Source organism: Barbatula barbatula, assembly GCF_947034865.1.
Source record: "Barbatula barbatula genome assembly, chromosome: 14".
In the NCBI taxonomy this organism is placed as follows: Eukaryota; Metazoa; Chordata; class Actinopteri; order Cypriniformes; family Nemacheilidae; genus Barbatula; species Barbatula barbatula.
The window spans coordinates 1511002-1582524 of NC_136777.1; the positions used below are offsets into that span (position 1 = coordinate 1511002).

The window sequence follows — 71523 nt, forward strand, 5'->3', positions numbered from 1 at the left end:
TATATTAAATCCTGAAAAAATACCCTATCTATTAAAAACAATGGGTTCAATGTTTTCCAGAGACTGTGCCTGTTTTACATGCCAAAACAAACTGTCTGGATCCACAGTTTTGTGTCGAGTCTGCCCTCTGGTGTCCTTTAAAAGATTTAGACGAACCTCTCTGTCTGTTGCTAGATTACAAAACTAATTGATGATTTTTCATATTTGAATATATTTAAAATCTTTTGAAGGTGCCCTTAAACCGGAAAAAATCCAATCCAAAATAAATATGGATACCAGCCAGGAAATCAACCCCTTAACAGAAACTCCACAAGAATTTCACGCTTCACATGTGATCTCATCATAAGATTCACACGAACAAAAACCACATGTGACTACACCACATATGCTTTTGCTCATGCAAGATTGAAGTGGCTTCAAACAAGGTTATAAAGAGGCAACCTTTAAACTTATTCACAGAATAAACCCGGTTAAATGTTTTCTATAAGTTTAAAAGTATGTAATGTAATTTCTGTAAAGAGACCGCTATTCATTTGCTTTGGTGATGCCATTCGGGGTTGATGTTTTTTGGCCAAATAACTTGTAGACAATATTTCATTTTGCAATGGCAGCTGTATTGTTCGGTATGTTTGTCAATCAGAGAGACAAACAAATCCACACTTTGATTAATTTTGTTATTTTAATGGCAAAGTTCCATATTCATAAATGAACATTTTCTGGCAGAAAACCATGTTTTGAAGCCTTTAAGGATGATATATTTACTATGTTATCTTAATCTTACCCTCCAAATACCAGAAAGCTTGTCATATTCATATTCTTCATTTATTTATATAACTTTGCTTATTCCCCCTAACAAAACCATTATTTTAATTTACTTTTTTTCTATCTTTTTTGTTTTATATATAAATTTGGTTACACTATTTGAATTGGTTACAAGGATAATAAAAAAACATTAAGAGGAACGACCGACCAATCAGCTTGCAGAAAACAAAAAAATTAAGGTGTCTTTTCTTTAAGGAAATGATTGACAAACATGAGATTTCTCAATTATAAAGACATTATGACGACGAAGCCTTTGTTGCACTCCACGTAAGCCTTTGAAATATATATTATAAATATAAAAGGTAATGTTATTTTCATTCAGAGAAACAGCATGGTCCCCATTTCCTTTCACTGTTTATAGGATCAATGTTGCATCGTCTATAATAGGCCTACGTAATATCGTTTCAGCAAAAATGACTAGAAGAAATTTTAAAAAGTACTTAAAATGACTTAAAGTTTGAGGGGATCTAATGTGCATGTTTTATGGTCAAGTAGTAACGCTAAATCTGAAGTTTTGGCTGAAGCAGTGGTTACCTTTAACATCTTTCGTAATGAGACAAAATCCATTTTTACCTTCCTGTTAACATCAAAATAGATATTTAAACAAATCCCCAATTTGCATGATATTGCTTTTAATGGTGATGCTCATTGGAAAAATAGAGGACAACATAGTTGTAAAAAATATTGACAAGCTTGATACCATTAATAGACTAAATAAATATTTAAGACATACAGAAAGGCATTCTGAAGACAGCAGTAAAGCTTACAATATCGTAATTTGTATGCTGTACTCACCAGAAATGAAAAGCAGTTTTTCTAGGCCAATTTTACACAAGTCAGAATCCCTGGTACATCAGAATGGTTAACATCATAAACCAAACTGGCAAACGTAGTAAATAGAAAATATTTCATAAATTAAAGTACCTTCAGGCTAATTATGAGCCCATGACCGTCTCTGATAAAAGACGATTTGACCATATTTTCATGTGTTTTCGGGCGAATTTGAGAAGAAACGTGACACGCATACAGACAGGACAGAAAAAAAAGTGGACAGCACAAGAAGTGACTGGTTGTGTTCAGTGAAATATTAACTTTTTTACTTTTATACCACACAAAATTGAACAAGGCCATGAAAGTTCCCATTCGTTCCCATTCTCAATGCTAGAATAACTTGCATATGATTAAAGGTGTTAGTATGTAAAGAGAACAAAACCATAACTTATTTATATTTTCATGTCTAATTCTATAAGAACGATGAACAGCGTCATATAATACAGCTAATCAGGAGCCTTGGTAATTCATTTCCATTTCTCGCGGTAATCTTAAAAGAAGAATAACATGAATTAACATACGGCAAGTGAAAAAGATCCCTCCGCATTCACCAATACTTGCTTTCTCTGAACAGTCTTAGTGTTTCACCTCTTCACCTCCACGGTCAGATGAGCTTGATAGATGTGTATTTATCTTGGATGTGAATGTCATTCGAGAAGGGGTGACCTGTTCACTGGAATGAACAGATGTGGCTGTAGACTAGGAGTTAAATACATAAGCATGGTTCGTTTGGTGAACAGCGTCATCTCGCATTGATGTCAGGCCAGCAATCCCACCGCCAGGTTATCATTCCCAGTTTTCCCAATCCTCATCCTCCAACTGGTGAAGACATAATGTAATACAAGCAATTTAATTACACATCGAACAGGGCTGTAAAAGCATGTTATTGCTTCTGATGTTTTAAAAGGTATCAACACTTTAGTCAGTTAACAACAGACCTCTGCTGTTGCATCAATTTTAGACAAAGCCATCTGGACCTCCTCTTCTGTCATATCCAGTTCAAAATCTTTCTCCCAGTCTTCACTCACATCTGTACTCGAACCTGCACACATAAAATCAGCATTTGTTGTCTTTATTGGATTCTAAAAACACTTAATTTACTATATCACATGCATTCAATTTTCTCAAGCAAATATTTTGTTTTGCGGCACAATTATGAAAGCATCCAGGACAGTGTCAACCTGAGAAGTACTGAAAGGTCTCGTTGGAGCCTTCTTGTAGTGGAATATTAAATTTAGTCAAATCTCAAGAACACATGCAACTGACCGAATTTCGTGACGAAGAAGCGGAACAGAATGATTAAACTCTACCTCACCTTTCTTGCCGTTATTGGAGGGTGTGGATTTGCCGCTATCCGAGTTAAGCTCAAACACTCTGAGGTCTTGAGGTACCTCCTCTTTGGTGGTCTCTTCATGTTGTGATGGTCTCTCCTCTGGGACCTCTGAGAGTTTGATTGAGAGCTGTTCCTCAGCAGGCGGCGTCTGGGTCACTCTGATGGTGACTGGGTCCGCCTGTTTCTCGATCTGGGTGGGGAAACTGACGCTGTCACTGCTCGCAGAGGGGGTGACGTCAGACGTTACGTTGTCAGGGGAAACCACCACCTGAGGTGGTGAGGAGCTTTCTGGAGTGGACTCTATCGTCACAGAAGGGACGCGTGCCTCCTCACAAGGGGGGGTAAAATCTAATCGAGATGTAGACGTAGCCCCGAGAAAATCACCTGGAGAGAGAGAGAGAGAGAGAAAAAGAAAAAGAAAGTTGAGATATTGAAAAGAAGAACTCTTCATTTTATTTTGATATAAAATCTTTAGATCAGACCTTCTTCATCCTCTTCCTCCCAACCGAGATTCTCAGAGTGAGCCGTCTGTTCTGCTCTCTGCTTTAATGCCACCCTCCTGGCCTCCTCCTACAAACACAAACAAACCATATAAAGCTTGAGAAAATTCACCTAAATACCACCAGGAATCATCAAATCACATCACTATCAGTCTTAGCAAATAGTTATGGGCCTAAATATATTGTTTTGTTGATTCTTAAAATTTATTGGAAGATTCACACCATGTACTCTATAATAGAAGGTATTTTATCATTATTCTTATAATTATTCTTTTTCTTATGAAATATCCTTAGTTCTATTATTATTCTTTATTATTACATCTCGAGAGCACTTCAAAAAATTGTAACAATGCTGGTCCAGAAAAACTTTCTCTTTTCAACAGAAATAAATGTTAAACAATTGTCTTTAAGACGTAATTATATATGATAAAAGCAGATATGCGAACTCAACAAATAATCTCTTAATAAACATTCTGTGTCATTCAGAACGATGTCACTACCGGTTTCAGCATCTGATAAAATCATTACCACTTTCAGGTCAGTATTAAACACAGATCCACTGTACCTGCTTCAACTGGAAAACTTTATAGAAGTACCGCTGCCAGAACTCGGAGTGTGCTACTGCTACAGGCACCTGAAATGGACAGAAAATTAAATGTAACAATTATCGTTTCAGTTTAATGAATAAGGAACAACAGTAACAGCAAAATGAACAAAGGATGGCAAACGTTTCATACCATTTTCGTGTAGAGCGCTCTGATGGCCGGACTATTGACCAGCAAATCAGAGATTTCTGTTTTTCTTTCTTCCATAATGAAACTGGACAGCCAGGCATCAAACTGTTGTGAAGGGCCTGGAAAGAGACGAGTCTATGAATTACACATCAGACATTCAAGACAGACCACAGCTGATGACCATGTTTGACAGAGAAAAGACGTGGCGGTTACATACCGTCAGGTTCATTGCAGTATGTCGCAGGATCTGCCTGGAGACTGTAGAGTCGAGCCTGACACAATCCAGAACATGTCAATCAAAAACAAAATATCGATGCTTTACTTCAGTTAAAGCTTGACTCTATTTACTTGACGATTTCACAATACATAAGGGAATCTTACGCAACTAGTCGAAACACGTCCAGGTCAAATGAGACATTAAGAAATACTATTTTGTCTGAGATCCCCATGACCAATAATACAAAAAAAGCTGTTTATATAAAAACCTCCTGTTTGCCTTTATGAATATTATTTCTGTATATAGATATCAGAACATTCTAGTGCTCTGCTGAAGAGCTGTACAGACGACTGGGCCTGACCTTGCTGCTGTCGTACACCTCTGTTGTGCCTGTGGGCGTGGCTACCAGCGTTATGACATCACAGTCAATGGTCATGTCTGGGGGAGGTGAGAAAGTGTCTGTGATCACGCCCAAAACATTAGATATGCCTTTCTTCACTTTTTCTGCGGTTTCTGATGAACCTTCCACCTAAAAATCAAAACACGAATTTGTGACTTTAGTGAACAACAATTAGATTGACCAAACAGTTTTTGTGTGTGGATTTTTATAGTATGGTGTAAAACGGTAAACTTACTGCCAGTTTGTTCTTTACGACGTTTGCTGTGGCAACAATAGAGCACGCCGTGTCATGTTGGACGACGCTGGAGAATTCTGTCAGGTCCCGTTTGATAAATTCTAATGCCTCAGCTGACTGTTAAGACAAGAGATCATGTATTAGACGAAATGTATTGTGAATATATTGGACTAAGAGAACACGTGATGCAGCATAAGTCAAACATAACGTCAATATTATGGAGGCAACACATCAAATGAACTAAAAACTGACATTCTGCCCACAACACCTTTTCTATTCTGCATCAGGCCTAGAAACTGTTCGCAACATTTTAAACTGTAAATAAAATGTCACAAATCACTTTTGATAAGTGTCGGACAAATGAATAAATGTAAATAAATATGATTTTACACCACTTCTACATACACACAGTTGTGACATTAACCATGACAAATGCTTTAAATGTGTGATTTTCATCCTATCATTGAAGTACAACGCTCTTTGCGACTCTTACTCTAACAGGATTAGCACAAATTTAATGACAGTGGTTTAACTCATGTATATAAAATCTATATTCATTGTTGTGCTGATTATATAATTTGAAGGAAAAGATCTATTGAAGTAGAAAATCATTTGGAACCGTAAGCAATAAGCATTTTAGCCCCATGGATGTGATCTGGATTATCAGTCTGAACTCTCACCTTATCTCTGACGGTCTGGAAGCTCTGTGTTAGCCAGCCCCCCCACCATCCTCCTTCTCTATGATCACATTACACACGATTCATGTCAATAACAATCATCAGATATTACAAAATATGAGTCGGACCAGCGACTTAAGAACGCAAACTGTAGAAAATGTGTTGTTGTCTTCTGAATATTTCTTAGACGATGAAGTCATGAGTTAAAAAAGAGTGTTGTCGAGACTTTCAAATGCATGCTTTATTAGTTAAGGTATAGTACAAAAGATAAAGAGGTTATGTAGAGGACATAAGGAGAGACTCCGACTTAAACAGCTCTTTAAAATGGTATACTGTCAGATTGTTGTGTTGCACTAGGCGACATGCTGATGTTTACTCAAAGTCTTTTCTCTTTTACGAGTTGATATAACTTTCTTGAATTACTACTACGTACATGACGGACACATGACAGATGGCCGTACGGCATGACGCGTGTAAACAATGTGATTTAACGAGACATTCTGGAACAATCTGTGACTCGTTAGGCTTCAATCATTTACCACACTCACATCATTTACTGTACTACAGTTTATCTATATCCGCTGTGTTTTTGTATTAATGATACAAACAACAATATATCGTTAATGTCCTGCATGTTTGTTCATGACTCGGAGAAGATTTTTGTAAACAAACCCATTTGACTTCCTCCTTCACATCCGCCAATATAACACGTAACTAAACACCCCGGAAACATGTATTTGAAACAACTGCACACCAATAACGCCATATTTATTACTAATACTTCTACACAGTTGACTTATGTCTTAAATCTACTCGATAATGTGAATGTTTGTGTGCCGTGAACTCACCCGTCCGCCATCTTTAACGCATGACGTCATGCACCATGACCTCTGACCTCACTGAGGCCGCAAAATAACGTTGAGAAGCCCTATATAAATCAGTATATTTTAACAAAAGAGATAATACAGGAAAATACGAATGATAATAATAATAAATTACAGATTATTTAGCAAACAATAATTAAGCATCATTTTTGCAGGACAGCAGAGATAACAGTTTTATATTAGAGGTCAGAAATAAGTGCCATGGTATGACGTCATAGCATCTTTAAAATCAATACAGAAGGGATACAAACTCAAGTCTTCGCCAGCCACTGGAGCATATAACATTGTTTAAAACTACAATACAGTACATGTTGTAAGCTGTATTTTAAAAGGAAAGAGGGTCCTAGAACAGGGATGGCAGTTTTTATTGTCAACAAGTGTGAATTAAGGAATAAATAAATATTGATTTATGTTAACAACTATAAAATCTTAAATAACTATAATGTATTAATGTAAATGAGTCTTGGTGTTTACATTATAATGGAAATTGCATACAATTGTTACAGGGATAGTAATTATTTCATATCTTATATCATATCTTTATATTTTAAGTAGCACAGGCACATTTTTATTAAAAGCCAAACATAAATTGGGCCAAAATGATCGATTTTTCTTTTATTCCAAAAATCATATTCGTAAAGATCATGTTCCATGAAGATATTTCCACTTGTGAGTGGATGGCCTTCTACAGCGCCTCTGATTAACAACGTCAAAGGCAATTTTCTCAATATTTAGATTATTTTCCCCCCTTAGATTCCTGAGTTTGAAACGATTGGATCTCCGCCCGAAATTGTCCCATACTAAGAACCCATACATCCATAGAAAGCTTAATTACTCTTCCTTACCCTTCCTCTTGACCCTTAAGTTTTGTTGTCCAGGGTACCATATGTGAAAAACATTAATACTGGATCAAATCTTGTTAACAGAGAGAAGTGGATATTCTTATCTTCTTTTAAAAGGTGCATTTACATTTACGTATTTGACAGACGCTTTTATCCAAAGCGATTAACATTACAATCCACTGGGAACGAACCCACAACCATTCTCTTACCACTGAACTAAAGGAAAGCATTTGAGACACGGGTGAAATCTCAAGTACAATCTCAAGACAGACCAAATTACTTTAAATGGAAAGAAGTCGAAAAAAGAAGCACGTTTGTTGTCTTTTCAGTTTTATTTTCCTTCTCATTGTATAAATGAAATTATAAAATCCAAGTTAAATTGCAACACCAGGTCAAATAAAAGAATACAAATCAAAATACTAAAATCTATAATGTTACGTAACAGATTTTTTCTATAGTGATCGAGGTTAATACAAAAAGTCTGCATGTTGCAATATGTACGTCACCATCACACCATCATAAGAGTAGGGGTGTAACCCCAGAGTCCTGGCCATATTCGACTCTATACATCATGGCCTCCAAATCATCCCCATATATAATGGTTGTTTTATTATGACAAAAATCATAATATCATAATAATATTGAGATCACTATTAGTAAACACAAAAAACATGGAAAATTTAAGAACTTTGCTCTTAAACTCTGAATTTAACTGAAAAATAAATGTAAAGAAATAGCACGGCAGAAGCACTTTAAAGGAAAGGTGTGTGCTGTGGATTTATAACACACGAAAAGAGAGGATCCTTGCTAAATGGAATGCGGCACGATAATAGTTCACCTCCATTATTTGTTTTTGTAATTGATGAAGGCCAAAATTGACGATTACGATTAATTGTACAGCTCTGGTACTAATTGGCTTTGTTACTCTGTCTCCTCTCCACCAATAAGCAGGTGTGTGGTGGGCGTCCTGGCGCAATATGGCTGCTGTCGCATCATCCAGGTGGATGCTGCACATTGATGGTGGTTGAGGAGATTCCCCCCTTTGAAGTTAAGAGCTTCGAGTACCCAGAAAAGCACTATATAAATGTAACATGCAATGGTTAGGAGTGCTCTTCATCGTGACTTCTTGGACGTTTCTCAAGACTGCCTTCTTTTGACAGGGACAGTATAGACAAACAGGAAGTGATGGTGAGGAGAGAGGGTAGGATTGGGAAAGGACCACGAGCCGGGACTTGAACTGGGGTCACACTGGATCACTGTCCACACAGCTACAGGGCTCTGACTCAAGACTGCCTGTTTGTGTTGTCAATAGTGTCAATTCACACATGGTCCTCTAAATTGCTTTTACATTATACATAATCTTCAGTGTGAATTCTCATGTGTTTCTTAAGATAACTTTTGTGTTTAAAACTCTTTTCACACAGAAGACACGAGTAAGGCCGTTCTCCAGTGTGAGTTTTCATGTGATCCTCTAGTCTAGATGACCTTTTTGTTTGAAACTCTTTCTACACTGAAGACATGCATATGGGCGCTCTCCAGTGTGAATTCTGATGTGGTTCTCAAGAACATTTTTGTACTTAAAACTCTTTTCACAATGAAGACATGAGTATGGCTTTTCCCCAGCGTGAATTCTCGCGTGTTTCTCAAGAAAACTTTTTTGTGCAAAACTTATTTCACACTGACGACACACATATGGGCACTCTCCAGCGTGAATTCTTGCGTGCTTCTCAAGACTGTGTTTTTGTGTGAAACTATTTCCACATTGAAGACATGCATACGGGCGGTCTCCAGTGTGAACTCTCTTGTGGATCTCAAGATAACTCTGTTGTTTGAAACTCTTTCCACACTGAGGACATGTGAATGGGCGCTCTCCGGTGTGAATTCTCATGTGACTCTCAAGATGACTATTTTGCGTGAAACTCTTTTCACACTGCAGGCATGAATACAGGCGCTCTCCGTTGTGAATTTTCATGTGGACCCAAAGACCACTGTTTTGTCTGAAACTCCTTCCACACTGAAGACACGTGTATGGCTTTTCGCCAGTATGAATTTTCATGTGGTTATCTAGACTATACTTTTGTCTGAACCTACTTCCACACTGAAGACACGTGTATGGCCTCTCTCCAGTATGAGTTCTCGTGTGTTCAGTAAGTTTTCCTTTTGTTGAGAAACTCATTTCACACCGCAGACACGTGTACGGCTTTTCTCCAGTGTGAACTCTCATGTGGACAACAAGATGACTTCTGTGTGTGAAACTCTTTTCACACTGAGGACAGGTGTATGGACGCACGGCAGCGTGAATTTTCATGTGATCAGTCAGTCTTCCTTTGCTTGGGAAACTTTTCTCACACTGAGTGCAGGTGAAAGGCTTTTTTCTAGTGTGGATTCTTTTGTGCTTCACAAGTTGCTCTTTACTTCTAAATGCCTTTCCACACTGAGGACATACTGATACCCATGTTTCTTCCAGTTCCATAAGGTCTAAAATCAAATGAAAGAAATACATATTTTATTAGAGCTGTCATTGTTAATGTATGAACACGTGTGTCGTATGGTTTTTGCATTTAAACTGCATTTGCATTCAAAAACCACTTGCACAGCATTTCTTATTTTGTTCAAAAGTCTAGGTTAATTTCTCTGGATTTAAACATTGTTGAAAATGAACAGTTTTAACCAGTAAAACGACCCGTTACCGGGGTTGTCGATCAATGGCTTCACATCTGGGTTATCCTTGGCTTAGATATTTATATGAACAAGATGCGTCACTGCCATTGAACGCAACACTCAATATGGCCGCCCTGGCAGAGCTTTGTGCATTGCATAGTATCTAAATCAACAAGAACAATAAATTTTAAAGCGCAATTTGTTCATAGGAAACATACGGTAGAGTTTACATCTTTTTTTGTGTTGTTCTTAATTGTGTGACATTTACACTTTATATAATAACAATATTGTATTGCACAAGATTGATCCATGTATTAACCTTCAGACTGAACAAAGTGACTGAATTTGATCACATGGTTTGTTCTGATGGCTTACTTTGTGGCATAGGGTAAATGATGACAAAATACAAATGATGAGATTTTCACAATAAGCACGCGATAACTAAAAGTGTGAAACATAATTTACAGCCCTAATTTTTGTGATATATGACTTGACTGTGATATTCACAGCATAAAATAGATTTTATTTATTTTTAATGTTTCTCACCAATATTTAACGAAGAATCAAGAATGAATACTGACCTCTTTGTTCTGCTGTATTTTCAGTTTTCACTGCGCTGGTGTCTTTAATGTCTTCACTCTCCTCTTTCATGAATTTTAACAGTACGGGGTCACACATAGTGTTATTCCCACTTTCGAATAAAGTGGCTCTTCATTTGTAACATTAGAAATTATTCCACAATTTATTTGTGAATTGCTTCACTGAAGGTATGAATCTTGATCTGCGTGTGGCTTGACGAAACTCTGTCAAAAAAATAAAAAAGGTTTGTCAACAACAAGTGTTGGCCTACAAAAGTTATTTGAATTGACATACATTTAATTCCAATAAAACCAAGCACATATAGATACAATGCGTCTGCTAAAACAATAAAAAAATGAATAAACAACTTTTTTGGTTGATGTTAAATCATTACAGATATGGGAACACATGAAGATGGTATATATACGCACGCACGCACAACATGAAAAAAGTTCGAACGTCACATTTGTTCATCAATATTAATTGCATAATATTGATGCTTTTATCTTGCTGTGCTGTGAATGTACTCCCATCTTAATTCTGTCATGTAAAGCTGCTATAAATCTTTAAAAATAAAAAACTGGTTTCTGGTAAATAACTTTGGTTAAAGTTATGTGTGTGGTGAGCAGTGTGTGTCATTTATGGGCAATATGTTTAAAATTACAATTTTGTTGTTTGTTATCCCTTCGGCTTAATGGTCTTTTACACCTATCGCCTGCCTTTGGTACGTTTTTTGTCAAGAGTCTTACAAAAATTCAAGAGTCAACACCAGAGAATAAATCTTTATTTGAACATGCATGGAACCACATCTGAGAGCAATTGCAGTCAATGAAAGTTATGAAAAGAAAAAAAACAAAATAAATGTGTTCGATTCAATTTAGTAGGCCTATCGTTTAGTGTCATCCATATAAGCGACACAGTAAAAACATTGTCATATGGCCATGAGAAAGCATTTTATAAATCCATATTATGTGATTCAAATAAATAGTAGTACATCAGAGCGGGGCATATGACCATTCACTTTACTACCTTAAAGAAATAATTCACCAAACTAGGGAAGAAAGCAGACAAGACAAATGACCACGCCCACCACGGAACGATTAATGACTATTAAAAGCGACCCCGCCCACTGGAAACGTTTTCAGGGGAACTGAATACCGGTTTGACAGGGTTGCCAGATCGGAACTACAAAAAACATCTGGAAAAACAAAATCATCGACGAGCCTAACGTCCCTGGTCCAAATAACGGAACTTAACATTCATAAAAAATGAAATTATTTTAAGATTGACAGCTATATAAGAAAATCCTTCCACTCACAACCCGTGGTTATAACGAAACGGAGCAACAGTTACAAAGTAAACCAATTCCACGCGAAAGCCGCAGACTTGGCAACATCCGCACCGTTCCGATCTGACGTGATGCGCCGGCAGAAACAGACGCGGCATCTAGTTGTTTATATCTATGGCAATAACGCTAAATGTTCAGGAATAAAACACGAATCGAAAATGAATAAATTAAAATACAACATTATCATAAAAAACTCGTAAACTCAATTTCAACACAAGCTAGACCGCCGCTGGACCCATTGTAAATCAACAAGCATTTGTTTGCACAAACTAAAAAGTAAGCTGCTCTCTTTATACAAGTTGCACAGGACGGACTTCGATCACTCTGCTTTAATCGGACTTTAATAATCTAACCTGGACTTTCTTCAAAGCGTCTATTCGCCTTGTAATCGAAATCTGTATACGCGCTTGTTCATCGTGTTTAGAACACGACATCCCATAACAATGGCATCCATTCAGAGCACTAACCTGTCTTAAATAAGTTCCCTTTTGACCTCTCAATTTCTGGTAACGTTACGCAGATTAATGTTTATCAAAACACAAAGTATTTTTTTCTTCTTCGACGAGAACAACATGCGCATTTTCGCCACCTAATTCTTCTTCTGGTGTTTTATAGGCGGGTTGCAAACCAACTGTAAGTTGCATTCCGCCACCTAGTGTGCTGGAGTGTGACGCAGATGAGATTCAGAGGATTTTATATTCTGTTTATCAGACCACGTATTCTTAGGAATGTTATTATTGCTGAAACTACTCTACTCCTGTCTTTAAAATATGTATCAATGTCAATTCTGAAAACCCAAAGCTTGCATATCTCAAAAGTAATCAGAACATGCTCTTCAGTTTCTCTTTCCTGACATACACTAGGAGTTGCATTTACCCATAATATGATGTGTAGCATTGAGATAAGTGTGACACCTTCTTAGTCTAGAAAAATCTTTCCTATTCAAATTTTGATTAATTTTGCCACATTTTACATTACTTTGAATTCTGTAGAAATGTCTTCCTTCCTTACAAGAATACCAGTATTTCTGGGTAGAGTTACACTTTAAGTTATGAGAGACAGGTTGCATTAACAATGTAACATGGGTGAACTACACATGAAACAAAGCTTTCAATTTTCTTCAAGTACAACACATTCACAGCTTTTTTTATTGAATGTATTTTCTTTTACCTTTTAGGGCTATATGCCTTTGATAAAAGTAAACAATTAAAAGGAATACGGTTTGTGGTTTTGCGATGTATTTTCTCAGTTAAATTTCGGCAGTCCCATTCACACTTCCCCTTGTGAAGAATGATTAATGGGATGTTCTTTTTGTAACAAAATAATAATTAGTTTACAGTCAATAAGCATTTTTCTGTCTTGTATTCTGCCTATTGGTTGATGTCTCTCACGTAGATACACCAATGTTGCTCTAATATAAATTCTATTGTAGTATTAAAAACAACCTGAGAAAATCTCTTATATAGTGTTTTTATGTGCCAAGTATGTTTTAACTTGGACATTATCTAAATGCTATCCGACCACGCTCGCGTTTAACTTTCACTTTTATTCCTTTTCCATAAAACTACACCATTTTCTCTTCATTTTCCGTTTGGCTGAATATGTAATTTTTGAGTGATAAATTGGTTTAGGGCTTATTTATGTTTTGTAATTATTCATTTATGAAAGGTGATTAGAAGGTTGAATTGCGCCGAAGAGAATCCGTTTAAACCACCTGATTAAAATGTGTGAATAATCCTCTTTTTATTATCATAAATGTTGTTATATCTGCAAGTTAAATGAACATTTAAGCAAAATATAATATTGTAAAGTTTTGTGTAAAAGTCTTGTTATTTTACAGAAAATATAAGAACCAGGTAAGTTTATGTTTGAAACAAAATTTATAATTCAATCTACAGTACTGTATGTTACTGTCAACCTGCTTAAAAACTACAGTATACATTTAAATTTTACAGTGTATTTTCATTACACCTGAGTTATTATTCCCAACAAACTTCATTTTAATTCAGAAGTACATTTTACATTTAGTATTCCAATCCATCAACGGAGAATTCAGACACTTCACAATCTGAAAACTGTACATGCAATGTGACCAAATCCAAGTGCAACATTTTAAGTTTCAAATGGATGCTTTTTAACATTTTCATACTTCTAAACAGCACATTACAAAAAAATGGATGTAGGAGGACATCGATGTCTATAGATGGTAACTTTCGGATTGCAAAGTTTGTGACATTCTCTTGAGTCAATGCTCTCAAGTAAAGTCTTAAGACCCACCAAAATATAACGGAATAATGGTACAAAAAAAGAGTTTAGTTTTATTTTCCTTCTGCTGTATTAGTTTGAATCAAATTGAATTGAATGTAACTAAAACAACACAAAAAAATAAGATGCACCTTATAAAGTATATATGAAATAGAGAAGGTAGGGGGGGAAGTTAATTAAGGTATTATTGCTAGTCTTACAGATAAGCCGGAGATACATTATCAACAGGTCAAAAGAGAATAAGCGATATTGTCATGGGTTTTTTAGTTAGCATTCATGGGAAAAATTGTTATGTGGTTTAAGTCGGACTCATAAATTAAAAACGACATTCAAGTATAAAGCCCTAAATCTGATGTCAGCAGGGCTCCCAGTGAGCAAGCACACAGCGGCTGACAGTGGAAAAAAAAAGACTCAGCCAGGAGAGCCAGTTCTCCACTTCCTTGCAAACACAACAGTGCTGCATCTCGACAGGCTAAACTTGTCTATGCTAACTAAGCTATGGAAAAAAACATTACAAACTTGATGTACATGTTTTATTGCAATAAACAGTGATTAACTCATCTTTACTGTCTTTATATGAAAATAACATATGCATGTATAACACATTTAAACACATCATGCTTATTAGAAAACATAAATTTCCAGACTCACACCTGTAAGATTAATCCTAAACACTGACATCTAAACTATGAACATCCTTTAACACTTAACACATGGTCATGAGCACTCTTTAGTGTGAATTCTCATGTGAGACTCTAGATTACCTTTTTGTGTGAAACACTTTTTACACTCAGTACATGTGTATGGACGCTCTCCAGTGTGAATTCTCATGTGAATAGTAAGACTTTGTTTACTCGTAAAACTCTTTTCACAGCCAACACATGCGTACGGGCGTACCCCAGTGTGAATTCTCATGTGGGTATTAAGAGTACCTTTTTGTGTGAAACTTACTTCACACTGAGGACAGGTATATGGACGCTCTCCAGTGTGAATTCTCATGTGAATTTTGAGATTAATTTTTTGTGTGAACGTCTTTCCACAGCGAGGACACGTGCATGGCTTTTCTCTAGTTTGATCAGTCAAATTTCTTTTGTTTGTGAACCTTTTTCCACTCTGACGACAAGTGTATGGACGGTCTCTAGTGTGAATTCTCATGTGGTCATCAAGATGATGTATCTGTGTGAAACTCTTTCCACACTGTGAACATGCATATGGCTTTTCTCCAGTATGAATTCTCATGTGGTTATCAAGATGATGTTTTTGCGTGAAACTCTTTCCACACTCAGGACATGCGTACGGGCGCACTCCAGTGTGAATTCTCACGTGGACAGTAAGTGTTCTTTTGTTTGCAAAACCTTTTTCACACTGAGGGCAGGTGAAAGGCTTTTCTCCGGTGTGGATTCGTATGTGCTTCACAAGCTGCTCTTCACTTCCAAATCCATTTCCACATTGAGGACAAGTTAAAGATTTGGGGGCCTCCATTCTTCACTTTCTTTTTGCAAAGAAAGTGATTTTGCAGGCAACCAGAAGATATTTCTGATCCCAGCGTTTCATTCAAGTTCCATTATGTCTAAAAGCTAACAGGAGAAGAATGTTTTCTGTGATATTTTACTTTCTATAATTTTTCATTTTTCTTTCAAGACCATAAAGTCTTAACAAAGACTTAATTCATAAAGTATTAAGTGTTTTTACTTTATGTTCCTCACCAATAATTAATGAAGTATGAAGAATGAACACGAACCTCTTTGTTTTGTAGTATCTTCATTTTCAATGGGTCTGTATTACATGTGAACTCGAGTGTAAACCTCTGTAACAAAGCAGAACATTTGAAATTTAGTTTAATTCCAAAATTCTGTTACGCATCAAATAATTGATAGTATCATCAATTCATTATTAGTAATTATTATAAAAATTTTGACCAGGAATAGTAGACAAGGAGACAAAGTACTCTGGCTGTGTAGAGGTCGACCGATATGCGTTTTTCAGTGCCGATGTCGATTATTACAGGTCAGGTAGACCGATAACCGATATTTTGAACAGATATACATGTCTGGTGTAAAACTGAATAATATGTTCACAATTAAGAATAACAAGAGCACATGGTTTTAACCAAAAATCATGGTTACTACACGTTTACTATAGTAGCACAGACACAATGGTAAAAAGTAAGGAAGTTCACAAACAACAGAAAAAAATCTACATATTTAACGAAGAGTCTGTTTTGTTGTGCCATCGTTTGGGGTCATGTGAAATAAAGCGCTCTGCGCAAGGATGTAATCATATAATGAAAAACTATACCGGTCTTTACTTTCATTCATAGTACATAATCCGAGAATATTAATTGGATCATTTAAAAGTAGACACTTTATGCTTTCTTTAGACGTATGCTTTACGTTTCTATGATGAGTATTGAAATCTTTAAATGAGGCGTTTAAGAAGACCGATCACAGTTTCTAATCATGTAATAGTCTTATTTCTATGACCAAAATTATCTTTCTCCACAGTAATAAAAAGGATCTGGCGGCGCGTTAAGACAAAGTAAAAACACTTATTACAGATGCTGTTCACATTTACTCACTGAAGTACTCTCACAAAATCCATGGCTGCATCGGAGCCAAAAAGCGAATTTCAAAATTAAATAACTGTATCGGCAAATCTGCTTTTAAAATGACCGATGTCGATAAGCGACAAAATGCTTTAGATCGACGTAGATAATCGTCCAGTTCGATAATCGGTCGACCCCTAGTATATACTGCAGCCTAGTGGGTTGTACAGCGGACATATACAACAATGCGTTGTCCTTAACAGTGTTTTGAGTGTACAAACTGACTTAGTCAAGTCAAGTCAGCTTTATTTATATAGCGCTTTTTACAATTTTCATTGTTACAAAGCAGCTGTACAAGAAAACATTAACTATAAGTAAAACATAAAAGGTTATGCAAGTCAAAACACAGGTCAAATATCAGACACACAATTAAACTCCTATATGCCGTGTTAGACCTATTGTGAACAACACAAATCCATACTCGATCCTACCACATAAACAGATACTATAAAAAAATAATGCATTTGCCAACATTACTCAGAGAACATATGTAATATTGCATGTTTAAACATAAAAAAACATAACATTAGTTTAAATCAGCCCATAATGCATCAGGAACCTAAATAATCTATCTTCTATGATAACAGTATTCAATAAACAATTTGTTGAACGGGTTGTTTAACTTTGTCACATTAAAGTTTAACCAACCAAGCCAAGCAACAGAACTGGTAACCCAAAGGCACGCTGGTTAGACAACCTTTTAATCAATTTTAGGTGTTACTTTTTGCTAGTTTTCAGAAAAAAAACAACTTCTTCAAAATCCAAACCTGTATAAATGTCTTTGTTCTCTTCCACACAAATAAAAGTATTTGGAAGAATGTTTGCAACTGACATATCTGGCACATCACGGATTACCATACAGGAAAATTAAAGGCACGTTTTCCTATATTCTTTAAAATACCTTCTTTTGTGTTTACAAACTTTATCATTACAAACACCGTTTTTACTAAGGACCTTAGTAAATAAAGACAAAGTGCGCAGATTAATGTACATTTTTTTCAATTGACTGTTTAATCAAATGTAGTGTTTTAACTCGAACAAATAGAAAATTATACATGCAGGACGACATTTGGTTCGAGGTTTCGAGCAATAAAAGTTTTTGGCACCTTCTACATTTGTCAGAGAGATTTCCTGCAGCTTTAACATAACACAGCAGTATTAGGATAAGCTAAATGCTACCCGCATAACGGGATGTGTTTCTCGTTAACTACACAAATATGACAAGACAACACGATGACTTAATGTTGCCACTATTGCCATATAACCCCAGATCCTAAACTAATTCAACAGTGAGCGCAGAATAGAAATACAACGAGCAAATCGCTTTGCTTTCATACTTCGGTCTCGTCCGGTTGTCACGCGGTGTAGTTTATTAAGAGAATAATTATATTGCGTTAAAGATACTCTTAACTATACAAATACAATCCACCGTCTTCTCCGTGTCTGTGTGCGGTGCATCGCTTAAAGTGTTCCGTGTATGTACCTCTTAAGACTCTGACTAGTTCCGCCCCCACCCCGCTACATCAATATTTATTTGTATAAATATGAAATGCATATATGTGTATTATTATTATAAATATATTATTATTTATCCACGGTGCAACTTATTTTTTATAGTCTCTAGGCTTATACAGTATAGGCTATTGTATATTTTTAAAATATTCAAGAATAAACATATTTACAAAACATTCAATGATACAACAGACACATTATTTAAGTATTAAGTATTTGCTGTTAACAAATGATCATTGTTAAATCACCACAGCTGTCATTTCTGATGTCATTGATGTCTATAGTTGAGCATCAGTGTAAGTGACTGTGAATGAATGACACAGTGATTTACACACAAATGAACACAAAAATAAACACCCACACACTTCAACCACATCGATATCGTTTCAGTGAATAGTAGGCTTAAGTTTATTGGTAAACAATGATGCCGGATGATTCTTTGATACGAAACAGCAGAAAATCTACATCCCAGATGTTTCATGAATATTGGACATAACATGATGAACAAAATGATCTTTCAGGCATTAAACCAGGACTCACACCTGTAAGTGTGAACTTTCTAGGCTCATAAGACATGAGAGCTTCTCAGTGCGAGTACTTATTTAAACATAATCTTTTGTGTGATGCATATGAGCCCTACCCGGTGTGAAGTATCCTGTGATTTTGAAGACCACTTTGTTGTTTGAAACTCTTTCCACACTGTGGACACGTGTATGGATTTTCTCCAGTGTGAATTCTCGTGTGGACATTAAGAGTCTCTTTTCTTTTGAAACTCTTTCCACACTGCAGACATGCATATGGTCTTTCTCCGGTGTGAATTCTCATGTGATCTTTAAGTCTTCCTGCTAGTCTCTTTCCACACTGATGACATGTGAACGGACGCTCTCCAGTGTGAGTTCTTATGTGTTCCTCAAGATGACGCTTTTGTTTGAAACTCTTTTCACACTGAGGACAGGTGTACGGGCGCTCTCCAATGTGAATTTTAATGTGGACAGAAAGTCTTGCTTTACTTGGAAAACTCTTTTCACACTGAGGGCACGTGTATGGCTTTTCTCCGGTGTGAACTACCATGTGGTCCTCAAGATGACTTTTTTGCATGAAACCATTTCCACACTGAACACATACGTACGGGCGCACTCCAGTGTGAGTTCTCATGTGGACATCAAGATGATGTTTTAGTATGAAACTCTTTTCACACTGCGGACAGCTGTGTGGACGCTCACTGGTGTGAATTTTCATGTGGTTTTCATAATTATCTTTTCTTATGAAACTCCTTTCGCACTGCTGACATGTGTACGGGCGTTCTCCAGTGTGAACTTTCATGTGGAGATTAAGATTTCTTTGGCTTTTGACTTGTTTCTCACACTTAGTGCAGGTAAAAGGCTTTTCTCCAGTGTGGATTCTCATGTGCTTCACAAGCTGCTCTTTACTTCCAAATCCATTTCCACAATGAGGGCAAGTAAAAGATCTGCTGGCCTCTGTTCTTTGCTTTCTTTTTGGAGATATTTCTGATATGGATGTTTCTTGCGCTTCCGTTACATCAAAAATTAAACAAAAGAAGTATGTTTTATGTCATATTTGACATAATATTGTTGTGATTTGACAATCATCAATCAAGAATAAACACCAACCTCTTTGTTCCGCAGCATCTTCAACTGTTTTTCTGCCCGGCTGGATATTATTCATGTCTGCAGTCTTCTCTTGTGTAAATCTGTGTGGTTCAGAAAAACAGACCCGTCTAAAAAAGTTATAAAGACTGTCAGGGAATCTGTTTTTTTAAGGAATTAATGATTCTCACACACTTCTTTCATTTCAAATGCATAATCTAAAAACATTCCATGACCTATAATTCAACTTTCTTACAACATTGCCATGGCTGTTTATTTACCTGCCAATATGTCAACAAAGGTAAAAAGAATTGCATTTATTTATGTAATGTAATTTATGTAGACATTATTTACTAATATATACATGATGAGTTTGGTTCCAAAATTAGATAACTGTTTGATTTATTGTTTTTTCATTGTGTATTCCAATATCAATCAAACAGTTGTTTTGTTTTGATTTAAGGCACAATATCAAAAATACAGCTAACAAACACAATAAAAACATGATATAATACTAATATTATTTTGGTAAAATGTTAAATACGGAATCATCTCATTTAGGAACCAAACTCTTTATAATGTTGATGTGTTTGAGATGGTAGTTCACATGTAACATTAATATTTTATGTGGAATCACTGCATTGAAACAGAGCACATATAAGTGAATTAAGTACAATCAAACTACTTGCAAAATAAACGTCAAGTTCTTTCAAACAAAAGGATTCATAACCGTAGTGCAATTGTTAGATAAATGTTAATCCCGTATAATCTCATCATCAGTCATCACAGATCAATTTACTGATGATCAATTCACTGAAACATTCACAGCAATCTGCTGTTTTTATCGTTTACACATCCAAAACTGATAATCCATATGTTTTTAGCCAATGGCAATAAATGAAGGGTCGTGCATAGTATTAAGATTACAATTTAAAACCAATGTAAAAATAGAAAATATATATAACACTTAAAAGGATCCGTATGAACTAGGTTTTAAACTCGAATGAAGCAAACGATCTAGCTACTGCGCATGCGCACACAATGGCAAGTACATGGGTCCTCACAAAATCACTCTGACCTTTCTGTAAAAAAGTTTTGATGTTCAGCAGTTCTCTTCACCTCCCTCTGGGTTTTTGACACGCAGATTTATATTTTTTCCGACAGTTTTTGTCAGACTTCTGACAGAGGAGGTTCTTGCTGTGTTCATTTCATCTTCTTCTTCTTCTTCTTCTTCTGGCGGCTCGCATATTCACAACTCGAGCTTTACCGCCACCTGTAGGTTGTGGATCAGAGGTCAATTAAAAACATTTCAGGATCAGAGGTTATGAAGCCGCAGCGTGTTCAGCTCCTCCACCTTCAGCCAAATTTCCAACGTTTATAACAATATCACAAATTCCACTGATATTTCTACCCTTTCTTAAATAATGACTCTAATAATAATAATTGTATGTTTTCAATCAGATATTTTTTATAACGCTAGTTCCTCCAAAGAGACTCAAGACCTCTTAAAGTAAAATTCCTGCCTCCATATCGTCTTAAATTCCTCTATTTCTACATTTCTTTTGCACGTTCACTAGCTAAGGTGGGCGTGACCTAGATTCAAAATGTACACTTTAAAGGAAAAGTTGTAAGAATGGTGACTGATACTGTATATCAATACAGGACCATATCTTATTAACAAAACGAAATTGGTTAATATGTTCATTTAAAATGTTCTTTTTACTGAGAGCTAGTATTCCATACAAACATTATTTTAACCCACGAGTGCATTTTATGCTTTCACATTTAGTATTATTAGGCACACATACATATTTGGACCACTTCCATAACTGCATTAACCTATCTACTGCACTGTAATTCTAATAAATGCATCTAGTCATCTACTGCACTGTAACTTCAATAACTGCATTAACTAACCAACTGCACGGTAACTCTATTAACTGCATCTACTCATCAATTGCACTGTAACTTCAGTAACTGCATTAACTAACCAACTGCACGGTAACTCTATTAACTGCATCTACTCATCAATTGCACTGTAACTTCAGTAACTGCATTAACTAATCTACTGCTCTGTAACCTTATTAACTGCATTAACTCATCTTCTGGACTGCAAACTATTAACTGGATTAAATCGTATACTGCACCGTAACTTTAATAACTGCATCAACTTCAACAACTGCATTAACTCACCTATTGCACTGCAACTTTAATAGCCAATGTCAATAATTTATGCATACCTAAGTCACTTGCACTATTCTAGTCTAAATTATTATCTGTTCATATGCACCTGTACATTAATGTTCATAGTATATAGTCATCTGTATATATTGTTCATACTATATACCTTCTGTCATATTTTCATAGAACACACCTACTGCAAAATATTTTTATAGTCCATGCCCACTGTATTATATTCTCACTATTGTATTCTGTATTTATTCTAACTGTATATCCTGCACTTGCTAACTGCACTTCTGGTTAGACCTAAACTACATTTCGTTACACTGTACTTGTATATGTGTAATGACAATAAAGTTGAATCTAATCTAATCTAATCTAATTTGACGTCTGCATTTACATCTGCAAAACATCTCGACGACATCTAAAAGACGACATCTGTAAGATGTTTGTGATTTAGAATTGATGTAAAACAGCTCTTTCTAATATGTTTAGCAGAAGAATTAACACGGTAGATGTTTTCAGTAAAGTTGAAATTCTACAAGTATTATAAACACAGAGTTATTCAATGTGAAATTAAATTAATCTCCAAATAAATCTCCAAAATGATTTAATTATTCAGTTTTGACAGACACAGCAATGCATCTATAAGATCATCATGTCTGTTGTGTTTTCTAGGAGATATACAATATACATTTCAGACCTAGTGGAGTAATGGTAACTAGTATTAGGGAAAGTAAATGTGTTAAGTGCATAAAATGGAAAGACTCAATGTAAACTAAAACTTAAATAAATACAATGATTAGTGTGCGGACAGATGGCATAGAAACACGTTCAACAGTAGTCTGTGACACACAGAAAGATTTGTCCTGATTGGTCTACCGAAAACCATGAGTCTGCCGCTGTGACATATGTATCTGTGTACTCACAAAAGCGTATGTTTTGGCTGGTAAGAGTTTTTTCAACTGCTTCATCACTGACGGTTTATCAACACCGGCCTTCCTGGTGTTCTTCAGCCGATTCACTTCCCTCAATTTCGCCTTCAACTTGCACACCTGTACCTTCAGACATCTAATCTTCATCTTCAAGGCATGTTCCTTCGCAGTCGCGGCATCAAGGTATGTTGGTGGTGTCAGTGGCATCGAAGGTCCTGCTACAGAAGCATCGGGTGGTTTACTGTCTGTCTCTGGACCAGTGGGTTGTTGAATACTGTCTGCAGTGGATGTGCCTGCATTTGACAGGTAAACATTATTTTTAACTGTAAAAAAAATTGCCAACACAGCAACACAACAGCGTGTTACTTTCACTTCAGACCATCAGACTCCCACTCTAAAACAGGTCATGTGATATACAGTCTACAATGGATTGGCACCTCAAGGTATCCCTGTATTTATCTTACGTTTCTTTGGTGGTAACTCCTGACACGTCTTTGGTGGCTTTCTCTTTAAGTCCACTGGGGGTGGTGGTTTAGAGACATTTACCAATGTGGGAACTGCATTCCATTTCAATCCCGCATGGCTACAAGGTAATGAGAAAGACAAAAGTTGATTATCTTTATGATTTTATCAAGGCATTCTTTTCTAAAGGATATTCCTTTTAGTATATACATACACATCAGATGGTCTCTTAAACTGGCTAACGTGGAAATGTGCACTGCACACCCTATAGTTTTGATTGAGCCGCTGAGGGCTTATCTCCAACAAAGATGCATTCCTGAGATTCTGCACCCACTTGGAACACCTGTAAAATACAGTATTGTATGAAAGTATTCTCATTTAACTTGAATGGTTAACATGACAATACTTAAAAATGAACAAGAACGGCTGAGAGGAAGAAGAATAAAATCTAGTCTATTTAAGATGAGACTGATTTTGTTTACTTATCTTTTATCGTTTAAATAGGCATCACATTGAAGTATACAGACAACCATTATATATATGTGGTCCAGAGCAGACGTCATTATTCAGGTTGAAATAACTAACTGAGTAACTATTTAACACTCAACACCTTATAGCAGTTAAAAGAAGTTGCCAACTATGCAGGCAATTACAGGAAGTTCAAGGATTTCATTTATGTTATATTTCTCTCCAAGTATGACAGGAACGTTAAGAATGAAGACATACGAGTTCTAATAACGTTAGACTTTATCCCAGGAGGTACACTCAACGTCAAAAACAAGTTATCAATTAAATAAATCAACTCAGTAAACGACGTAAAAAGCTCATTCTAACTCAAGTGTCATAGGTTAAAACAAAGTTGAAAGAAGCAGGTGCGTAAGATAACAATATTTTTACAGTTTTGTGAATAATTACCTATCAGGGTCTTTTGGAAAACGGTGAAAAGCAACATCTGTACTGTCACACTGATAATTTTTGCAGTTTATTGCCGAACATTGTGTTCTTTTACTCCACTTTGGCTTCTCCTTCGTTGCCATTCTGTGCTGCTTCTTTGTTTTCTTTCGGCGGTTGGCAACCCAGCTTAAAGGCGCAATAACGCCACCTACTGGACTGGAGTGTGAGCGGCAGATTGCGTACTACAATCCTATACTATCTAAACCAATTAAATTCTTTAAAGTAATTTTCAAATAATGAAAGTATTTACATTTAGCAGACGCTTTTATCCAAAGTGACTTACAGATGAGGAAACATTGGAAGCAATTATAACAGCATAGGCAACAAAATACATAAGTGCATCAAATCCAGTCCATTAAAGCCTAGCACAGTATACAAAGCTAAGAATAGTGAGGTTAGTAAGTTTTTTTCTTTTTCTATCATGAAGACAGAAAAGCAATTAGGTTAAAATCAATCAGCTACATGTTGACGGAAGAGATGCGTTTTTTAAAGATGGCAACAGAGTCTGTTGATCGTGGCAGCAGGTAGATCATTCCACCAATGTGGAACAGATCCAGAGAAGGTACGGGAGAGTGACTTTTTTCCTTTTTGGGATGATACCATTAATCGTTTCCGTTTGCAGACCGCAGGGATCTGGCAGGAACATAGATCTGCATTAGCGAGATCGGTTTGTATAACGTGTTCACCAGCAGGGGACGCCAAGCACGCGGTATTTCGAGTCTTCGAAACACTTGTGAGCCATTTGCAATCGGTTCAATTGATTCAAAGCTCCGAAAAGCTTCGTTTCTCCAAGAGCTGCATAATGTGCAGGGTTGGTTGCAAATCTGCAATACTTGGTTTAAAAAAAACCAAAGGCTACTTCTTTGGTCAGCTGTTCTTCGGAGCCTTTCGTTTGTGTGCTTCTTTAAAAAAATAGTAGGTCATGCCGTTATAAATGCAAAAGACATGTTTTTAATATGAACCTAATTTGACACATCTGCCTTAAACTGGCAGACGGAGTTAGTACGTTCATTTACAGGACTGAAAATCCTAAATGCTGTTTAGTCTCAGGGGAGAGAGTTTGTCTCGTCATAATTAAGAAATGAATTTGCTCATAATGGAACTGACACAAGGAGTTTATCACCTCATTACAATTCCGAACAGGCCATATGGATTGAGTCTTAATGGGAGTGCTTAACCACACACCTGAGACCCCGGACCCCTCAAAGAAGTGCGTCTCGGAGCCCTATCCCAGCTGTATGTTGCTTGTCAGTAAGCAGTTAGAGGATGATGGGAAGTGAGGTTTAACCGAGTGTCACGGGGTCATCTTCTGCTCTCTCTCTCTCTTAATTGAAGCCACCTTCTATCCAGACACTGAACAATGTGTGCGTATGTTGCACAATATGTCTCCCAAACGCTCCCCGATCCCATTAATTGGGACCTTTGGTTCTCTAATTAACTCTGTCAGTCTAAATCTGGGGCCACAGAAGGCGTATTCATGTATTGATCAGATGATCCTGCTATGTCACATTTAGAACAGATTGCAAAAGCAAAGAAGCGTCGAGTCAAGATGTCTTGTAAACAAACGTTTTGTGACTCTTTGAGTGACGAATGAGCTTATGCACACCACTGTTAAATGTTTAGGGTCACTTGATCAAAATGTTTTAGTATGGAAGCTGAAATTCGAAGCATATTTCTTTTATTACAATTTGTTTTATTAACAGATAAAATAAATAATTTAGGATCTAGAAGCTGGATCTATAAGAGAAAGAAATGATAAATTTAGGTTGATTACGCTGAAGATGATTGATTTTAGATTTTTTTGTAACAGCATAATTCCAAAAGTTACCTTTGTTAATTAATTTTTGATGAGTTTACCGTTATTCTAAAATATGGAAATATATGAATAAAGAATAAGTGACCCAAAACTAAAAAAAACAAAAAACCAAAAAATCAACTAAGAGTTTTCTATACCTCCAACAACAAATGAAGTCTGATATGAATTGTTTTGCAAAAACAAATCATAAAAAATCATGTTTTTTATGATGTTATCATGATTTATTGTGTTAGCTGTATTTATTGGAGTTGAATTTATCGTATATTTACACATAGGCCTACAAATAGGCATCTGAATAAAACCTTTTCTGTTTTGTACATCGCTACTGTCCTTCGCAAATATCCAACCAATACAAAGTATCAAAGCGTGCTTGTCAATGTTGATGTATCATTTAAAAAGTACAGTGTTTTTCATTTTCCTGAAAAACAGCGAATGCGGAAACATCCCGAGGTTTCGCAAGGACATCGGCAATATGTTTTTGTTCATGTACCTTCACCGAACGAAGTGTACACGTACAGATACCCAGCCTGCTGTTCTATCTCTCTGGACCGTCACCATCTGCCCCCAATAAGGAAACACCAGCTTTGCACAAGTCAATGTGTCTAATTATCCCAGTGCAGCAGGCTGGCCCACAGATCCAGTAATCCCCACAATGTGTTCAGCTTCCCATACCCACCTGTGCCTGGGACCCGGAGGGGGGAGAGCCCTGACTCAGGGGGGCCGCGGGGACACGGAGACCCGCTGAGGGCGCTTCTTCTCTGGGCAGGATGGCAGCTGCCTCCCCCCGCTGGGACGTTCACCAGCTGACTGTGAGCGGGCCCCTGACAGGAGCTCTTTAGCGCTGTCAATGGGCCCATAAATAAGGAGCTAAGCGTCTTTGTGTTGGCGTCGGAGTGTCAGGGCCCTCTGTAGGCCAACCGGGCCACTAACCGCACTGAAAAAAGGGCATAAAGAGTGGGCTGTGTTACGGGTCTGCCCCCTGCTCCCTCTCTTTGTGCTCGGAGCGAGTGCTATTGTCTTCTCCCATTTAGGGTGAGAGAGAGAGGGAGGAGAAGAGAGGAGTCGAAGCGAATGTCTCTTCATCTCTCCTCTGATCTTTCGCTTGTCGGCCCCGGGATTCCTGTGAAGAGAAATGTGTATTTTTCACGCCTGACGGTCTCAAACTGAGTGCGTTTGTGTGTTAAAGAATTCGACACAAATGAAGATTTCAAGTTTAAACAAATATTGGATTTCAACGTCATGCCCACTGGCATTGATCTGTTTTTCCTCTATAATGCAACGCTGTGTTGTGCTTGAAGTGCATCTCTAATTGTGGTAAAATGACTGCGACACAAATTGCTTTAATCGGTTTAAAGAAATCTCTCTTTCTGTGAAAAAAACAAATGAATTATTATTATCAGAATTAATCATTCTTCAGTCAAGTTATAAAATTGTTAAGTAAATACATAAAAAATTAGACACTTATCTTATTTATCATAGAAAATCAAACACTGGGTCATTCACCAAAACCAGTGAACCCAGTAACTATCACATAACTTTTATAACCTTCACATGCAAGGATTCCCTGATGCAACTAGCAGGACTGTACTGGTTTCCTTCAAATACTAAACATGATGATGATTTACAGCATAAATAGCAAACGTTTGTAAATGCAAAAAGCCTAAAAATACAAGCTTGACGCGAGCTTTTCATCACTCCCATTATAGCTGCATTATTACACATTTCTGACTGCTTTCAGTATACAAGACGAGTCAAAATGATTTCTTTGCTAACGGTATGTCACACATATTTTGTTTCTTTATAAAATAGATTTGAACGTTATTATATCATAAGGCATTTTGCATTTGCTCTACAGTATTATATTTGCTAATGGGAAATATTTCCCTCCTGGAACTAATTTCTAAGCATTTTTGAAGAGCAGACGCATCAAAGCATATCATTCATGTTCGTCAAATCATTTGTGGAACTAAAACACAACAGAGTAATGTATTATAAAGCGCATTTTAGCCCTGACACTTTTTTAGACGTTTGAGAGTAATTTCTGACACGGCCGTGTTTTACTTTAGTAAAATCTCTTCAAACTCGACACAACTTTAGGCCTAGTAACTTTTTTGTGAGTAGTTAAAGTATATATGTAATAATGGGTGAACAGTAGTAAATAATGTAGTATCATTACTCATTACTAGTTACTAATTACATATTCAATAGTGAAATTATATTACTGTACAAATTATTTAATTACTTATTACTAATTACTGTCATCAATACTTTACTTTACAAATCATACATTACATCAACCTTGATTAGTTAAGTGATTCAAACGGCTCTTTTAATTCATTCAAATGAATTAATATAAAACTACATAAAGTAGTATTATTAACTCATCAAACACAATTGTGTTAACTCATCAAACACAATTTTACAATTGTGAGAATTATACATTTATGTCAATTCCACTATTGCACACACATATATTACACACAGTATTTAGTTTAGTTACGTCAGAAGGAACTGTAATTAAATTACAGACAAAATAAGAGTAATCCTTTACTTTACTTTTTCAAGTGACTTTACTTTTCAAGTCATTTAATTACAGACATTAATTACTTACTACTTACACGCAGCACTGTGTAGTATACTATAATGTTTACTATAGTAAGACACTGTAGTATCTAGGAATTTTACCACACTTTATTATATATATTATAGTATATACTATACTGTTACTATAGTAAATATTAGTATGTGGGTACTTGCAATATCTGAAAGACCAAACAGTGCAAATTCCAGCCGATCTCTCCAGCTAATAAATGATGGTGCGCACAGCTGTCAGGGGCCCTGCTGAAATCGACTCCCGGTGAGGCCGGACTGAATATGATCACAGCTTTATCAGACAGTGACAAATCTTCCTGTGCTAACATGAAAAGGCTCGCTGGCTTTCCCCTGCGTGCGCCACACAATGCCGACGCGCCAACCTGGCGACAGCTTGCGTCTCCCTCTCCCTGATTGATGGCTGAGCGTAGGCCTCGGGCTCCGAGCGGTCTGGCTGTCTCTCCTCTCATACATTAACTAGTCCCAGTACAGATGGTTTAGGCCCGAGCAGCGTTTATGGCGGGCTGAAATGATGCCTGTGTTTGTTAGCATATGCTAAAGGCATAAACAGGTTGCGGGCAATATTGTTATATGAGTGGCGGTCAGGATGAGCACATATGGACTCATTTGATATTCATCTACATCATGAAGGACACTCAGACATGAAGTGTGTGAGCAGATGTCATCTTGAGAGGTTTTTTAGTAGCTCATTATTTCATTTGGATGTATCTTGTAATTACTTTAAAGGTTATTTGCTCTATATTTATATCCACATCCGATTTATTCATTCAAGGGACTCTTCTATCCAAAGGGACTTATATTACTATGAACTCTATAGACCACTTTGGAAATCCAGAAGAACTTTCTGTTGGTATACGACCAACTGAACATTTATTACCAATATAAAATGTTAAGCATCTTTAAAATTAAAATATGTATGTAATGAAACCAGAAGTGTTTCAGGACCAATGTTTACATCTGGCGAAGTGGTCTATATTGTGTGTTTGTTTATTCCCATTTACGTTATGTCAATATTTTATCCATAAATGGTACCTGGTTTGCTTCTTTGCTAATGACAAAATGGATTGCTCAGAAAAATGCAAGAGAATTTTTGCGTGATAATAATAGATTTTTAATTTAACAAACCATGAGAGGTAACAAAACTATACATTCTCAGTTGTCTGTATTGCTACAACGGACACACAAGTTCAGTGACTATTCAAAACCACTTTTGGACAACTTCAACATTACAAAACATTCTTCAGTACAAAAATAGCAGCAACTTGTCAATAGGAAATTCTGTACAGGACATTTACATGTATACAAAACACGCCCAGGTGTTTTTAATTTATCAGTCCGTATTTCGACATTAGGCCTACTCCAGCGTGAAGCCTGGGCCTCGCCAAAATCACTTCCCCATGGAGAGGCTGTGGAGACAGCCTGTGGAAACGGGAAGGGGCTGGCAGAGGGAACACGGACAGGGCATGCCGGGGAAATGCCTGTATCCGCTGGAGAGGTGCAGCGGGTCCTTCATCAGCGTGGGTAGAGGTGGAGCCGGGAACCCCAAATAACCAGCAGTGGTGGAACAGCGTGGAGCTTGAGCCGCAGTCGGTGGTGTTGAGGTGTGCCGGAGAGGGGCGACCGTCACAGCTGAGGTGCTGCCCACCAGAGAGTGCAGGGATGGGGTGAGAGACAGCAGAGGCAACTGAGAGGCCGGGGGTAGAACTCGTCTAGCCGAGTGGCTCTGAGCGCTCGCTCCGTACACGTCACTGACCAGCTTCTTCATCTCCTCCAAGGAGCTGGAGAGCATGATGATGTAGTTTCGGGCGAGTAACAGGGTGGAGATTTTTGAAAGCTTGCGTACTGAAGGTCCCTGTGCGTAGGGCATCACTTCTCTGAGTCCGTCCATGGCCTGATTCAGGTCGTGCATTCTCTTGCGCTCACGGCTGTTGACTTTTAGTCGCAAACCTTGCATGTCGTCTTTGGAGAGGTCCACTTGTGCACAGCCAGATGCGGAGCTCTGTGGCCGATCGCAATTCTTTTCAGCCCTGAGATGAGATTCTCTGTCGCCGGAGTACGCCTGGAACATCTTGTTGGCGAAATAAACGCTGGCAGGGGAGTCAACAGCCAGGTCGGGGGATGAAGATCGGCTGCATGTGGACGCAGCGTCAGAATCCATCTTGTTTGAAGCTGAAAATCTACAGAACTTGAAAAGAACTTAGTTGAGAACTCCTGATCTTCAGGAAAACTCCACTTGCTTAAAGTTTAAAATGCCTTGAAGTTAAGACAACTTGTCCTGTATCAAGTTGCTTTGACGGTTGAGCCTGAGGGTCTGCAGGAAGAATGAGGAATGAGTGTGTGTGAACATCAAGGAGGCTGTATTTATACCCCAAAAGACCACAAAGACACAATGAAACGCATAATGTGACATTAGGCACTGAGCCAATGACAGAGGGGACACACTTTCACCCCCACACACCCCGTCCCCGTCCCAACAACAGCGTTTAAACTCCACCTTCACAGACACACACACGCATGCACGCTCACACTGCAGCAGCATTCACACATACGTGCAAAAACATCCATGAATATATAGTCGCCATAGTTGAATTAAGTATATTAAAATGAATGAAATGCAAGACAACACTGTGATTCCAAGCTTCATTAGAAATCATTCATCAAATAAACAGCAAAGACTGTTTTATGATCCATTAAAAAAGCAAAAACCTTTAGGTTACACAACTTTTCAGTTCACATTTAACTCTTAATAAATTAAACAAAAGAAGAAAATTGTATTCAGCACATTTGTTAAGCATAGTCTTTTATCATTGTGACTTTGATTTAAAGTCATTTAATAATTTTAAATATTTGTATTTATTCTGGGATATGATATCGTTTTTCCTCAATGTGAGTTGAAGAGGAGTATTAAAGACCCTATATAGGATGTTTTTCATAAGATGTTCGTTACGCTTTATAATATAAACAAGTAAATAAAGTAAATTTGTGTTCTATGACAGAACATCGTGTTTGGAGATCAGGTAAGTAAATGATTAAAGAGTGTTTGAACAACCTCTTGAAAAAATCACCCCTTTTTTAGTCATCATACTTCCATGATCATCGTACTTCCTTTGCAATATACTTATAAACTGACTAGTGATGAGTTGCTGTTAATAACAACAAATTATAAGGCAGTTTACTTCTTTGTCTATTTTTGGGGTTGTCACTTAGCAGTAAAGGAATAACAGGAGGGTGAGTGTCAAAAGTTTGGTATATTTTTCCACATTTTATAATAGCAAATTCATCAAAACCAAGGAATAATACAGTGGAAACGGTGGGAATTATGTTGTGACTAAAAAAGCATTCAAAATAAATGAACTTTCTATTTTAGCACCTTCAAAGTAGTCACCCTCATGACTAGAATTAGCAAAATCGTTCTCTTGGCATTTATATTTTTGTCCACACAAGCAATTTCAAACATTGAAACCTTTACAATAAAAGATTTTTAAGAGCATGAGAAATATTTTTGTCAAGTGACCGGCAGTGTATCTTGCACTAAATTTGTTAAAAATAATTGAATCTGTGATTTTTGTGCACTATATTTGTTTTATTCTAGCCTTTTGTTTTCAATAAGCGAGCGTCCGTGGACCTGTCAAAACTGCATATCATCTCAAGATGTTCAGAACAATCAGCTTTAATGCACGGGTATAAAATTGTATCATTTGTTTGAAACAGTTTCATGTAGCTGTGACTATAATGGTATTGATCTGGTTTTGTGAAGCTCTTGTTTGTGTGTTAAAGTGTGTAATGGAGGTGTTAATGAGTGCACTAAAATCAGACCGATGCCGTTGGATAATAACTCTCTCTTTTTTTTGTCCCTCCCCTGCTCTTCATTTCCCAGCCTCTTTAAATTCTACTGCTGTGTCCTAATTCGCCTACTTAAGTTATGCACCAAAAGTATGTACTGTTTTTGTAATGGAAACGTATATTCATTTTAGTGTGTAGCAAACTATATGCAAGCACTGGGACAGGAAACGGAAGTGGTCATTGTTGCCTAGACAACATTGTGTCCATTAACTGTCACACACATCAAAATACAGCCCTTCTTTCCTTTAAGGTATTTATACATTCATTATTTAGTATGTTTTTGTCTACTGTATACTTACATTTCTTATTTTAGTGACCCATCAGGTAAATCATTTAATGCATATCACTAAATGGAATTTAGACTGACAATGTTTTTAGTGCAAAGTTCAATTGTAAGAAAATAATTTAAAAAACAATCGGTATCTTGACATATGCTTCAAAGTGCACTGTGTCCATCTGCGTGTGTGTGTGCGTATGAATACATGAGAGTGTTTAAGAGATTCATTCAAATTCATGTGTTTACTTTCTCCACAGGCCACACAGTAAGAAAACCCGAGAGAGAAGAATCTGAATGCATCCTCATGAATGGATGAAAGAGTGTCTCTTCACTTCTCTACCTCTTTTATGTTTAATCTGCATGTCTTTAACTCGGAATTAAAGTGTTTGACTTTCCTAAGCTGTTGTTAAAGACCCGTGTGTGTGTGAGGGAGAGAGAATCTGTGTGAATTATCGATGTTCAGGTAAGCAGAAAATGAGAGTATTATCACAGTCGTGTGTGTGTAGTCTCATGAGATCAGCGAGGATTAAAGCTGAGCTCAAACACACACATACATTCACAGATCTAACGCTTTTGAAACGGAGGAATCCTCTCAATGGTCCTGCAGGAGATTCATATACAGCTTTGGCTTAAGCTACTCTTAAATAAACTAAGCCTCCAACAGTTACTGTCACAAACTCCACGAGAAGACCTGAGATCAAACCGATGCTGCATAATTCTTCCAGAAAATTTACAAACCGACAGCTTTTTCAAATCAATGCAATACACTTAGTATCAAGTAAGGAAGGATGTTAGAAATCATTCATGTTTTGTGAACAATGTCAGATAAACCAATATATACAATGGGAATGCTCTCAGAAGTTCTCTCAACTTTATCTAAAAGTTCTTGCAGTAATGTTAAATGAGGATTTTGTCAACACACATTTTTGTTACTAAATGTTTTTAAAAACATTGCTGTAAACATTTTTTGCAACGTTAGTAGAACACTTAAAGCATTTAGAAATAACATTTTTGTAATTTAATGGGAACGTTAAACATATTTTTTTGTTAGCTCGAGTATACTTGTGGAAACATTACAAATCAAATATTATTCTTATGAAAAATGAAAAACTACATGTTTAAAATATAAACTTTATACATTCATACAAGGCACAAGAACAAATAAATATCATTATTTCATTCGATTTTATTTCTATAGCCCTTTCACAATGTGCTTTACTAAAGACGGAAATGAACTAAATCACAACTAATAATCTCTGCATATTTTTCATAAACATTTACTCAATAACTTTTAATCAAGGTTATTTTTCTCCATTAATTTATCATTGGTGTTTGGGTTCCTCGCCACAGGGCCGTGTTTATCATTTATTAGAATGATGTTGCTTGTTCTATAAACACAATGCACTGTGCTGTGTTTTACCTTTTCTGTATTTTTCAGTCTTTCTTGTATATTTTCTTGTGAAGCTGCTTTGGAACAATGCACATTGTGAAAAGCGCTATATAAATAAAACAAATTGAATTGAACAGGCTAAAAAACAAACATTAAAAGGTAACAGGAAAAGCCTACATTTGTTAGAAGTTTTTAGACATTTTTGAAAAGTACGGATGCTGTCGAACTACAAAAGTAAAATGATATGCAAATTGTCCATGCAACACTTCAAACTGTACTACTTTTAAATATTGCATGTCAACATGTCACATATCTCACATTTTGTGACTCATTGTTCCAAAAAAAAAAAACGGGAAAAATATCATTAATCATTAACAAACCTTTTGCCATACCTTTATGTAAAGTATAGAAAAGAAACACTAAAGGTAAAAGCTATGAATAAAAACTAAACTTTCTAGACATATAGGTGTTTGTGTGTGTGTGTGGGTGGGTGGTTGTATAGCTCAATGTGGAGTTAGTGATTTATTAACTTCACCCACTTGAAACAATGACGTTAACTAAACTACATCATGACAAGCACAGTGTGAACTGCCCCAAGCTTTTTATAACCGTTACTAACAAGCCCAATAACTTTCCCTAACAGAGAGAGGGGGTGTGGTGGGGGGACGGGGTTGAGGTAAAGTGTGCCAGCAGGCGTCTGTTATAAAGGCTTCATTCGGACTGTTGCAACATCATAAATTACAGCCCAACTAGAGGAGAAGAGAAAGAATGATTCGCCAGAGACTGAGACAAGAGGAGAGGGATCAGCTCTTTGATCATCGGGATATTATGAGCCTCTATGCAAAGAATTCCCCTACAACACCATAAAGATGTGCAGGAAATAAAAAGGTGACTATTTAATATTTCAATTGTTTCTTCTAGATAGCAATGATAAGAAATAAAAAAGAAACTAAATGATGTTTCATTACCTCAGTAAAGTCACACGTGTCTCCAGTCTTAAAAAGATATTCATGTTCAACACCTCAGACATTTACTTAAACACCTGCAAACAAAATTCAAAGATCTCAATGTGAACTCAAATTATATATTGCAAATTAAGGTCTATGTTCTGATTAGTTAAGTGATTCAAGGATAGACATGAAACGGCACTTTTCATTAATTCAAATAAATAATATAAAACTAAATAAAGTAGTATTATTAGCTCATCGTAGTATTACAATTGTGAGAATTATGCATTAAAGCGTGGATTTTAAAATGAGAAATGTTTATGTCAATTCCACTATTGCACACACATGTATTACATACAGTATTTAGTTTAATTACAGACAAAATAAGAGCAGTCCCTTACTTTACTCTTTCAAGGGAAAAGTCATTAAATCTCAGACGAAATAAGAGCAGTCCCTTACTTTACTCTTTCAAGGGAAAAGTCATTAAATCACAGACGAAATAAGAGCAGTCCCTTACTTTACTCTTTCAAGGGAAAAGTCATTAAATCACAAACGAAATAAGAGCAGTCCCTTACTTTACTCTTTCAAGGGAAAAGTCATTAATTCACAGACGAAATAAGAGCAGTCCCTTACTTTACTCTTTCAAGGGAAAAGTCATTAAATCACAAACGAAATAAGAGCAGTCCCTTACTTTACTCTTTCAAGGGAAAAGTCATTGAATCACAGACGAAATAAGAGCAGTCCCTTACTTTACTCTTTCAAGGGAAAAGTAATTAAGTTACAGACGAAATAAGAGCAGTCCCTTACTTTACTCTTTCAGGGGAAAAGTAATTAAGTTACAGACGAAATAAGAGCAGTCCCTTACTTTACTCTTTCAAGGGAAAAGTAATTAAGTTACAGACGAAATAAGAGCAGTCCCTTACTTTACTCTTTCAAGGGAAAAGTCATTAAGTCACAGACGAAATAAGAGCAGTCCCTTACTTTACTCTTTCAAGGGAAAAGTAATTAAGTTACAGACGAAATAAGAGCAGTCCCTTACTTTACTCTTTCAAGGGAAAAGTCATTGAATCACAGACGAAATAAGAGCAGTCCCTTACTTTACTCTTTCAAGGGAAAAGTCATTAAGTCACAGACGAAATAAGAGCAGTCCCTTACTTTACTCTTTCAAGGGAAAAGTAATTAAGTTACAGACGAAATAAGAGCAGTCTCTTACTTTACTCTTTCAAGGGAAAAGTCATTAAGTCACAGACGAAATAAGAGCAGTCCCTTACTTTACTCTTTCAAGGGAAAAGTCATTAAATCACAGACGAAATAAGAGCAGTCCCTTACTTTACTCTTTCAAGGGAAAAGTAATTAAGTTACAGACGAAATAAGAGCAGTCTCTTACTTTACTCTTTCAAGGGAAAAGTCATTAAATCACAGACGAAATAAGAGCAGTCCCTTACTTTACTCTTTCAAGGGAAAAGTCATTAAATCACAGACGAAATAAGAGCAGTCCCTTACTTTACTCTTTCAAGGGAAAAGTCATGAAATCACAGACGAAATAAGAGCAGCCCCTTACTTTACTCTTTCAAGGGAAAAGTCATTGAATCACAGACGAAATAAGAGCAGTCCCTTACTTTACTCTTTCAAGGGAAAAGTCATTGAATCACAGACGAAATAAGAGCAGTCCCTTACTTTACTCTTTCAAGGGAAAAGTAATTAAGTTACAGACGAAATAAGAGCAGTCCCTTACTTTACTCTTTCAGGGGAAAAGTAATTAAGTTACAGACGAAATAAGAGCAGTCCCTTACTTTACTCTTTCAAGGGAAAAGTAATTAAGTTACAGACGAAATAAGAGCAGTCCCTTACTTTACTCTTTCAAGGGAAAAGTCATTAAGTCACAGACGAAATAAGAGCAGTCCCTTACTTTACTCTTTCAAGGGAAAAGTAATTAAGTTACAGACGAAATAAGAGCAGTCTCTTACTTTACTCTTTCAAGGGAAAAGTCATTAAGTCACAGACGAAATAAGAGCAGTCCCTTACTTTACTCTTTCAAGGGAAAAGTCATTAAATCACAGACGAAATAAGAGCAGTCCCTTACTTTACTCTTTCAAGGGAAAAGTAATTAAGTTACAGACGAAATAAGAGCAGTCTCTTACTTTACTCTTTCAAGGGAAAAGTCATTAAATCACAGACGAAATAAGAGCAGTCCCTTACTTTACCTTTTCAAGGGAAAAGTAATTAAGTCACAGACGAAATAAGAGCAGTCCCTTACTTTACTTTTTCAAGGGAAAAGTCATTAAATCACAGACGAAATAAGAGCAGTCCCTTACTTTACTCTTTCAAGGGAAAAGTCATTAAATCACAGACGAAATAAGAGCAGTCCCTTACTTTACTCTTTCAAGGGAAAAGTCATTAAATCACAGACGAAATAAGAGCAGTCCCTTACTTTACTCTTTCAAGGGAAAAGTCATTAAATCACAGACGAAATAAGAGCAGTCCCTTACTTTACTTTTTCAAGGGAAAAGTCATTAAATCACAGACGAAATAAGAGCAGTCCCTTACTTTACTCTTTCAAGGGAAAAGTCATTAAATCACAGACGAAATAAGAGCAGTCCCTTACTTTACTCTTTCAAGGGAAAAGTCATGAAATCACAGACGAAATAAGAGCAGCCCCTTACTTTACTCTTTCAAGGGAAAAGTCATTAAATCACAGACGAAATAAGAGCAGTCCCTTACTTTACTCTTTCAAGGGAAAAGTCATGAAATCACAGACGAAATAAGAGCAGTCCCTTACTTTACTCTTTCAAGGGAAAAGTCATTAAATCACAGACGAAATAAGAGCAGTCCCTTACTTTACTCTTTCAAGGGAAAAGTAATTAAGTTACAGACGAAATAAGAGCAGTCCCTTACTTTACTTTTTCAAGGGAAAAGTAATTAAGTTACAGACGAAATAAGAGCAGTCCCTTACTTTACTTTTTCAAGGGAAAAGTCATTAAGTTACAGACGAAATAAGAGCAGTCCCTTACTTTACTTTTTCAAGGGAAAAGTCATTGAATCACAGACGAAATAAGAGCAGTCCCTTACTTTACTCTTTCAAGGGAAATAAGAACGAAATAAGAGCAGTCCCTTACTTTACTCTTTCAAGGGAAAAGTCATTGAATCACAGACGAAATAAGAGCAGTCCCTTACTTTACTTTTTCAAGGGAAAAGTCATTGAATCACAGACGAAATAAGAGCAGTCCCTTACTTTACTCTTTCAAGGGAAATAAGAACGAAATAAGAGCAGTCCCTTACTTTACTCTTTCAAGGGAAAAGTCATTAAATCACAGACGAAATAAGAGCAGTCCCTTACTTTACTCTTTCAAGGGAAAAGTCATTGAATCACAGACGAAATAAGAGCAGTCCCTTACTTTACTCTTTCAAGGGAAAAGTCATGAAATCACAGACGAAATAAGAGCAGTCCCTTACTTTACTCTTTCAAGGGAAATAAGAACGAAATAAGAGCAGTCCCTTACTTTACTCTTTCAAGGGAAATAAGAACGAAATAAGAGCAGTCCCTTACTTTACTCTTTCAAGGGAAAAGTCATTGAATCACAGACGAAATAAGAGCAGTCCCTTACTTTACTCTTTCAAGGGAAAAGTAATTAAGTTACAGACGAAATAAGAGCAGTCCCTTACTTTACCTTTTCAAGGGAAAAGTAATTAAGTTACAGACGAAATAAGAGCAGTCCCTTACTTTACCTTTTCAAGGGAAAAGTAATTAAGTTACAGACGAAATAAGAGCAGTCCCTTACTTTACTCTTTCAAGGGAAAAGTCATTAAATCACTGACGAAATAAGAGCAGTCCCTTACTTTACTCTTTCAAGGGAAAAGTCATTGAATCACAGACGAAATAAGAGCAGTCCCTTACTTTACTCTTTCAAGGGAAAAGTCATTAAATCACAGACGAAATAAGAGCAGTCCCTTACTTTACTCTTTCAAGGGAAAAGTCATTGAATCACAGACGAAATAAGAGCAGTCCCTTACTTTACTCTTTCAAGGGAAAAGTCATTAATTCACAGACGAAATAAGAGCAGTCCCTTACTTTACTCTTTCAAGGGAAAAGTCATTAAATCACAGACAAAATAAGAGCAGTCCCTTACTTTACTCTTTCAAGGGAAAAGTCATTGAATCACAGACGAAATAAGAGCAGTCCCTTACTTTACTCTTTCAAGGGAAAAGTAATTAAGTTACAGACGAAATAAGAGCAGTCCCTTACTTTACTCTTTCAAGGGAAAAGTCATTGAATCACAGACGAAATAAGAGCAGTCCCTTACTTTACTCTTTCAAGGGAAAAGTCATTGAATCACAGACGAAATAAGAGCAGCCCCTTACTTTACTCTTTCAAGGGAAAAGTCATTGAATCACAGACGAAATAAGAGCAGTCCCTTACTTTACTCTTTCAAGGGAAAAGTCATTGAATCACAGACGAAATAAGAGCAGTCCCTTACTTTACTCTTTCAAGGGAAAAGTCATTAAATCACAGACGAAATAAGAGCAGCCCCTTACTTTACTCTTTCAAGGGAAAAGTCATTAAATCCCAGACGAAATAAGAGCAGCCCCTTACTTTACTCTTTCAAGGGAAAAGTCATTAAATCACAGACGAAATAAGAGCAGCCCCTTACTTTACTCTTTCAAGGGAAAAGTAATTAAGTTACAGACGAAATAAGAGCAGTCCCTTACTTTACCTTTTCAAGGGAAAAGTCATTAAGTTACAGACGAAATAAGAGCAGTCCCTTACTTTACTCTTTCAAGGGAAAAGTAATTAAGTTACAGACGAAATAAGAGCAGTCCCTTACTTTACTCTTTCAAGGGAAAAGTAATTAAGTTACAGACGAAATAAGAGCAGTCCCTTACTTTACTCTTTCAAGGGAAAAGTCATTAAGTCACAGACGAAATAAGAGCAGTCCCTTACTTTACTCTTTCAAGGGAAAAGTCATTAAGTCACAGACGAAATAAGAGCAGTCCCTTACTTTACTCTTTCAAGGGAAAAGTAATTAAGTTACAGACGAAATAAGAGCAGCCCCTTACTTTACTCTTTCAAGGGAAAAGTCATTAAATCACAGTAACTCATTACTTAGTTCCTCATTACACTCAACACTGGTGGTGGTCATTTAAAAAGACTGAATTAAACTAAAAAATTCATATTTTATCTAAACACAAACCTGTAAATAGTCAATTCAGAAAAATAGTCTGTAATCAATTGTTTTCAGTGGCTGTATGTTTGTATCATAACAACAGTCTGATTTAAAATCACATGCACACACACAGGCAGCGGTGACTTTACAAAACATCTGTAACAAACTCTGGTCTTTAACACTCAGTGTGTTTAAACATCAGAAAGGGGCTTTGAATCCAAATGAAGAGATCAGCCCTACACACACACACACACACGGTCACAACACACAGATGGTCATGCGTTACGATGAGGGCAGACTGTGTTAACCTCCTGCACAAACACACTCAACAGAAGGAGGGAGAGAGAGAGAGAGAGAGAGAGAGAGGAGGAGGGAGAGAGCACAGTTAATAAAGAGACTGAATAAATAATCATCATCAACCATATCAGTTGTCTAGATTACATAAATACCTCTTTAGATCCAATCCTTTATTTCAAGCATCTATCATAGTGAACAAATGATAAAATACTTTAGTAGCATGAGCTCTTTTGACTAAAAGTGTGTCTAGCAAGCAAATCAAATGATTTGTGCATCTATCTCGGTGTCTAAAACAGAATACTGTGCACGTTCGAATTTAAGCCCGCAGGATTTCACTGTATGTATTCATTGACTTCATTAAAGTCATATATGCCAATACGCTCTACCAAGTGTCACTAATTCATCCGATCTCACACCTCCACACATTAATCATCCTCAAATGAGACTCAGTACAGTGGCCACCAACTCGAGTGTTTTTTGTGAGGCTTGACCTCCGGGTCAACGACGAATGACTGAAAGCAGGTCTGTCACTGTCCACAGACAAAGCAGACAGTCCACACACACTGCACACATGGGCTGCTGTAGCCCACGGCAACCACAGAATGGACACATGGCACAAGACCCCTCACAGATGGGACCTGGATTGTGTGTGTGGTGGGGGGTTGTCATGGAGAAGGAGCACAAGCAAAGGTAACTAGCTAAAAGGCCGCTGACAAGCACACATGAACATAAATAGTGTGTAAAGACACAACGAGAGCGAAACCTGTCAAGAGCACGTCTGAGTGGCATTTCATATCACAACAACGTCTCAAAATAAATATATTTTGTACTTTATTTCAGTGATGGATAAACAGTTTCCACCCCAAAATTCTTAAGTGGCGTATTGATAGATCTTTATCTTCAAGAAAGTTTTACTTGTTCATTAAAAGTCGATATGTTCTCTCATGACCCATATAGATTGTTTACCGTACAGTTGCAAGTATTCCAAATAATTTGTTTACATTAATAACAATGAATGTGATGAATTGTACCTGGTATTTTAGATAATTCTCTATTCAGTTAACAATGAGTGATTTCTTTTTTCATTTGTTTTCTGTTTGCTAACTGCTCCACGACATTTCAGTCCCTACTAGTAATACTATGATACTTAATACATTTTTTAAAACATTTAACTTTGTAGCACTAAAACAGTTTGTGTGGCCTTGATATATGTACCTCAAAATAGTTTATATATATATAAATATATATGTTTTATTAATAAGATTTTTCATATATATTTTTAGATGAACTGAGCAATGTTGTTGTCATTTTATTATTTAAATACTACTAAACGTTTATTTATTTTGAGCAATGTTGTTGTCATTTAATTATTTAAATACTACTAAACATTTATTTATTTCTTTTAAGTTATAATTATTCATTTTTAAGGCATTAGCTTAAACGTAATCTATTATGTTTTAATTTATCGATAAAATAACATTTCTTATTTTAGTTTTTTGAATAAGCTTTAAGGTTATTTCAATTCAGATGTTATGAGAGTCCGTTTTAGTAGACTATTTAACCTGTGGCCTAAAGAAATTTGACAACATCGTTTTTACAGACAAATGATACGAATCGAAATACTGTTGTAACGGCCCAAAAATATGTTTACCAACATCTTTTTAAAACATGCGTCACGCCCACATTTTTACACACCCGGCCAAGCATGTTAAACATTAGAAGCATCATTGTCTAGTTAACACCTCGTTCTAGAATCACTGTGGAGACGAACACTTGACTTCAGCCCACATGCACACTCACAGCTGTCAGCTACACACAGAAAGTGGAGATGTATGACTGCAGCACACGCCAACACACAGAAGAAAAAACTAAAACACAACAGATTGGACAGAAACAGACCTGACACACACACACACACAACGGTGACAGTGATTAACGTGTTGTGTATGTGAAAGGGACAACAAACAGACAGCAGCTCATTTCCACAGTGTGTGTGTGTGTGGAGACACAGAAGGAGCCGTCCAATTAGAAGCTGGACACCACGCGGTCCGCCGGGGGGCTGAGTGGAGGGGGCGCAGGTTTTGTTGTCTTGAAAAAGTGCCATAAAACAGCTCTCCTTAATTGGTGCCCTATAAAATTTGCATCTGCAAGAGCATTAGATTTCCTCTGTCTTTGTCTGGGCTGTTGACCTTATTCAGAGCTGTTCCCTCTCTGTTATGTCTTTGCTTTTATTGAGAAACAGACTGAAACGGAGAGGAAACTGGTATTTCAGGAGCATCACTTTACTTTCGCTCGGCTGTGACGTTAGTCACGGGTGATTCTGATGTCTTTCACAGCGTCTGATGGTTAAGCTGTGAACCGCGTGACTTACACAGACATTCATGAACACATCATTAGCACTTTAACCAGCAACAATCCTGTCAGGCGTCTTAAAACCATAAAACCATGAGGTCACGCATGAAGCTTTTGACTAACTTTAGTATGCAGATCATTAGTCAAAATAGATCAATAAACATATACTGTATCTGTTTCCTCTCTGTTCTATACTGATGCGATTGATACCTTTACTTGACTTATATAGACATCAATGGAGAGCAAATAAAACGTTTGCCTAAGACTCATCTGTGTCTCGGATACCCCTCCTTAGAAAAAGAGTCAGAAATCTGACAAATGTCTCTGTCATTAGTTTTAGAAGAGATGTCAACATGAGCTCAGATTTGTCAAGTCAGCACACAAGTCAATATTATTTCTCAAACAAACATTTCTCATCAAATTGACCCATATCCAGGTTATTTTAACCCCGAAATCTACACTCATTTTACACCTCCAGAATCTTCATGTGTTTCAACTATTTCACTTTGAAAAGCAATTTAAGGAAAACCTCAGTGAGAAACAACGGAGAACTCCATCAAATCTCCTGAGCAACGAAAGAGAAACGTCTTAGCCATTACATTTTTCTCTCAATGTAATGTCTCAATACAGTGATTGTTGGACAGAGGTCAAATATACAGATGATGCTGGAAAAAACAAAGAATGTTCAAGAGAATTCACTTTTTTTAAGACCAGTGCACATTTTTATGCATTACATCAAACAACAGACTCATGGACATCATTGCAAAACATAACAGTTGTTGACCAGCCAGGTGACCTCATAGAAAAGGGATAGTTCAGCTGGAATTAAAAGTTCTTTCATCTTTTATTCACGCTCATTTCATTGCAAACCCGTATGACACAAAAGAAGATATTTTAAAGGATGTTGATAATCGAACAACACTGAACTCCTTTGACTTCCATTGTATGAACACATAACCACAAAAACATTTCTCAAAATATCTACTTTTGTGAAGAAAAGGTCACAAGCAGGTTTTGAATGACATGAGGGTTAATAAAAGTAAGTAAAATATTTCTTTAAGAATTAAGACTGAATTCTTATTAGTCTTTTTGTTATCTGTTTAGATGTAAAACACTTACAACTCTTCTGGAAACTAACCGGACTGAAGTTCCCCAAAATGAGGATTGTTTAAGAATTTTTAGCATGACTTATATTAGCCAATTTGTAAATTGTTTCGTCAAAAAAATATGTTAATATCTAGACACAAAAAGTCACACAGCTTTGGAACTTCTTCCATAAAATTCCACGAGTTCATCAACTCATTATATCACTTCTTTATTTAGTCATTTATATTTGTAAATTTTTTACACCGTATTTTTTTATTTTATTTAATTTTACAGTTTTTTGTATATATGATGCATTAGCACTACTTTTGAACACACACACACTATTGTATGCTCCCCAGATGAAAGGGCTTTGGCTATGCAGAAGTACCATTTAGTTATTGCAGCAAAGCACACTTAAACTGAAAATTGAGAGAGTAAGAAGAGAGAGAGAGAGAGAGAGTAAGTCATATGAGTAACTCACTCACTCATCTTCAGGTGAAAAGCGTGCTGATGTGATGGAGAGGTCACATGGAGAGGTGAGAGGTCATTCACATTCGCATACTTGAGGAAAGCGAGAAACAGTGGAGGAGTGTAGGTGGATCCGCATTGTGATGCGTTGTGTTTCAGCTCCGCCCCCCTGCAGATCTCTTTGATGTTGAAGAGTCGAGGATGTCGGTGGATCTCTCCAGAGGTCACCTGCGCTGTGAACCCCAAAAAGTTCTCGCCTGGGGGCCCGGCAGGACCGGGGCCAAACTTTTGTCCCTAAAGAAAATAAACGTGCTGTTGAGACGAGAACAGGGAAGGTCTTGACAAAATGTAAACAAATAGAAGAAAAGGGGGTCGCATGCTAATAGAAAAATACACACTGCATGATTGAAGTGTGTGTTTGTAATTTATTTAATTTTAACAAACTTTATTTAGCATTACAGCTATAGTAACGTCAAGTGTTTGGACACTTGTATAAACTGTATGTCATTGTTTACAAATTAAGTTGCTTTCGTATTTACTATAGTAAACCGTGGTAAATTGTTGTATGCTGTCTAATAACTACACTAAATTACTGTCTATTACTGTAATAAACACAGTGTTTAGTTCTGTCCTCTAGTGGTTGGTTGGTGAACTGCTCATGGTTGGTATCAACTGTAATGATAACAAACTGATTTGAACAAGATTCGCGTGTCTCTGCTTTATTTAAAGAAATAAAAGTGAGGACCAAATGAAATTTAGAGATGAGATAAAGAAGGCATCTGGTGGAAACTGCAAAACAGAAGAAATGTAGGACAAGGAGAGAAATGTGATAGAATTCTCTCCAGAATGACGCAGAGCTCCAGCAGTGAAGTGTGTATGTATTATTAAAGCATGTTCATCATTACATAACTCCGTCCCGCTCACGAATGTGCTGAACATTACCTCCAGTTATAGAATTACACTTTGATATTTTATCAGATCAACCATTTGTCAAAGAAATGATGAAATAATAGTCGGTGTGAGTATAACCTTAATATGAATTGCTTTTTCTCAACATCCGAGGTGTTGCATTAAAGGAAAAATAATGAATCTTTATCTCTTTTGATAACATGTTTAATGTCATGTAAATTATTTAATTGTAATTTTAAAAAGTGTTTTTGTAAAAGCACATAAATGTCGGGATGTTGCACATACCATTTAGTTTTGGCTCATAATTGGTCCTGCTCATGTGAAAGCTCAGATTGCAACAGATTGAAGAGAGATGAGTTTTTACCGGATTAAAATCTACCCAAACACATGAGCAAACTCATGACATCAACAATCCACCGGTCGTCTCCCCACAGGTTTATTCTGTTCTGTTATTTCATTGTGTTTATGTGCATGCGGATTACTTGGGTCATATTAAAGAACACGTATTCGGATTCATGGTCCCAAGTTAACTTCCAGTATGTGTTTGGTATTTTTAGTTTATTCATATTATATTTATAATATTTTCATATTGTATATTCATTTTTAAACTCCTCGACAGTTATTGATTCTTTGTGAAGGTCTACCGGAAGTTACGTTTGGGCCACATAACATGACTTTGACTGAATTTTCTAGTATTCAGTTATTATGTAATACGGAAGAACCATTTGAGTATCGTCATTTATTTATGTACACAAACATTTCTAGACCCGCGAGGGAGAGAGAGGTTTCTCTCTTTGTCAAGGTCGAGGTGAGGTATATGCAATGGCCCAAGTATGCTTTGCATCTTGAGTTGCATCTTGAGTCAGTTAAATCCCATTCAAGGTTATTATGTTATACTGCATAGTACGATATATAGTATAGTATTTTTCACTCCTACAATAACCCAACCTGACTTAAAAGTAACCATGAAAGAGTGATACTTGCCTTAAGAAGGAAAAAAGAGAATAATCTGACAGTCATCATCTTCAAAGCTCCTTCTGTTGTCCCAGAAACACAAGACATCCATCCCAACCTTCAGAACTTCTGTGTCTATCTGTCTGAGGGGTGAAATCTGTCTTGATAACAAACGTCTTGTCTTGTTTGTAGGAGTAAACTCATCAAAAACTCCTGAAAGTGAGACAGATCAAATACATTTGCTTACGGTTTATTATTTATTAGATTTACTAGAATAATCAAACTTGTTCTATAAACACCATGTACTGTGTTTTACCTTTTTTCGGTTTCTCATTTTCCCCTGTAATTGTGAAAAGCGCTATATAAATAAAATTGAATTGAATGATGTTATTTAATGATACGTAAGAAAAAACTCAAACCAGATCAAAGTGAGATCAAACATATTCAATTCAATTCAGTTTTATTTATAAAGCTTCACAGTAAGGAAAAACAAAAATAAAGAAAAGTTAGTAGTAGTATTAAAATAACAGTGTTCATCTTTGCTCTTGATTGTTGACGGAGATGACCCGGGCTGGGATGATCAGTTGAGTTCACATGATCTCGCAGGAGGATGACCTACATGAAGGCCACTGGTTTTCGCATGAGGATGGCGCAGATGACACAGAAGGAGAAAAAATTCAGAAAGAAAAAAGGATTTACAAAAGAAACACGTAATAAAAATGCTAAATAAACTTGAAAATGTGCAATCAGGGCGACTGGGGTAAGATGTCACATGTGCAAGAGCGGTTAGAAGATAATAAAGCCAATGGAACTTTGGTTTAACTTTGGAGGACATGTAAAATAAATTGTTCACATGAGTAGTCGTTGTGACAAACAGCCCCGGTCTCTGCTGACAAGTCTACTCTGCATTGCTGAGGTGAAGTGTTTGATGTAGAATATAAGCTTATTGACATTATATACTCATGTTAACTGCTTCCATACTTAATGGGACTTGTGCACAATATTTTTGTCTTATTTCCCTAACTCCAATAACTGAAGCCATAGCCTTTGTATTTTACTTGATGTCTGTATTTTAATTTTAAATGACATATACATATGAGGCATTGCCAGGATTCAGCCATCAATATTACTCCCAGAGTGTGAAAGGAATAACTTGACAGCTTTGTACTGAAGTGTTGTATGATTTATAATAGTGACTGCAGATGGCCTGCAGGGTCTCCGTGGACGAGACTGTGGGTGGTCCGGGGATGAACCCAAACATAAAGAACAACAACACTGTAACCCATTACTATTCACCTACTAATAGCATATCACACCTGGACACAGAACACCTGTGATGGAGATATGCATTATTAAACATTCATTTATTACACTGGCTAGTGGCTAATATACATGTAGTTCACTGAACAGATAACAATAAAACATACAAAGTTATTTGCCTTTCTCTCTCTCCTCTATATTTTGCTCTCTGTTATGCGTCCGTCTTCATACACACTCTTTCTCTATCTCCCCAATCCCGGGATGCAAAAATGCAAATAAGTGTGTCAGATAAACAATAAACAATGAAATATCGTCCTCCCTTGGCCTCTGTTCTTCCCGCTTTGATCCGTGTGCTTGTATTGTTGCTCTCCTGAAAGCCTCTTTAATCACGCAACGACCGGCCTTTCACATCTGACTTCATGTATCAAAAGCTTTGTGTGCAGAGATCACATACAAAAATCAACAACCCACTGAACATACAGAACATGCTTAGCAGAAATACAAAAGAAAGGCATCTACTGTACAGCAAATTGTTTATGTAAATGGACTAATTAAACTCATAGAGATACATTGTCCAGATCTATCATCAGTCGGTCACACAAACAAACGTCTAAACAGCTTTGGCACAAAGAAACATTAGCAGGTTTTGTTCATGTGACTTTGAGATTCATTTTCCAAACCTGCTTCTCTTACAAAACGCACGACAAGTGTAAAGAATCTCCTTCAGTGTCCTTTCATTAATTACGTCCGCTCTGACAGCTTTCGCCTCGACCCATTCATTTTTCTAACCACCAACGCAAGCTTTTAGATCCCGGCTAAATAAATTCATCCTTTCTACAGTTAATGAGAGGAAACAGCATCCGTTTCCCTTACAGTGTGGTTAAATGTGTTTAAATGTACATTTTACTTGTTTTGGGGGCACATAGGAAGACTAAAGTGGTATTCGTGAGAGCGTAACTACAGAACCTGAGTTAGTGGCATTAAATGATTCATATCTTCAATGATTCATAGTTTCATGTGGTGTGCTTCAGGACTCGCCATAAACTTATTCAGTTTAACAGCTTATGTAATGGTTTGCATGAGATGTGAGAGCTTCCCCCCTGAACTTTACAAAAACTTGATGCGTCTTTCATCTTTATTCAATAGCACCAGAGTGAGTTTGAGTTAGCAGGAACCGTAGACATCATTTACATTTACATTTAGTCATTTAGCAGACGCTTTTATCCAAAGCGACTTACAGATGAGGAAACATTGGAAGCAATTATAACAACATAGGCAACAAAATACATAAGTGCATCAAACTAGTCCATTAAAGCCTAGCACAGTATAAAAAGCTAAGAATAGTGAGGTTAGTAATTTTTTTTTTATAAAGAAGGAAAGGGAAGAGAGTTAGGAAAAATCAATCAGCGACGTGTTGACGGAAGAGATGCGTTTTTAGGCGTTTTTTAAAGATGGCAACCGAGTCTGCTGATCTTGTAGCAGCTGGTAGATCATTAGACCAATGTGGAACAGATCCAGAGAAGGTACGGGAGAGTGACTTTTTTTATTTTTGGGGATGGTACCACTAGTCGTTGTTCCTTTGCAGACCGCAGTGATCTGGCAGGAACATAGATTTGCATTAGCGAGTGGAGATACGATGGTGCAGATCCGGTGTTGGTCTTGTAGGCCAGGAGCATAGCTTTGAACTTTATGCGGGCGGCAACAGGGAGCCAGTGTAACCTGATGAAGAGCGTTTGCCTGGAGCGTTTACCATGTGGGACGTTCAGAATGAGACCTGCAGGTTAACCACTCATGCACAACACACTACTAAACAAAAAACCTTATCTCCCCTCGGCAAAGAAGCTAAAACGTGACGACATCTTAGTCCTGTGCAGCCATTGAAGTGCTTCGAAAGGGAGGGGTGGAGTGAGACGTTGGTTGCAATTTTCAACCTCACCACTAAATGGCGATAAAACCATCACATTGCTTCTTTAAAGATGGGGTAACAAACGCAGCTTCTGCCAATATCTGTTAATCTTGAGTACCTATACAGTAGTATTGCATACTTCGTATCCTTGAAGAGTATTTAGTTTGATCAAATTTATAAAAGAGAGCTACAGCTGTACGATTATGTCCGGAAAAAGACGAGCTGCTGATGGAACTACAGCACGAGTACACAATACATCCTTCGTGTTGTTTACATTATGCAAGTACATGGCGCTTGTACAAACACAGACATACAATATGTTCATGTCCATTCATCCACCGTTTGAAGAACAACGCTTGTTATATAAAGAGTCGAAATGAAGAGTGCAAGATTCTGTGTCTGAATTGTATTTATTGTAGTACAATTAATGTTGAATAAATATGTCACAAGTACATATTGGGCCATTGAAAGAATTGAAAGATTGTATGAATTATTGATGATTGATTAGAATTATTTCTGTGCCGTTTCAAATGAAGAGCTGTGTGGTAAATCCAAACTGATTTAATTTCTTGCTGCTCTTGTGTGCATGTTAGACACTTTGAGAGGATCTGGCACACTCTGAAACACGCTGATATTTTACAAAGCTCATCGCTCTGAAAAGATTGATTGGTCAGTTCACTAGTGCGTAGTGATTGGTTGAATACTGCATGGAAATGTAACGCCTCTTAACAAACAACCATACACATCATACAGAGTTTGTGTGAGATAGAAACAAGCTTGCATTACAGCAGGGAATGGTAACATAATAAATACAACGAGTGCTTCGGCCCTTCTTGATCAACCCGTGTTACGCCATTTCTCGTCGCGACAAAGACAATAAACCCCATTATAAACACAACATTTGTTGCCTTTGGTTGGAACTAATTACTGATTATTAGAATTCGTCCACATTGTACTGAAGCCGTAAAGTGCCAAACAAAACAACAAATCGCAAAACAAACAACAAATCTAAAAGACAAAAAACGAATCCTGAATCACAATTAAAAATCTGAAAACGCATCACCAAACCTGAAAACACATTAACAAACCATAATGCACAACAACAATTACGGGAACAAAATCACAAGTCAGAAAACAAAACGACAAATCTGTAAAACCGGAAAAGGTAGGTCTTTTGTGTGACCGGGGTAGTTACTGCTGATTGGACTGAACCCCTGTCAATCAGATTTGTAATTGTGATTCAGGATAGTTTTTTGGCTTTTAGATTTGTTGTTTTGTTTGGCACTTTCCGGCTTCCGTAACATTGCGCACGATTTGCATTTGCAGATCACACAAAGAAACAACAACATCAAACTCAACTTGCGTTAGTCCGTAACAAAGTCTTTTACAATGAAAATATACTCACAGGCTGCGAATCTGAAGCGCCCGACAGTCCTTGCAGAGTTTTAACTGTGGCCCACTTTTGAACAAAAAGCTTCCGTGCACAGCCGGTATTGATCTCTCCCAGATTCCTTAAAACAATCGTTGGTGAAATGCTCTGGACAAACCTGAACATTTGGATCGTACTTATCTGGAGTGCTGTTGAAAATAAAATGTAACCGTTTGTAATGTGTTGTATCGTCTTTAAGCAGGGCAAACAAAGAGGGTTTATTTTCACAACGAAACACACATCTTCTCCGCGAAGGTACAATGAGATTTACAAGACCGCCCACCTTACGTTTAGATTTGGGCGGTCGTGTTACGAACTGACGTAGATTCGCCAGGTGTGGTTTCAGGCAGGTCTGGGTGAGCATTCGCTTCTAGGTAAAATACATTTCTGCAATTGTACGATCATAAATGCATGGGCAACATATAACCCACCAAAGACAGAGAAAAACACGTATTTCCGACGAATCACCCCTTTAATATTTCATCGCTCACAAAAGGTGGAACGTTAGACAACGTGACTCGTTTGGCTGGCATTGAAAGGGGAAGAACAGTAACAAGTTCACAACTCATCACCATTCCGTGTTCGACTAGTTCATTGGATCGCCAACGACCACGCAACATTCCTTCACACCCATCGCGGTCGCCACCTTAACTGCATCGCGGGCGCCGCCTGGGTGAACTGGGCCGACATGCAAGAGAGAGAGAGAGAGAGAGAGAGAGAGAGAGAGAGAGAGAGAGAGAGAGAGAGAGAGAGAGAGAGAGAGAGAGAGTTAGATTCAGTCATCACACACCTTCAGATAGTTTGAAGCCTCTCCAGTGCAGTACGTCGTTTTAAACGGCAGTCGTATGAACACAAAAAGGAAGCTTTGCCATGAAATGCTTCGCGTGGACGAGACGCGCGTGCCTGGCTGATGCCGAGCGCTGTCCGCGGTGCTGAAATCAAGCGCGTTCACACCTGACAGCAACATTCATCGACGTGGATTCGAGTCAAGTAGATGAGATTTCACATCCAGCCTCAGTGGGAAGGATGAGTGGACTCTTCATGCCCACGCCGCTGCTCGTATTGAGCTGCTTTGGAGCGTCGTGGGTCCTCGCCGGTAAGTTATTCACAATAATCGACTTATTGAGGCTGTTGCTCGCTAGTCACTGAATGTCCCTTTGATTTCAACATCAAGTAGAGACAAAGCCGACAGCCACATCAACTCAAGTGCCTATACATTTGACATCTTACTGCACTATATTCAAGAGGGGAAAGCCATTGAACAGCGCATAAACGGCTTCTGGTCTTGGATGCTTTTAGAGGTTCCACAGACAGGATTGACTACATGCTTTCGGTAGAGGAACATTGGACATGAACTGCTGGTATTGAACTGAGGAGAGAGAAACAGAGAGCAGTTTTCTACGTTTAAAACTGATCTTATGCTTCTCCTGTTTATAAGCCATACATTATCACAGTCAGACAGACAGACAGACGTATGCTAAAACTTCACTGACCAGCACTACATACAAACACAAGAGTGCAATATACAGTACACACACAATAATGTTGTTCTTACAAATGGACAAAATGATTCGTAAGGCAACATGAAATTAACATTATTTACGCTGTCGATAAACATTCCTGGTCTTACTGTGCACAAGGTATGAATGTGCATCAATTTAAAGACAAATGTTATCTCTTTGCTCAAAATGTAAAAACTCATTGATTCATTTTGATTTCAGCTAAAGTTACAGTATACCTCTCCCCTCCAACCACCCACCTCCATTTTGGTGTGTAACACTCACTTTTTACGATGTGCTCAATTCCTGATGGACTGTTATTGGCAAAAGAAGAGATTTTCCACTGACTTGCTTCTCCCTGGCAACAAAGCCCATCAATAAAGCTTTAGATTCGCATTGGAAGGTTGTTTCCCTGTGAGTTTTCTCCTAAATATACTAACAAATACACAACAACCACATGACGTTGCACTGGTGATTGCATTTACATTTCGCTGACACTTTTATCCAAAGCGACTGACAGTGCCTTCAATTCATATTTTACATATTTGATCAGTTTGTGTGTTCCCTGCTATCAAACCCAAAATCTTTGCATTGTTAAGAGTAATGATCTTGAACTACAGAACTTGAGTTTCATTTACTGTTAACAACAGAGCATAATGCCTCTGATACGCTCAAGTCTTTATTGGAAGCATTGAAGCCATTAAATTCATTAACAGTTCAAGGTTATATGCTGCGGTTTGCCACGGGTCCTTATGTCATCGTGGCGCTCATAAATACCATAATTTCATATCATAAGTATCCTTAGTACCCAACGATACAGCGTTAATGAACTCTTCCTAAATAATCACACATTTCTTTCACACGAGAAAACAGCAAACAGCAAAAGAGAGATTTGACTAAAAGAACAATCAGACTTTCCTGAAACCATCTTCACATCCTCAAACTGTAAAAGTTGGCATCACGGAATTTTTTTTATTTAAAGAAAATTCTTTTGTTCAGAGAATATCTCTCTGTTTCTGCATTTCTCAGACAGCTTGGTAGCTCCAGTGAACGTGTCGATCAAAGATCTGAAGTCCAGCTATGCTCTGCTCACATGGGACACGCCCGACGGGGAGTCAGTCATCGGATTTGCCATCACACAGCAGGTGCTCAGAGACAGAGAGAGAGAGAGAGAGCAAGGAATCAAAAACAAGGAAAAAGAGCATAAATAAGTAAACATTCATAAACACACATCAGCCGCAGAAATGACATTTTTGTTTGCCATTTTAGGACTACCGGTTCCATCGCTCCAAAGTCTGTGGGTTTTTATAATGGGAATTTGGTAAATCGTCCGAAATTTTAGCTCACAAATACTTCAACATGGGCACAAATCTCTTAAAACGTAGATTCGTATTAATTCACGGAGTAATTATTTCTCAGGGAACACATTTTTAATAAAGTTTGAAAGAGTTGTCGGAGGCTTGGTGGGGGTGACGTTGATATCGAGCGACTTTAAGTGTAGTCTGTTTATAGAATCGTGTTAGCTTTTTACTTCTGCCTGTTGTATTTAAGCTTCAAAAGAAGTAAGTGTTGAGTTAAGAACTCGGGCATACAGTATACTGGCGTGCTTACAACAGGGCTATCGGTACTGACAAAAAACAAAAAATCATCTTATATAGCAACATAAAAAATAAACAAGATTATCTTGATAGACAAAACGTGTAAACATCATGAACATTTGTTAATCACAGTGCTTATTTTGGCGATCTTCCAAAAGTCTATGGGAAAAATGCATAGGCTTTCGGTCAAGGGAACCAGTGCAGCGCTTACTTCAGGGTTGACATTCAAAAACACGTCATCTCTGCGGCTCCATATAGCACTGATGTTTGGGGGTCATTACCTGTTGTCATGGTGATGCAACTTTTCCTGTCCTTCATCTATCCATCCATTAATTATCAGCGGGCCTACAGAGAATCTGTTGTTTGCACAACTCCAGAGAAACCTCAGCAAAACAGAAACAGCTGTTATCCACAAAGAATTTAAGAGCTAGAGGATTTTTAATAACATTTGGCTTAATGATGATTTATGTTTACCAGAAAAAAGACATGCACATGCTGCGCTTCATCCAGGAAGTGAACACCACTATGGGAAGCTGTGCATTGTGGGATTTGGAGGCAGACACAGACTACATTGTGCACGTTCAATCCATCAGCGTAAGTGGACCGAGTCCTGTCAGTGAACTGCTGCAGTTCAGAACACCGAGAGACGCGGAAACACAAGCATCCAGAAGCAATGGTACTCACCACAAACTATTAATAAATCACATTTAACACACAAATCAAAAGGGAAAATAGCTGGATTCTCATTACTACAATACCGTTAGAATCTTAAATAAAATAAAATTCATATTTTGCAATTTAAAGATGAAGTTACCATGGAAGAAGTAGAACAGAATGCTCAGGTGAGGGCAGGAGAGCTCATCATCATCGTGGTGGTTCTGGTCATGTGGGCTGGTGAGATTGTTATGACATCATTTCAATTTTGCTGCATCAAATACATGGAGTGAATGTGATGTTTTCAGTATTAAATGCTTGTTACCTTTGTCCAGGTGTGATAGCTCTCTTCTGCCGTCAGTATGACATCATTAAAGACAACGATTCAAACAATAATAAGGATAAAGCCAAGAACTCATCGGAGTGTAGTACCCCAGAGCATCCATCAGGTGGACTGCTGCGGAGCAAAGTATAAGAGTCCAGAAGATGCCAGGCAAGAGTTCGTATGACTACTAACATTTAGGATTCAGATGGACTAAAACATTTGGGCAGCAACAACTGGACGTCATTTGTGAACATGATTAAAGTGTCATTAAAAGATGAAGCTGTTATATTTCTGCTGGACTGGGAGTGAGCACATCTGAAGGATATTGTGAAAGTGAACCTTCACGCTGACTCCACCGGATCCAGAGAGAATCACCGCAGAAATGCAGAACAGAAAAAGGAATACTTTCCTTAAACAAACTGTGTTCTGCATCACTACAGATCACTACGAGGAGCTTGAATTTTTCCTTTCAACTCTTTTTACAATGACTCTTTTACACTACAAACAGCATGATGTATATTCTTCGACATAATGTGATTAAATCTCTCAACCTTTGTTTGCCACTGAAAATGGACAACAAGCACAGAACAGAACAGTCAGACCTCTGGACAAACCTGCTTATTATTTCTTAACATAATTGTAGTCAAAATGATTTTGAACGTTTGGGAATTATGTCGTTTCCAAACATGTCAAATCAAACCACAATTTTCTGGACTTGGGTAAAGTTCAGTATTTTGACTTTTGATTGCAGACTTGACATACAGGTATCTGAGCTCAGTTTGACACATTGTCGAAATCTCTTCTGAAATATCTGAATATATCAGAATATCTGAGACGCAGAAAACTCGCATTTAATCTAAGTGAATTTTTACGACATTAAAAAGATCTCTTCTGTAATTTTCTGTTCTTTCTCACAGTCTGGCACACTTATTGGTAAATTGTTATTAAAACAAACTGATTAAAGGGAGCTATACACATCTAAACCGTGTTATTCTGAATGACAACAAATCTTTTGAGAGCTTTCAAGCGTTTTAAAGGGTCTAAAATACTGAAGAAAACATTTAAAGGAAAAACCTGTCTGTCCCGGGCCCACAGATGATGTTGGTTTGAACTTCTGTTCAATAGTAAAAGAGTGATATTTCTGTCCGTTTTCTTATAAATGTTTCTCATAAAACTCAAGGGCTGAACATCTCAAACATCAGCAATAACATCATGAGGGATTCTGACCGGCCCTCCGTGAACTTACTAGTGATGGTCAATTACTATGATTTATGGGAATCTGAGGACTTGACCCCAATGTGTTCGCAATTTGACAGCGACGTTTTTAACGTTCTCCTGGCATTAAATCTGATGGAACTGAAAAGCATCTTTTCTTTGGTTTGTGCCCCAAATGTGGATAAAAATAGGGCCTCGTTTATTAAACACGAAAACGTTTTGTTTAAAATAGAGATTCATGTATTAAACATGGTTTATACATATTTATTGTTGTTATTATTATTAATAGAATTGTTTTTAGAAGGGGTGATCCTGTGTGGTGCCCTGTCTAAAAGTTGAAGATATGGGGAAGTTGATTCAACGTACAGATCTTGTAAAAATGTCAACGTTGTTTTATAAGTGTTTTCAACCGTTCGGCATTACGAGAACTGACATTATTTCAACCATATTTCGATCATGGAGAAGTGAATATTTCTGGTTACTGCATTTTTATAACGGTCTATTCTGTAATATTCTTAAAAATAAGACACTAGTAACATGTAACTGTCATGGATATTCCAAATCACAGCAACCGAGTTTCTCCGGAAAAAAATGTGCTGTGCTTTCAAAAAAGGGCAGTGCTTTCTCATATTCAGAAAAGCACCAGGTATTATTTTTATTTGTGAATCCGGAGGAAAGTTTTCCCTAAGGTCCGTTTTAAGGGGGATTACTCAAAATTGCTTTAAAATTACTCAAAATGTACACATATATTTACGAATGTTTCACGAAAGAGGACCATAGTGTTGACGCTGTAAGCATATGACTCACTTTGCTTTCACACATTTAAAACCCATTGCTGCCTTTTTTTTAATTCACCTCCCCAGATGCATAAACATCATGAGTTTCTTATAACTAGTGAAAACACATTGATTAATGAAAAACTATACATACCAGTTTTTACTATGAAGCAAATTAATTTAGTTAACTAAAATGAAAACTTGGAATTTGTTTTATAAAAATTTTCTTAAATAAGATCTTTGCCTTTCTTGGGAAAAGACAGTTGAGAACAGACAGGAAAGCGTTGGCAAAGGACCGTCGAGATGGGACTCCAACTCGGGTATACAATATACTGGCGTGCTAACCACAGGGCTATCGGCGACGACGGCGACTATAACAAAATTATTATCTTATATAGCAACATAAAAAATAAACAAATAAATCATATTATAATTTAAGGTACACAAATTCTCCATTAACTACTTGCTTATTATCATGCATATTGGTGTATTTAAAATGCATAAAGCACATATTAATGCTTCATTCTGCATTGCCTTATTCTACATCCCTTAATCCTTCCCAATACATAAACCTAAAAACAACCTTATAACCAGTTCTTGATGCAAAATTTGTTAGTCGTAATAGTTAGTAAATAGTGAGAATTGGTCTAAAGTATGACCAGAATTATCTAAAATAAACAAACACTAATTTAAGATATTCATTCAGTAAAAGCAAAACTATAATAACTCTGCGATGAAGTCTTGTGTTTCTGAGAATCAAATGAATTAGTTACTCGTGCATTCCAGATTTATTAATGCTGTTTTCATAAGTATTACTGTGAACCAAATATTGAGCAGGAATGTGTGTAACCAGGATTGTGTGTATGATACACAAAATATACAGTATATCAGAAGTACACTTTTTATTTACCAAAGTGTTTTTATTCCTCTACAAAAAACAAAGACACAATGAGCAAACCCAACCCAACCCAAACCAACCCAAGGGAGTTCAAGTTTTTAAAAACGAGATACAAATACAAATTTCACTAACGTCAATGTAACTAAAGTAGCATTATAAGCTAAAGATAACGTGTGTATTTCTGTTTGTTTGACTAAAATACATTGAACTGCACACAGAGATGGCAAACGTTGACTAAAATGGCCACTATTAGTCATTCTGGAGCAAGCTTCATGCAGTTAGTCTAAAGCACACCTGAGATTTTAAAAGCACTGGTCGAACATGTGACATGAATTGGCTGTGATGTTGCCAGGGTTGCCAAATAATGCAGTGTTTTAAATAAAATTCTGTTTACACTCCTTAAAATGTCATCATAACATTTCGGCTGTATGGTTCCATAAAGCAGCTCCTGTTTCACAAAACGTTATTTGGTAGTGAAAAAAAGGTTCTTTAGACTATAAAAAGGTACGAATGGACCGGTTCTATAAGGAACCTTTGACTGGTTCTTTGAGGAATTAAAAAGGTTCTACTGTAAGAAACCTTTTGTAGCACCATATTGACATTTTAACAAATTCTGCTACCGGGTAATACATTCATATAATCATCAAACATCTTTGATAAAAATAATCATTCAAATACACCAGCTGTTGTATGTCTTTACTATAAACTCATCTGTACAAAGGCACGAAGCTGCTGTTAAAAGCCGATTCCCTAAGACGTCAATATGAATCAAGACGCTGTTCTATGCATTCGATTTATTAAATATCAGAGTTTAGACGTGTCAGCAGATGCTTTTCTGGACTTTAGACAGCCAATCTCACAGTCCTCGCGAGTATTAAACCTGTTGCCGTTCCCTTCACAGCCGCTGTACCAGAAGCGAAGGCATTCACCGCTGTGGATGTTGAAGTACCACTTCACCGAATACTCCGAGCATCTTCCCGCATCATAATCAAGCTGGCAAACGTCTAACAAAAGACAGAAGACACACAAATGCTTTCAACCAGTACACATCTACAGATGTGAAAAGGAGAGTTTCACAACTTAAGTGTGGTATTACAGCACAAATCTACCACATGCGGCTGTTAAGTAAACGTGTTTATATTGTGCATTATCTGTATTATATACCCTCGTTTGGATTGGGATCATCCTGCGGGTGATCTTCGGATTCTATGGAAGAGATGAGAAGTCAAATGAAGCAAATCGTACACGGTGAAGATGATTAAATTCAAGTATACAACAAATGTTAATGTAGACAAAAAACAAAATGTTATATCATAATTACATGACTTGGTGAATAATAGACATACCCATGGATCCACACTCGCTGAAACACTCCGCCTCCGTCAAAAACCTGTTTTCATTTCCACCACAACCACCGTACCAGAACTGCAGGCATCTTCCGGTTTTCAGGTCGTAGTGCCATCTGAGCTCATACGATGCACAAGCCAAACCCGAATCTCTCTTTAGAAAGCATCGTGCTATGGAGAAAAACACCACCGTATATATTCTACTGTACGGCATGCCGGTTTACATGAGCAACACAGATCAGAACACAGAAATGTGCTGTAATGTCAATTCACCGGGTTTGATCTTGGGAGGCTCGGCTGCGTCCTCTTCGTGTTCCTCTGTGTGTTTTTCTGTAAAAGTAGAGTCGTTTAGAAACGAACCCTCTTGAGGTTCTTCTTTTTGGGGAACACTGGGTATGACGTCTCTGAAACACACACAGGATTCATTTCAGTGGAAAGTACTGTTAGCATCGTATATCGCAAACAAAAACATCCCCTCATACTCTGCACTTTATAAGGCACGTTTTATAGCACTGTCAGTAGAAGTTATTGCTCATCTGAGATTCATTAAGCCACAAGCATCATGCAAAGAAAATGAACCATGGTTTTACTACAGTGACAATCGCTTCGTCAGAAATTGTATACTGTGACAGTACGTACTGAATTTGAATAAGTACCTATCGGCAGTTTAAACAGTACTTTCTATATAGTAGTAGTATAAATACATTTCGTACACACTGCGTCCGCCATGTTTTATGATCATGTGAGCTGCACGCTCTTTGACGTGTTAACAACAATCTACATGTGAGCATTGATAAAAACATAATTTTGTCACAAGAAATGTATTTATTGGCATTAAAATCGGACGTCCGCCATATTTATTTGATTTATTTTTTCAATTTGACCATTGCTCAGCTCCCGTGGCATCATGGGATAGATAAGTGTCCATCCGATCCAAACTGAAGAATCTCGGCGGAAGTAGTAGACCATCCGGGTATTTCTCGCCTACTGTTTTTGCATACTGAGGTTTCAGACATACTTTTCATGACTCGTACTCATTTTCGCCTACTAGATAGTATGGAAGTATATAGCGCATGTTTTATTTTGTAAACTAGGCCTGTTAAACGATTAATCAAAGACAGAATAAAGGTTTGTGTTACATAATATACGTCTGTGTACTGTGCATTATAATTATGTTTTTATATACACGTACACGTCAACGTTTATGTATTTAAAAGTATTTACATGTATTACTTTAAATTCAATTGAAATAATATATAAACGTTAATTGATTTTTAAATTTTATTTTTGTTCAATATATACATGTACGTATTTATAAATTATAGAATTATAATGCACAGTACACATACATTTATCATGTGAACACAAACTTTTACTTTGGATGTGATCAATCCACGGATCGCTTAACAGACATATTTTAACCAATGATTAATGTTTGTAAGGGATCATACGACGGGTCTCTTATGGCAAACGCAACACAAAAAATTACAGATGTCAACCGAGGTGGGTTTTCAAATCATATGTGGAGCTTCGAAAAATTTTTTGATTCACGCTGATTTGTAAAGCGCTTTACACACTGCGTATTATTCCAAACTGCTAGGCCAATGAAATTAACATGTTAACAAAAACAAGACAGAGCTTTATATAGAGATAGTTTAATATCAAAAGCGTGCATCTGGAAAATGACTGACCTCTCCACGGATTGTCCAAACTCTACGCTTCTCGGCTGAAAAGCATCACATTCACGGGCCGGAGCATCAGATCGAGGGATGGGCTGTCCTGCACAACAGCAGCACATATACACAATTGAAGACTATGGGTTACATAAAGAACTGCAGTATTACTCAAAAATAAGAACTCATCATTTATTCTCTCTCATGTGGTTTTCAACCTGAATGTGAATCTTTCTTCAGTGTAACACAAAAGAAGATATTTTGAAAAATGTCTCTGTGGTTTTGTGTTCATACAGTGGTCAATTGTGTTCAGCGTTGTTGGGTTATCAACGTTTTTCAAAATATCTCCCGTTGTGCTCCGCAGAAGAAAGAAACTCATACAGGTTTGAACTGACAAGAGTCAATTCTGATGTTTATTTAAAGGTGAACTGTGGTTCCTGTCTTTTCAAACAACGGACAAATGATGAAATCATAATATGGATGCTTCTTCTTACTGTTCAGCAGGTGTAGAAAGGCGTTGATGAAGCGACCGGCGTACTCTCGATCTCTCTTTCTGGCAGATCCCAGGAACACGAGCCTTTGCTCCAGAGGAAAGCTGGTGAGCTTTTCCATCTGTCTCCAGTCGAATGTCTGTCCCGCCATGACGATAAACATAACAACATTCTGACACTTACACAGTTTAGACACATAGTCAAGCTGAGCTTTGTTCAGGTGCTCTTGGCCAACTATGGCCACGATCATTTGTGTCTTCCGTGGTCTCTCGGCTTTCAAAAGAACGTTTGTGATCATCCATTCTAAAGCGAACTCGACACGGGACGCCCCGCCCGCTTGCTTCACCGTATCTGTAATGTGACTCTTCATCTCGCTTCGATCTTTAAATGTAGTGAAGCTGAACTCCTCGTGGATATAAGAGGAGCCGTATGTGGAGCTCTGTTGGTAGACGGACACTCTGGTTTTGTCGTCGTCGGCGCTCGGCTCGCTGCTCAACTCAACAGAATCCAACAGAGAAAGTGTGAGATCCTTCACGCCGAGATGCTGTTGAGTGTTCAGGTTATCAGAGGCGTCCATTAACACAGACAGATCCAAATCGATCTGCAGGGGTTCTGGATTCACATTAATGCCGCAGGCTGGATCCGGGTTACAACGGTCTGAGGAAAAGGAATGAACATTGCTTTTACGATTATTCGAGCAACAATGTGTTGAAAAATTACATCTCCTCATTGGAAGTGTCAGAGAGAGACTTGATTTACAACTGATTTTAATATAAGTTTGTTAAGGCGGTAGCAAAGCAATAGGGCGTTAAACGATTAATCGCGATTAATCGCATCCAGAATAAATGTTTGTGATTAATCGTTTAACAGCCCGACAATGCAATACTATAAATAGCATACAAATAAATACATTGTGTAAAATAGGCTACTGTATTATGATTAAACTATTTTTAATACTTTTCAAGAATTATTATATCATCGCTGCCTTTCTTTTGAAACAACTTCTGGATCAAATTAATTTATTACCATTTTTATAACCATAGTTTTAATACAAATACCATGGTTGAACTATGGTTACTGTAGCAAAATCATACTTCATTTGTGGTTACCATGGTTTATAGTAAGCGTGTTCTTTGTTTTTATTGTTAGGAAAGCCGTGGTTCATTTTCAAAAGGGATATCAGCAACTTTTTTCCCTGGGCTTCATTTTTAAACATAGGAAGGAAAATGATACAGCCAGTGCAAATGTAAGTGCCAACTGGTCAAATTAACAAAAACAGGGTTTCAGACAACAAGTATATTCATTTTCATACAAAAGAGCAGTTATTATTTTACATGCATTTAAATGCATTTCACAGGTTTAATGTGCCTTGGCTCTCAGTCTTTTTACATTGCTGTCGGGTTTGCTTTTGTTAAATCCAACAAACATTGGAATGAAACGATAAATGTCAAAATGCTCAGTTAACGCAAATGTGTAGTGCTTTCAAAATTTTTCCAAAGCTATATATATTGACATGTTTGCATCGAAGCTTACCGAAACAAATGACACACTGTTTAATACGACTGACTCCCTCTCCATCAACCATGATGAAGCTTTTCGTGTCATCAACCTGAAACAAACATTCCAGAGTTCATGTGTAACGTCAGTCAGCTGCAGTGCACTCGTGCTCCACAAGAGAGCGCTCTCCCCATCACCCAGACTTTTCATTGTTCACTACATTTCCCATAACCCATTGCCCGGACTCATTGAACACTGATAATTCTCACCGCAATATAAGCCTGGTTCAATCATTCTGTCACTGCAAAGTCTAGTTTAGTGTTACTACTGGATTTATGAGCATTCTTCTTTTGGATAACTTGTGTTTTGAGTTTTGTAAGTGCTTATATTTTTGTGAACCTCTTGCTGCCAGCCCAGGCCATCGCCTGTGACCTCGTCTATGCTTGTTTGCTGACTGCCCTGACCGATTGCCTGATTCTCTTAATAAAGCTGCATTCAGATCCTCAACCCCTTCAAGTCTCGGAGCGGTTTTTAACATCATGAGTCCACAAATACAGTGTTCATTTAAAACACAGTCTCCAGAGTTACCTGAAGAGCCAGCTGCACATCATTGGCCGGGCGTAAGGCGACGACTCCGAGACCGATGTCCGCAGCCTTGAACTCCAGCATGGCTGTTTTAATGCTGGAAGCATCTTCTGACAGCCCATTCGTGAAGAACACGGCCACTTTTCTCATGAGCCGTCCCTCTCGAACGCGTTTGAAGACGTTCTGCGCCACGAAGCGCATGGCCTGTCCGATTTCTCTGGTTTTCGTGGTTTTCTCCGGAGGAATCATGTTCACGGCCTCCAGAAGGAGTTTCTTCTGATGGTGATCTGAGAAACGGATCAGGTACTTTGACTCGCTGCTGTAGGAGATCACGGACACGCGAGCACCCCACGGACAGGTGGTCTCAGCAATGGAAATGTTTTCAAGTAAGGAGAGGGCGGCGGACCGCATCTGCTCGAAGACCTGAGCAGTGACGCCGGCCGACATGTCCAGAGCGATCACCAGTTCTGTGGGGTACGCTGGACACTGACCCTTGTTAGCTGAAAACAACATAAAAAGACAAAAATATAAACCCGAAGGTTCTTGTTTTGTTTAATTTCAAAGAAAATGTCAAATACTAAACACCTACAAGATTAAAACTAGGGATGCAACGATAACTATAATCAACGATTCTTTAACATTGGAAGCCGAAGATTAACTAGAGGAAATCATTTATGATTTATCGGCTATATTATATCGGCCTAAATTTGTATTATCGCCGATACGATAACATTAAAAATGACCATTTATCAGCCGATACCAATACGGCCAATAATTTATCGTGCATCCCCAATTAAACCTGTAGTACACTATTATAATATACTATATAGTATTTACTATAGTAAACTGTGGCATTTTGTATTAACCATAGTAAACTGATAAACTGTACTTCAGATAATCTATATTAAAACTATAATATCTCAGCATTTTACTAGTTTAATATAGTAAATATTACAGTATACCACACAGTATTTTCATGATGTGGGACCATTCAGATATGCAGTGAGGTGACAGACTTTCAGTTTTATTAAACCTCAGATATTTTGGAGGTCACAAAAGCCTTGTTAAGTGATATTGGTGAATGAAGCATAAAAAAGTTGTTCCACACCTGTACAGCAAGCTGTTGAGATGAAAGATAGAAAAAAGATCAAACGTCAAAACAGAAGATGCTACAGTAATTTTACCTTGAATCATATTCCACTGTATATCTAAACTCACCACAGTTGTTGCGGATGTACTCGACCAGCTCACATTCCTTAACATGGACAAGCCAAAGAACAAGTTAAACATATACAGCCCGTGAGTAATTAATTACTGTATAAATTAGGGATGCACGATAAATTATGGGCCGAATAAATTTCATTTTTAAATTTATCGGCCGATTATAAAATTAAGGTCGATATATAATAGCCGATAAATAATAAATGATTTCCTCTAGTTAATCTTCTTTAGGTTCACGCTGCTCACAGTTAAAATACAGTACAGTACTGACTTTCTGTCGTGATCGTTCACTTACTGCTATTAGCAAAACATTGTTGATGTAGATACAGTATTTATGAATGTGTATATTATATGAACAAAAGCGTATTGTTTGAATCAGACTGCTTTCTGAATGCTTTCCGTCTTGAGACCTGTTAGACTTGTGGCTATTGAGAAAATTTTTCTGGGCTGATCGGGAAGAACATCTGTAATTTGATTGATTCATAAAAAATATTCCAGAAAAGATTGAAGGTTAAATAATCTTTAACTAGGTTCAAGTAGGCTTGGTTCATGATTTTCAGAGGATCAAAGAGAACTAACGGTTACCTTCATATATGTTTTCATATTAAAGCAGATGTCCACTTTTTGCCTTTTGTTTCAGTCTTAGTGTTATATTCATATCTAGATACAGTACATCGGCCAATATATCGGTTATCGGCTTTCAATGTTAAAGAATCATCAGTTATCGGCCAAAATGTACATATCGGTGCATCCCTAGTATGAATATGACTTTGTTATGAATATATAGTAATGTGTACTTACAGGCATTACACTGGACCCAGACTTTCCTCTATTGCCCTAAAAAAACAAAGAAATCTCAATAAAAATCTGCACTTTCCTCATTTTCAATGTTTTGCTGCTGTGTAGAATTCAATTCAAAACACTGAATAATGATATTGACTGAATGGTTAATCAAAAGAACCCATTATTTACCCAAGCACGTGAGGGTTTAATAATACTGATAACAAATCAATAAAAATAATATTGCATGTAAATTCTGAATAATGAACGATTAAAGGGATAGTTTACGCTCTAGTTGCTACAAATCTGTATAAATATATTTGCTTGGTTAAACACGTAGAAAGATATTCCGACGAATGCTTGTAACCAAACATAGTAAAAATAACAGTGGAAGTTAAAATTGCCCCAGAACTGTTTGCTGTTCTACATTCTTCAAAATATCTTCTTTTGTGTTCAACAGAAAATATATTTTTTATACAGATTTGGAACAACTTAAAGGTGAGTAAATAATGACAGAATTTGACCTATCACTTTTAATGAGATCATCTTTGTATTCATGGCAATGACTGACCCTGTGTCCATCCATGCCTCTTTCCCCGGGATCACCTGGAATACCTGAAGGACCAGCATTTCCCTGATCAACAACAGATGTATATCATCATCAATACATTTCAAACATAGAGAGGTGAAAGAATATGACTTTGTATCATTTACAATCACACATTTTTTGATAAGGGTAAATAAATAAGAAAGTCAACTTTGTCGTACAGGTGTTCCTCGGTGGCCTTTCTGTCCTTTACTTGCGCTGGATCCTTTGGCACCGTCCTCCCCCTAATGTTTATTAAAATATATCAATCATTAGTGCCGTACATAACATGTCTACTAAACAACTATTGATCGATCTGTGTTTTAACAAACCTGCAGACCAGGAAAGCCGATGTATCCTGGGTATCCCTACAAACACATTTAATCTGTGTTTTAATGAAATAAAACCTCACCAAACATAAAATGAAGTGAAACGTTTCAAGCATTTGAAGAACGTGAAATGAAACTCGCTGGAGCTGACACGTTCTCTTGCGTTATGAATGACAGGTACCTTGTTCCCTTTGGGTCCAGCCGGTCCAAATCCATCCCTTCCATCCTGACCCTGTTTACACGAACACATGAAGCGAGAAGCTAAGGAACATAAAATCTGATGAAAACTGATTTTATCTTTAGCTTTTCTGACCTGAGGTCCTTTGAATCCGTCTAGCCCAAGGTCTCCTTTGATCCCCATGTCACCGGGTACACCCTGAACACAGTAAAAACACACGTGATGCACAAGCTCAGATGTGATTCATAAACATTACACGGCTGCAGTTTTACATTTGCAAAATAAGAGTCTTAAATACCCTGGAGCCTCTGCGCCCCGGCCTTCCTTTAGACCCTTCAACTCCAGATGGGCCGGTCGAACCCTATGAGACGTCATCACACTGACATTAACACAACCACACATACAGTCTCCTTCATGGTCATTACATGGAAATTGCACATTGAAGAGAAGTGCATGCAAAGTGATGCTGACACACCTGAACTCCAGGTACACCTGGTTCACCTCTGTCTCCCGTGGTCCCGATTCCACCAGACGCTCCCTGAAACAGACGACAGAAATAAAACGAAAACAATAAAATATTAATCTGTGATGTGAAATCAGGGATATCTCTGTGTTTGTATGAATGCCCTCACTGTTGGTCCAGGGTAACCCTGAGGTCCTCGCTGGCCCGGGTCACCTCTTTCGTCTGATGTGACACCCTACAAACGCACAAACACATTTATACATTTGGCAGAAAGCGTATCCACAAGCAGAACAGAACAGATGTACTACATACCGGAAGTCCCGGTGGGCCTCTTCTCCCAGCAGCACCCTAAAAAAGATAAAGAAAAGTCCCTCGACAAATTAAATTAGGCTATTTTAGCCAATTCTGTAGACATCATCACGCAGTTGACGCCAAAGGTCAGAATTATTCAATTTAAACACTCCCTTAGTTCACGGAGAAATCCAGAAATGCATTGTGATGTTTCATGATGTTTTATTTTAGTCTGTAAATATCAAAGAAATGATTAAGGTACTGAAGTACATGAGCATCACTCACAGAATCGCCGCTTTCTCCATTGTCACCCGGGGTTCCGAGAAGCCCCTCGTCACCCTGACAACAGAACACAATGAGGTCACATTTACATCATGGACCAACTACGATTCCAGCCCACAAACTGTTTAACCAATCAAAACTATTACATGTTAGTATCTCAGAATTCCTTGTGTGTGCTGGACACTTATCACCTGCTTCGCATCATTTCTCTTTGTTTTATTTTTGTAATCATGATGCTTGTATCTTTCTGTGAAACTAACCTTGTTTCTAATGATTGATGATTTTAATATATTTTACGCCGAAATGCTTAAAGGCACAGATTCAACGCGTCTGACTATATGAAGTGCTGTTGTCCGCTTGGTGCATCTGTGGGCTGTTAAAGCAAACACGGTCATGTGTAAACATAAAAAAACCTGTAAATATTTCTGTTTTAGACCCTGCTGTGTAAACGTTAACTTCAGATATGTAACAGTGTTATAAAGCCTTGTTTAGACCGTCTCTTGAACTCTCCATTTATCACCGGAAAAATGTTTGCGCAACAGATTTTTCAGTTACGCGTTCGCAGAATCATACAGGAGGAATATAGTAACACAGCACGAGTCTACCGCAAACAAATCCTGTTAACATTTTCCAGAAGGCCTCTCACCGGGTGTCCCGCCTCTCCTCTCTCGCCCTTCAAACCTGGAGTTCTGTTGTCCAGTCCTGCTGAGCCCTGTAATGTAAACACAGATTCATATTCAAAGCAAGAATCTGAAATCATATCAGGCTGTTTAGAATTCAGAAACTGCGCTATATACACACAGGACAGACTCACAGGATCTCCTCTCACACCACGGTGTCCTTTCGGTCCAGGAGAGCCCTTAAAACCCTTCATACCCTACGACACAGAGAAGAAACCAACCAAAGCTGAATCAGACACATTTTCTTTACAGCGGTGATTCAAGATAGAGCTGATAGATGTGTGAAATTACAGCATCGCCTGGATCTCCTTTAGGTCCTGCAAGTCCATGTAGACCCGTGTCACCCTGCACACACATGAAATATACAGGAGAGGTTTTTAATACACTTGGCATGCGTTCATTACTGTAGCATCCCCTATGAACATATGGAAAGAATATTTTGATTTGAGAGTTGGGAGAAATATTGTTCAAAGTAGTAGTTCAAAGAATGAAGCAAAAATAATTATTTTACCTGCATATAATGTGATTAAAATGATGTGACGTAATTTTATAAATTTTAATCTAATGGTCTGATAATCAATAATAAATCTGGTAATAAATATAAAATGGGCCATTATGTGACTTAAGAAAACAAATATTTCATTCATTTTATTCATTCACCCGCATGCGATTTTCTTCTTCTTCTACAGAACACAAAAAGAGGATATTTGGATGAATTCTGATGAGAATATCGAACCCTGTTGACTTCTATTGTTTGAACACAAAACCAGTGAGACATTTCTCAAATTATGGGGTGAATATAAAGGCTGAATAAATGATGAGAGAACTTTTTTTTTTTTGGGTGAACTATCGTTTAAATATGACGTACTTTGATAGGCAAAAGAAACATGAAAATGCAAATGTTTTTTTCTTTATGTCCCTCCTGCTAAAATGTATTTTCTGCAACGGCACTTTACAACAACGCTAAACTGTATAAAGAATTCAATTTCAATAGAACGGGACTTGAAACCCATGAATGCAAAAGCCCGAATCATATCAAGAAATGATTTCAGATTTTTTTACTTTCTGGTAAGTTTCCCAGTTTAAAGCACAAAAATTAGGAATTTCAAAAACATTACTGACTGCATAGTGATGCCTTACCAACTACACTCTTAAAAATAAAGGTGCTTTAAAGGTTCTTCACAGCGATGCATAGAAGAATCATTCAGTCAAAGGCTCTTTAAAGAACCATCTCTTTCTTACTTTTTACAACCTGAAGAACCTTTTTTGCCACAAAGGAGCTTTTGTGAAACAGAAAGGTTCTTCAGATGTTAAAGGTTCTTTATGGAACCAAAAGTTTCTTTTATGGCACCGAAGTGCCTTTTGAAACGGCCCTTCATGTAAAACCGCACCCACTACACCATCACCACTGTAAATGTGTTGTTATACACCGCAGTAAAATAAAAATATGACCTGTTCTCCATCCACTCCATCGAGACTGTCCTCCCCATCTTCTCCCTGTCAAAGACAGGTCAACAGGTCAAACACACATTCACACATGTTTGGATGAGTTAGCAACAAGCACAGAATGTCTGCTCTTGTTTATGAGCCTAATATGATAAAAACTGTACAAGCAATTAAAATCTTTCTTCGTAAAAAACCTTTGACTACACCGCAAAAACCATTTAAACATATCTGTCTTGTTTTTTATCCCTGTTTCAAGAAACCCAGATATATTCGCACAGTAAAGAGTGAAATATGTTTTAATATTTTCAAATAATATATACAGTAAATGTGTGCAGTGCAACAAAACAAAAACTCAAAATGCATTTCTGTTAAGCCTTAGGAGTGAACTTCAGTGTGCATTTCTGTTTTATTCGCTAACAGATGCATTAGAGTTCAAGCAGGCGTGAAATGTGCTGAAATATACAGAATTCTTTTAAAGAGATAGATCTTACCAGCTTTGCAAAATTTCTCTAGTGAATGAATGCATTCTTAGTTCATTCTGCCATTTATATCTTCGACAACTTCAAAGATTTATCACACCAAATTTTACTTTACAAATGATTATAAATTAAACTGATAAAGAACATGACTTTTGCCGTGTTTAACTATAGCAAAAGCTTTTATAAAGAAACAGAATCAACTTTATTTCTGAAAAGTAAATAGAGTTATAACTCATCACTCACTTTATTTCCACTGTAGCCTCGCTGACCCTGTTTAAAAAAGACAATAAAACTGGTTTTCTGTATTCAGCACAAGTTTAAAATACATCTCATTTAGTTTTACTCTCATCATGTACAGTACAGGAATATTCAGTGAAATATTATGTGCATAGCCTTACATAAACAGATATTCAGATAGCAACAGCCATGGTAGGTACTCTAGGTGGTTAGCTTCGTATGATTTAACTCCCGGCAGACATACTAACACGCATACTTAGATAAATCCAGAAATTCAGTGCAGATACAAACAGCACGAGATGCATTATTGATGATAAATCACACTTGGCTTTACCTTGACTCCTCTGTTGCCCGGGCAACCGCTGTGTCCCTGAGTTCCATTCAACCCCGGCGGTCCTCGCTCACCCTGCCGGAAACAAGACGGGAGAGAAAGACTATTTATCTAAAGCATATACATGGCACATCTGTTCTTAAACATGCTCATCCTGCCTCTATATCATCAGCGACACGTCGCTATGGATGAGGTCAAAGGGCACAGATGTAAATGTGACAAAACGGTTAAACCTCATACCTGCTGTACATCCACCTATAAAAAACTAAGTAATGCGAAATTATATACATTACATGATTTGTAAATGTATAGGCTGTTAAACATCAGCGTCGATCAGTCAGATAGACGTACCATAGCACCCTCATCTCCA

The 71523-nt window shown here is 37.3% G+C and overlaps 6 protein-coding genes across 8 annotated transcripts in view; 1 reads left to right on the top strand and 5 right to left on the bottom strand.

The window, feature by feature from the left end:
* Nucleotides 1-898: 898 nt before the first annotated feature.
* On the bottom strand, nucleotides 899-6658 carry bsdc1 (BSD domain containing 1). 3 transcript variants are annotated; one of them, XR_013787552.1, is made up of 12 exons: nucleotides 6598-6656; nucleotides 5753-5810; nucleotides 5073-5189; nucleotides 4799-4966; nucleotides 4438-4492; nucleotides 4224-4339; nucleotides 4052-4120; nucleotides 3469-3556; nucleotides 2969-3370; nucleotides 2592-2695; nucleotides 2242-2472; nucleotides 1440-2143 (listed from the first exon to the last, which is right to left on the bottom strand). XR_013787552.1 is itself a non-coding variant. In XM_079472638.1 (11 exons), exons 1-11 carry the CDS (start codon nucleotides 6606-6608, stop codon nucleotides 2440-2442), a joined length of 1221 nt encoding a protein of 406 aa, XP_079328764.1. In that variant the 5' UTR covers nucleotides 6609-6658; the 3' UTR covers nucleotides 899-2439. The 3 variants fall into 3 exon arrangements, 1 of the variants encoding a protein (XP_079328764.1); XR_013787553.1 differs by having other exon boundaries at nucleotides 1441-2143; nucleotides 2215-2472; XM_079472638.1 differs by having other exon boundaries at nucleotides 899-2472; nucleotides 6598-6658.
* A 1155-nt stretch (nucleotides 6659-7813) lies between these two features.
* LOC306903857 (uncharacterized protein) lies at nucleotides 7814-12669 on the bottom strand. The gene is made up of 3 exons (XM_079473393.1): nucleotides 12531-12669; nucleotides 10718-10939; nucleotides 7814-9953 (listed from the first exon to the last, which is right to left on the bottom strand). The coding sequence occupies exons 2-3, from the start codon at nucleotides 10812-10814 to the stop codon at nucleotides 8947-8949; spliced, it is 1104 nt and encodes a 367-aa protein (XP_079329519.1). The 5' UTR covers nucleotides 10815-10939; nucleotides 12531-12669; the 3' UTR covers nucleotides 7814-8946.
* Nucleotides 12670-21174: 8505 nt separating this feature from the next.
* On the bottom strand, nucleotides 21175-24761 carry LOC306903858 (uncharacterized protein). Its single transcript, XM_079473394.1, has 5 exons — nucleotides 24546-24761; nucleotides 23845-23973; nucleotides 23633-23751; nucleotides 23163-23491; nucleotides 21175-21325 (listed from the first exon to the last, which is right to left on the bottom strand). The coding sequence occupies exons 1-5, from the start codon at nucleotides 24665-24667 to the stop codon at nucleotides 21302-21304; spliced, it is 723 nt and encodes a 240-aa protein (XP_079329520.1). The 5' UTR covers nucleotides 24668-24761; the 3' UTR covers nucleotides 21175-21301.
* Nucleotides 24762-30400: 5639 nt separating this feature from the next.
* olig4 (oligodendrocyte transcription factor 4) lies at nucleotides 30401-31171 on the bottom strand (the record flags this gene model as incomplete). Its single annotated transcript, XM_079472541.1, has 1 exon — nucleotides 30401-31171. The coding sequence occupies one exon, from the start codon at nucleotides 31169-31171 to the stop codon at nucleotides 30401-30403; it is 771 nt and encodes a 256-aa protein (XP_079328667.1).
* Nucleotides 31172-52319: 21148 nt separating this feature from the next.
* Nucleotides 52320-55519, top strand: fndc5a (fibronectin type III domain containing 5a; the record flags this gene model as incomplete). Its single annotated transcript, XM_079473772.1, has 5 exons — nucleotides 52320-52389; nucleotides 53822-53937; nucleotides 54868-55066; nucleotides 55195-55284; nucleotides 55380-55519. 5 exons carry the CDS (start codon nucleotides 52320-52322, stop codon nucleotides 55517-55519), a joined length of 615 nt encoding a protein of 204 aa, XP_079329898.1.
* Nucleotides 55520-58248: 2729 nt separating this feature from the next.
* The window catches only part of LOC306903878 (collagen alpha-6(VI) chain), a 27642-nt gene continuing 14367 nt past the window's right edge, over nucleotides 58249-71523 (bottom strand). Inside the window, exons 15-41 of the mRNA XM_079473418.1 lie at nucleotides 71505-71523; nucleotides 71157-71228; nucleotides 70829-70855; nucleotides 70113-70157; nucleotides 68952-69005; nucleotides 68795-68857; nucleotides 68627-68692; nucleotides 67984-68037; nucleotides 67720-67755; nucleotides 67577-67642; nucleotides 67420-67482; nucleotides 67243-67305; nucleotides 67080-67142; nucleotides 66948-66998; nucleotides 66770-66805; nucleotides 66620-66682; nucleotides 66423-66485; nucleotides 65873-65908; nucleotides 65069-65105; nucleotides 63854-64392; nucleotides 63302-63377; nucleotides 61772-62425; nucleotides 61296-61383; nucleotides 59878-60008; nucleotides 59605-59775; nucleotides 59423-59464; nucleotides 58249-59262 (exon numbers count right to left, since the gene is read on the bottom strand). The exon at nucleotides 71505-71523 is cut by the window's right edge and continues 35 nt beyond it. Of these exons, the coding sequence (XP_079329544.1) occupies nucleotides 59063-59262; nucleotides 59423-59464; nucleotides 59605-59775; nucleotides 59878-60008; nucleotides 61296-61383; nucleotides 61772-62425; nucleotides 63302-63377; nucleotides 63854-64392; nucleotides 65069-65105; nucleotides 65873-65908; nucleotides 66423-66485; nucleotides 66620-66682; nucleotides 66770-66805; nucleotides 66948-66998; nucleotides 67080-67142; nucleotides 67243-67305; nucleotides 67420-67482; nucleotides 67577-67642; nucleotides 67720-67755; nucleotides 67984-68037; nucleotides 68627-68692; nucleotides 68795-68857; nucleotides 68952-69005; nucleotides 70113-70157; nucleotides 70829-70855; nucleotides 71157-71228; nucleotides 71505-71523 (2878 nt within the window). The 3' untranslated portion in view covers nucleotides 58249-59062. The remainder of the gene's footprint in view (nucleotides 59263-59422; nucleotides 59465-59604; nucleotides 59776-59877; nucleotides 60009-61295; nucleotides 61384-61771; nucleotides 62426-63301; nucleotides 63378-63853; nucleotides 64393-65068; nucleotides 65106-65872; nucleotides 65909-66422; nucleotides 66486-66619; nucleotides 66683-66769; nucleotides 66806-66947; nucleotides 66999-67079; nucleotides 67143-67242; nucleotides 67306-67419; nucleotides 67483-67576; nucleotides 67643-67719; nucleotides 67756-67983; nucleotides 68038-68626; nucleotides 68693-68794; nucleotides 68858-68951; nucleotides 69006-70112; nucleotides 70158-70828; nucleotides 70856-71156; nucleotides 71229-71504) is intronic.

What these genes read in the sequence shown, in the direction of transcription:
- bsdc1 (XM_079472638.1), bottom strand. An exon ending in AAGTTTTCCAGTTGAAGCAG is followed by an intron (nt 3,557 to 4,051) that starts GTACAGTGGATC and finishes TTGTGTTTGTAG; the next exon opens with GAGGAGGCCAGGAGGGTGGC. An exon ending in AAATTGATGCAACAGCAGAG is followed by an intron (nt 2,473 to 2,591) that starts GTCTGTTGTTAA and finishes TGTCTTCACCAG; the next exon opens with TTGGAGGATGAGGATTGGGA.
- LOC306903857 (XM_079473393.1), bottom strand. Translation starts at nt 10,814, where the DNA reads ATGTGTGACCCCGTACTGTTAAAATTCATGAAAGAGGAGAGTGAAGAC. An exon ending in AAATACAGCAGAACAAAGAG is followed by an intron (nt 9,954 to 10,717) that starts GTCAGTATTCAT and finishes ATTTGATTTTAG; the next exon opens with ACCTTATGGAACTGGAAGAA.
- LOC306903858 (XM_079473394.1), bottom strand. Translation starts at nt 24,667, where the DNA reads ATGGCAACGAAGGAGAAGCCAAAGTGGAGTAAAAGAACACAATGTTCG. An exon ending in TTTCCAAAAGACCCTGATAG is followed by an intron (nt 23,974 to 24,545) that starts GTAATTATTCAC and finishes TGTATTTTACAG; the next exon opens with GTGTTCCAAGTGGGTGCAGA. An exon ending in GGAGTTACCACCAAAGAAAC is followed by an intron (nt 23,492 to 23,632) that starts GTAAGATAAATA and finishes TTTTTTTTACAG; the next exon opens with TTAAAAATAATGTTTACCTG.